General features: G+C 39.0%; 2 protein-coding genes across 2 annotated transcripts in view; one reads left to right on the top strand and one right to left on the bottom strand.

Annotated features, from left to right (window-relative positions):
- Nucleotides 1-25,682, bottom strand: part of GAB3 (GRB2 associated binding protein 3) — a 64,331-nt gene extending 38,649 nt beyond the window's left edge. Inside the window, exon 1 of the mRNA XM_074147520.1 lies at nucleotides 25,439-25,682. Within this exon, the coding sequence (XP_074003621.1) occupies nucleotides 25,439-25,510 (72 nt within the window). The 5' untranslated portion in view covers nucleotides 25,511-25,682. The remainder of the gene's footprint in view (nucleotides 1-25,438) is intronic.
- Nucleotides 25,683-40,107: 14,425 nt separating this feature from the next.
- On the top strand, nucleotides 40,108-70,671 carry SMARCA1 (SNF2 related chromatin remodeling ATPase 1). Its single transcript, XM_074147929.1, has 24 exons — nucleotides 40,108-40,215; nucleotides 44,182-44,268; nucleotides 45,609-45,775; nucleotides 46,279-46,379; nucleotides 46,507-46,607; nucleotides 46,900-47,079; nucleotides 49,214-49,369; nucleotides 49,625-49,756; nucleotides 50,513-50,581; nucleotides 51,353-51,462; nucleotides 52,160-52,386; nucleotides 52,921-53,042; nucleotides 53,427-53,579; nucleotides 55,037-55,169; nucleotides 56,161-56,309; nucleotides 56,925-57,044; nucleotides 58,231-58,341; nucleotides 58,549-58,662; nucleotides 59,749-59,871; nucleotides 61,418-61,550; nucleotides 62,560-62,678; nucleotides 62,874-63,086; nucleotides 68,370-68,480; nucleotides 69,181-70,671. The coding sequence occupies exons 1-24, from the start codon at nucleotides 40,111-40,113 to the stop codon at nucleotides 69,250-69,252; spliced, it is 3,108 nt and encodes a 1,035-aa protein (XP_074004030.1). The 5' UTR covers nucleotides 40,108-40,110; the 3' UTR covers nucleotides 69,253-70,671.
- The last annotated feature ends 1,418 nt before the right edge of the window (nucleotides 70,672-72,089 follow it).

The following is a 72,089-nucleotide window of genomic DNA, read 5'->3' as shown; positions in this document are numbered from 1 at the left end:
AGAATACTCAGGCCATATCCAGGCCAGCCCAGCTCTCAGCTCTGTCTCCTCCCTGGTCGGTTCTCTGCAGGTATTTGCTGCTGGCATCAGCACTCCCTGCTTGGCACTGCTTAGCCAGGACCAGGACAAGGGCTCTCCCCACTCAGCCGTTGGCGGTTGTATCTGTGCTGTTTCTGATTATGAGTGTGTTTCATAGTGGGTAAGGAATAAAAGACTCAGCTCTTCCTGCCCAGCAAAAGCAGAGCTGCCCCAAAGCCAAGTACCGTTTTTGTTGCAAATAAGCACTACCACACAAGTTCACCATACTTAGCACTTCTATGCAGAGACACCATTCACGAGTTTTCAGCTTAAGGGGAATTCGCGTGTGCTATTGATATGTATCAGCATATGTGCTTCAAAATATAATTGTATAATATGGTAAGAAGGGTAACATCACGCCTGTGAGCTTCAGCGCACAGCAGTTCTCTTAAATAGCAGAAGGAAGCGGAACTTTGCATTAAAGTTCTGACTCCTACGTGTATTTCGCTTACTGTCTTCTAAATAGGTAGCGTCAAAGAAACTGGAATTTTGTATTTGAAGATGTTTTTTAAAAAAAAGAAAAGAACTGCAATCAAAACAGGATGAAAAATTTAACACAGAAAAAACCCCACATAATTAAATAATTTTAAATATATTTTTTTAAGTTTTTAAATGCTTTTGTGCATTTTTACAATTCCATTCAAATGCAGCTTGTTTCAAATCACATAAAATAATCCCTGCTGGAGGAAAGAAAGCTTTCCACAATGGTATCTCTTTAATATCAAAATTATAACATAAAGGATGTGACTAGTTGTATATTAAGCTACACAAATGCCTAGATGGATATTTATGGACGGATATAGAGTATCCTTGTTTGCAAAAATAAGTGTCACATTTATTCTAAAAACTCCACTTAGTAGAGAGTAATTAGACGGCAACTAATGAAAGTGTATTTCAAGGAAATAAATTAAAAAGTACTTGAGGAAAAGATGAGATTAAGAGGTTATAATTTAATGCAAAGATTTCTACTTTCTCATTAAAATTATTATAAAAATCAGTAATATTGCTGTTCTACACAAATTCATGTTCTATATAGGAAAACTTCCTCAAGGTGATTGGACTAGTTTGGGGAAGTATCATGAGGGGAGCTGTTGAAAAGAAAAATAAAACTAATAGTACTCCCAGACTGAAAAAAACGTGTAGCTTGTGATCAATGGTGTTGCATGTGATGCTCTTTTTCTACCCTCAATCACGAAAAATACAATGACGGGCTGTCACAGCATGGGCCACCTATTCACCCACAGTTTAAAAGGTATCTGAGGGCTGAGTAGTTAGTCTTTCTCACCACATCTTAATTCCAACAATTTGACCCAATAATTTTGCTTGCTGTACAGTAAGAAGCCACCGTACATTTTCACAAGGACCAGGAGAATAATGCACGTTAACAGATTCTTTTGAGCTTCGCATTCGTGTGGGTTTTCCCCCCTGCTCTCGCTGTTGGCAGACTCTGAGCTGCTGACTACAGTCACAATTCAGACATATCTAGAATTTTATTTAAGAACAAATATGCAAATATGCCTGATACCACTTTATCATTACAAAGACCAGGTCATGGTATATATGTAATAGTTCACACTTTGGTGAGCACGTGTAAAGTAGGCCGGCGATGAAGGTGTGTATCTAGGCATAACGTAATTCAGTGTGTAGGTGTGAGAGCAGTCTTACCGTACCAAAACCAACAACAAATCCCCAAAATAAACAACACCAAAAAAAGATGCAAAACATTGCAGCTCAGAACCCTGTAGACTTAGGTTGCTTCCTACTATACCAGAAAAACAAGGCCCCAGAAGAGAGAGTCTGTTACTCAGACTTGCTTCAGACTTCAGCTCTTTTTCTGTATGGTTTTGCTCCTCATCGCAAAGCATCCCAAAGTTTGTTTATTTTTCCATCCAGAGGTCTTGGGCCTCTGACCCAAACCCAGCTAGGCACCCCACACCATGGCACTGTGCGGTCCTTCCACATCGAGGTGCTTTCTTATGGTAACAGACAAATTTCACGTCAGCAAAAATGTTAGATTATCCTTTATTTCTATGTGCATTCTCATGAAGTTCCTGAAGTCTTTGCAAAAAATGGTCTGCAGGTTGGCTACAGAGCTAAGAGCCCCCTGCCCTGTTCCTGAAGATACATATCTTCTCATACTTCAACAATTGTTTGCTTTTGTTGTGTGACCTGGTTTCCAGATTGCCCACAGCACAGGAAGCTGTGCCGCTGTAACGCCATAGTCCCTGGTACCGTATCTTCACACTGACAACAAAACTCAACACGATCTCTCTGTCTACAGCGCAATGATGGTGTCAGGAGCTGTAAGCAGAAGCGTGAAGTTCACAGTCCCTGGTTTTGCTAACTGAATCCCACAAAAAGTGATGTGAAATAAGGGCTGTTTGAGCACAGAGCAAACAAGCAAACACCCTAGAGCCCTTTGATCCTGAGAATTCAGCATGGTTAGCACAAGTAGAAAAGACCCTATGTCACAAGTCCAAAATGATAAGTGCAGTATTTAACCTCCCAAATTCAACCTGACAGAAACTCTTCTGTTGCAGGCTGTTTCCTGAGGGTATAAAAAAGAAGCCAATCATTTGCCCTCCAAGTTTAGATCCCAGTTCCAGAAGGTATGTGAGCACTCACTTCACAGCAAGCTCCGAACAGTCTTTCGCCTTATTTAAAATAAAATACTCTAAGGAATTGAGCCCGCATCTTTTGGGGCTATAGTTGAACTCTTCCCTGCCATTTTCCCTGCCCGAAGTCTGAGCGGTGCCTGGCAAGATGAAGTGAGAATCTTGACTCCAACTGAGCGATATGATCCTATTTAACCATCTTCTTGCTTCAGACAGTCAAGGTTTTATTTCTGAAAAATGCTATTTTACAGTATGTATCTGAAACATACACATTGTGTATAGTATGAAACTGAGAGGATGCTTCCTCTTCTAATGCAAAAGCCATGCACCACGGAGAGGCAAGTAAGCACCATACGTGAGCGTGTGCGTGAGTGGTACATGGAAATCTTCTTAGGTGTTGGACATTGGATGCCCACTAATTTTGATTTGCAACTGGGCCATGCAAAACCAGCAGGCATGATTAACCTCAGCCTGTCTGGGAGCTGCCTGAGAAGAAGTCTCCCCAGTGTTCAGCAGTGAAAGCGAGGCAGGGTTTGCCTTGCAATGGTCCCTTAAGTGTTTCTTTGGAAGTGGTTGAGTCACCATCCCTGAAGGTATTTAAAAGACAGTGTGGAGTGGTGCTGAGGGATATGGTTTAGTGGTAACTTGGCAGTGTTAAGTTAACGGTTGGACTTGATGATCTTAAAGGTTTTTTCCAACATAAATGATTCTATGATTATATAATACAGGGATCTTGGAGTTTGGGAGTTCGGACTGTATAAATAGAAGAGCTGTTTGTGCTCTGAGTAAGGAAGTTTAAGTTTGACCTGCAATGAACATGTAAGCCTGCACAGAGGAAGGGCTTTCTCCACTGCTGTACTCAGAGCAATCTCTCTTTTGTCTCAAAGGCCACTGTGGCTATGACTCACACACAGCCATCAGACTATTAACACTTTTATTCCAACTAGTTATTTCTGGCTTTCAGCAGTCAAAATACCTAAATGCCCAGAGTGCTTCCAGTGTAACTATAGAAATTACCACAACAAACAACAGCAGCTTGACCCATGGGTCAGCTGAAGCCAAACTCTGAATCACACACTTATTTTTTACCTATAGTTATGAAAAGGAATTTAAGTCTGGACAACAGGGCAGTACATTTCCCTGCTACCTAGAAGATGCTCAGCCGGACAAGCTCAGGGGAGACGCTGTGAGATGCTCACCCCTTCCACAGGAGCTCTAGCTGAGAGGGGGTACTGCACAGCTCCCTTGAATAACAGGCAGCCCCAACCAGAATATCATCAGACAGGCTTTATAAATCTACTGGAGGCTAATGCACTGTACCAATGTTGTGAACTGATCTTTCTTCTTCTGTGTATTCATAATCCATACGTTTCAGAGAGCTCTTTATAGGGTTTCTCACTATTATTTTCTTCAGTTACGGGAAAGATTTTTATTCAAGCTCTAGACCTGTACACTTTAAGTCTCCCTATGCTTGCAGCAGCAGTCAGCTCACTGTCAGCTGTCATTAATTAGAAACTTTAAGTTGGAAGGGGTAGGGTCTTCTAGAAAAAGCCAGAATGCAGTCAAATTAATTACCTTGTCTCTCAAAAATTTTACCCTTTTAAAAAAAAAGTCAGAATTTACCATATATTTTGATTTTTTATGGTATTATAAAGGCAGCTCAGTTCTAAGTATGTAAACCAAATGCTGAAATGCAATGTGAGAAACCAGATCCATCACAAATGAAGAACAAAGTGTTTGAACTTTAGAATGCTTACCTTAATTATATAAATGTCTGACGCAATCTCTGGAGATCTGTAAAAGTGCAAAGAATGCCTAACAACTCTGAATATAGAGGATAACATATTTTAAACAAAGAGAACGGTCATTGACCCTTCAGTTGTGTTTCTGTTTTATTTATTCTCTATAAAAACAATTTTCCTTAACTGGAGGGCCATGAAGTATGTATTATCAGTAAATAAAATAGATCAGAATACAGTGGAGCGAGGCCTTTACGATAAACCATGAGAGAAAAACACCAGTCTGAAAGCATCAAACCTTCCAGCAGAGCAAGGACCAAGAAAATGTCTAACAGGAGCAGCAAAGCTAACTTGGTGAGAGCTCACAGTTCGCTTAAGCCATGTGCTTCATCTTAACTGAAAATGATCTGAGCTAAATTAAATCCAAAAACTCAAAGTTGACAAAAATAAACAAATACACTAAAGAGAAAAAGGAAAAATATAATGAATTTATTGTTTTCTTCTGGCTTTCATTAGAACATAGCAATGCAAAGTGCTGTCTACAGACTTGAAGCCAGAGTTGGACAGAGGAGAGAAATTCTGTCCTGCGAAGGCTGAGATAATTCTTGCACACGATACCACAAAAGGGTGGCCCTGAATGAGAATTGAGATTTTCTTTAAAGGTGTTGCCCTTGTTGTCTGGGTGTTGCACACAGCAACAGGGCAGAGAACAGCGCGTAGGAATGACATCTGTAAAACCACGGATGTTGTCAGGGGAATTCAGGGATGGGCACTGTGTTTGAAACCTTTACAGCTTTCTACTGTGGATTAACTGACATTTTGAATAACAAATCACTTGCCTTCTATAGGGAAAGACAAAGTTCATCCTTGTGCCATTCCCCGAGTCCTTGCTGATTTCCAAGGGAGGGGTACCGCAGGAGTTCTCTTCAAGGAGAAAACCAAATTAGTAAAATCCCTTCCTCTGATCCCTCCTACCCCAACAACACAGAGTATTTTGGGTAAAAATGGAGCCATAGTCACAGGCATTAGCAGAGACAAAAGAGACATCTGAAAGCAGTGGTTGTACACAGAAAGCAGTGACTGCTTTCCTTTTTTAGACTTCATGGCTTATTTGTTTAAACCACAAAGAGATATTTGCATGCTACCCATTTCTGGTCAGATATGAAAAAACAAAGTAGAAATAAATGCAGAGCAAGTAGCACCTCCTGTTAACTTTCAAGGTTAATTTTAACTCATGAAACACTTTAGCAAAGGTCCATCACTTGAATTTACATTTTTAAAGAGGTAAAGAGCATGATAAAAAAATGACTTTTCAAAGAGGTAGAAAGAAACAACAGAACCCCAACTATTATCTTTTCTTATTTTAAACTTCATCCCACACTTGATACAAATTTAGATCTGAATGCAGAATTACTCCTACTCTTCTCCTTCGCTTATGACTCTTTCTTACCATGTTTTTCAGAGAAGCAGTTTGTAAATGTGACTCGTTAGGATGCAGTGTAAAAAGTAACATGTATGCTGCAGTCAGTAACCCAACCAGGCTGTGTGCTGCTGATGCGGTTACTAAAATGTTAAATCTAATGGCTAGGTTCAAATGAAGCCAACTGGGAGGTAAAATACCCCCTGGTCAGAGCAAAGAGTTGTGTTACAGAAGCACACATTGCTAAATCAGCCAGAAGTAAGTGGATTCTAAAATATAATTTTATGGATGTTTTTCAGCCAGCCAAAGAGTAAGTGTGGCTGTAGCATAGATGTGGGCTGTTCAGAGGACACTGACTTGGTGCTGAAGTTTTTGGGAAGCTTTTAAAAGACAGGCTGAGAAAGACGGTAAAAGACAAGCACAACACGTGAACTTGCAAGGAAGTTTAATGATCGATCTAATCCTTCTGCAGATAGAAAAGCCTTTCCTAAATAGAAAATATTTTTGTAATAGTTTACAAAGCCCAGGAAGAGTCATATGGTGATGCTGTCTTGATGTTTGTGTTAGAAATCCTTGCAAAATACCAGGGAGCTGTTTCCCAGGGGTATGCCATGGGAAGCGCCTCTTCTGTTCCTGAAGACTCTGATTTAGAGGGAAGACCGTAGAGGAAGAAAACAGTATCACACTGGAAGATGACAAATGGCATCCTGGCCTTGGTGAAACAAGGGGAAAAATTACTTTTCTGATTTCAGCAGGTTACAAGAATAATCAGACACATAGAAAAACCATGCATACTGTGCCTGATAAAGATAAGCAATACAATATAATGTTTCAAACTATGGAAGTATGCTGAAAACTAGTCTTTCCAGAGAGCTGATGGATTGACTGTAAGATGTGGTGGAAAGCTGAAAAATCTTCCAGAGAAGGCAAGGGAGATTTTTACAACATGATTCCTTGCCCAGCAAACTGTATTTTGTTGGGGAAATTTCAAGGATGGCAACAGACAGAAAAGCCTCAGCCACTTTCTGGTTTTGCACTCAACACCTGAAACTTGTGTTTTCTGGTGGTGGTCTACAACAGATACAGCTCAAAGAATTTTGCTCTGACTTTGATCCTTCCTGTGGCCCTGTCACAGCTATTTTTGTGTGCAATCAGAGCAGAAGGTGGACAGATGAAGGCTTGAGGTGAAACACAAACTGTTGATGCTATGCTCTTCTGCGTATTTCTGCCCTGCTTTGCAAAAGTAAAAATTTGGATTATTTTTTCACTTCTGAAAAAAAGAGCTTGAAGTATGTCTTCCAATAATTTATTCATGCTGTTTAATCAAGCACAGAATCTGACCCAGCTTAACAGAAGCATGATTTCCAGCTCTGTGGTTTTCACCTCTGAGAGTATTTACTATTTGCTTGCCAGTAATTACCACAACCATCTCCTGCTTTGAATTCTACTACAGAAAAAGGTTTCCAGTTTGTTTCTTTAAACTCGAAGGAGACTTCATTTGAAAACTCAGGTGAATGCAGAACTTCCATGAATCAGGTGATAAAATTGATAAAATCATTTGCAAATTTTTTCTTCTTGCTTGCTCAACAAGTTAGGCATTATTGGCTTCTGTCTAAAATGCCCCGGCCAACAATTCTTTTCTGTCCATGAAGTATTTTTTGTTGTTGTTGTTTAATACACCCTGTGCCCAAAGGGACAAATGCTTGGAAGTGTTTACATTTTTCACTCATTTCTTGGAAATCATGACCCATAGATAAAAAGAATACTTCTGCAACAGTAATTTGGCACTTACAGAGCTTCTGGTCTTACTGATTGTTTGAATTCATGTTTTGAAACCCATCACGTATTTTCATGTTTTATTCTGTGACTTTCTTACTACTTAACAAAAGTTGAGAATTACAGTCCTTACTAATATTATTGCACTGCTACTGTCATGAATTTACAATATACATAATTTACACAATGATTTATTGAAAAAAAAAATGAAGACAGAGTTTTAAGTCTATCTAGGAATTTGGGGGTACTTGCGTAGTCGTCTTTCAATACATCCAGTAGAAGACTATCCTGCTGATATTTTAAATATGCCCTAGGACACCTTTGGCCATCTCCTTGAATACTGATTTTGCTCCTGTAACCCAAGTCTCCTCTCCATATATTATATATTATATACTTTATATATGTATTTTATATATATATATACTTTATTATATATATTATACTTTATTTCAATTCTTACTAAAATGAAGCAGAATAATCCAATTGCCTTGAAAGAGAGCTGGATTAGGATTTTGCATTTGTTTAATCCAAGACTCCTTCGCCACGGCTGATTCTTTGTTCATTCCTATTTGACAGCTAAAAGGGGAACTCAAGATTTTCAAACTCAGGTGCAAAATCAGACCCATAATGTACAACTGAAGTTGAAGATGAATGGAGCACTAAAATAATCCCATGCTCCTTCCCCATACCACTTCTTGCATCCAGTGAGACATTTTTGTATTTTTGCAGAGCTAGAGCTATAGTACTCTTTGTTTTATTGTTTTTCAGGGTATTTTCACTTTCATTCTTTTGCAGTAAAGAATCATTGCCTTCAGAAATAGACTGTTGTTATACATACTTTCTAATCCACATTTAAATCAATAACAATGACATATTCCTATGATTAATTTCACTTCACAAAATGCTTCAGAGTTCAGATATTTAGAAGAGGCTTAGCTGAAAAGTAAAATTACTTTTTTGCCATTTCCTAAGCCTGTGGCTACTTTGCATTTCTGTGGGCTAGCATGGGTCACAGTCACCCAAGCAAGCCAGAGAAGCACTTGTATGGATGCTGAGGACGAAAACCCCCAGAAGGAAGAATGAGGGAGTGGTGGGCTGCCTGGGTATACTCAAAAGCAGCAAAGCCAAAGGCCTCTAAAGACACCTTCAGGTCTTAGGCTGCACTAGCATAAGATGTGTGCATGTGTGTTGCATTCCTGCGCCTCCTTTGTGCACAGGGAGAAGGCAGCAGCACCGTGTTTCCAGCCCGGGGAATGTGTAACTGGAAGGCAGCTCCCCAGCTGCAGCTAGGCACTGCTTCCACAGAGGTTTACTATCAGTCACTCTCAATACCTAAGAAACTTCTCCACAGTGCTTTGCTTCTGGTTTGGTCCTTGATTAATTAATGGCTTGACACCGCGAAACGAAGAATTTTCCCGATAGCATCATATTCAGGAAAGAGCAATTATAAGCGAAGGATTGAAACCACTAAATGCACTGCGCATGCACAGTTGGACTCTTTCTTATTCCACTGGACTACATTACTAACTAATGACATTATCACCAAAAGACCTGATCAAATCCAGGAGTAATAGTAAGCCAAATATATAACATAGTCAGACATGGGTTTCAAAAGAACAGAGGTCAAAGTTGTCAAGGCCTCGTGTAGTTAAATAACTATCTGGATAGCTCAGCTCTTCTTTCCACCCAGCTGAGATGTCCCCAGCCTTATCACAGTTCTACCCCTGACCTTAGGAGCTGAGCATTAGAAGAGTTCCCTTCTACGTGAAAGGTTTTTAGTTAGAAGTCAACATTTATTTTTAATTACTGCATTATCAACAGGGGTTGGACGTCACGTTCCCTGCCTGTTCCTTGTTGCTGACTCCCTGACTTGAGGCTCTGGAATTTGCTGACTAATGAGAGCACCTGTAGCCTGTTCCCAGAACAGACCCCAGCAGCGCTCAGCGATTTTACTGGGAAGAGAAGAGGCAACACCCTATGCTAGCAAAGCGATAACTAGCTGTTTCAGCCAAAGGTTTTCAAATAAGTTGCTACACTACAGTTAGAAGTGCTACAGGCAGAAAGGGTACCTGCAATGGCAGAGCCCTTGTCAGAAGTGCTCAGTGCTTTCCACAATACCTTCTTAACAAAGGCTAAGGGCTTTTTCCAGCACTTGGGCATTTCTCTTTGCTGCTCTGGAGGCTCCTTCAGTGTCTTTACCAAAAACATGTCAGGCCTGTTGCCACCATTCCTATGTGAGGACAGTCCCTGGACATCAGGCGGCTGCGGACTGGGTCCAAGAGAGGCATTAGCATCCTGGTGCCAGCTGGCACCATCTCCAAGGAGGGATGGTGGCAAACAAGAGGTTTTTTGTCCTCATTATGTTTCTTCCTGGCAAAAGTCAACTTACCCAAGCACATAAAACTAACTTGAGTTTTCTTGGAGGTTTCCTTGCTCGGCCAATTCACTGAATATAGGTAGCATGCCATTTTCCATATGGCCACTAATGTTCAAGCATGGAAAAAAACATAGTTTGATTATTGTATTCTGACTACTCTATTGCACAAGTATGTTATGAAAGAAAGTTATGTAAAAATCACAGTGGATTTCACTATTTCCTATTTAACTGTCTTAGTGTAAACATGCGTGACGCCCAAAAATTCATTTATGTAGAAAAAATGTGAGCCAGCATAACATAGTTTTTAACATCCTTCTGCTTCTTTACAATAAGACAGATGATGATGTTTGATTTTTCCCTTACTAACATAAAACCTTTCACTTTGACTCAGTCCTTATTTTGAGAGACTCTTCAGAGAGTTTTATTTTACACAGTGAATATAGACCTGGATTTTTTTGTTGTTGTTTGGCTGCTGTAGCTACCAAATTTAATTATGGAAGATCAGAACATTGTCCTGGCTAAACACGCTTTAAAGGTCTAATAGTGAAATATCCTCAACCATATATCCTAGCTCACCACCTGGTCCACACAACCTTCATTGGGGGCTCACAGAATTACTGTTGTCCCAGTGAGCCAACCCGTGATGGAAATGACAGTCTGCCCTTGTATGAGCTCAGGGTGGTGCCTGCTTCAGAGGACCTCTGTGCCTGCTTCAGAGGACCTCTGTGCCTGCTTCAGAGGACCATAACAAAACCAGGAGGGATTAAAGAATCTCTTTGTTTACAATTCAAGTAAATATACCAAGGTCGAAGGAGACACAAAACCTGAAGTATGCTGCAAGATGATAAAGGGAATCTGGCAGGATAGTTTGTGGGAAAGCTGGGATTATCACTGCTTGTGTTGTTGCTGCTTGAATCTAAGGGCTTGTCTGCAGTTTTACTAGCATAGCGGAGCTGCCATGTATCTGCTGGTGTAAGTATGCCATGGGAACACTCTGATACTGGAAAAAAGAACATTGTTCCCGGTTTAGTTCATATTGCTTCAGAAGTCATTTAAGATAAAGGCAAAAGATGTCAGTCATCCCAAGAACATCTGAGATGTTTATCAGCATAATTACAGTGATTTGAATTCATGCATCATTATACACCTATGTAATTTTCCTGTAGATTGTATTAGAAATGGAGCTTCTTGAAACAACGTAGTGGTAGTCATTTCATCAACAGTACACGTAAACTGGTAAGTGAGACAGATTTTTGCTGTATCACAAAACATGGATTATTGGCATTTCCCATACGAATATATTGCTCTGGATTAAGAGAGTTTTGCTGGAAAACCACTGAAAAAAACAAAGCTCCTTTCAGCGTTATGCTGAGCAGCAGAGCAACGTGACCGTGAGGTGGCAAGGGCTACTTGATGCTTTTAGTGGTAAAGACGCTTTTTCCAGGATCTAGCAAAAAGCGCATAGCTGATTTGCAAAGGGAGCCCAAAAGTCTCACAAACAGTAAGCAGCAAAACAGATCCCCTGGAGAAAGTAAAATGCAAACTGGTCACTTCTTAAACAAAGAATGGATTTTTAGAGATTTTCTGAAGTTTTTCCCTTGAATTCCCAAAGGGCTGCAGTTATTAGGGAAGATGGAAGTCGCACATGAAATCTCACTGGCCACAGGGCTTCACTGCTGGAAGAACTGAAATCGTAGGAAATAAACTGAAAACACCCCAGTGAGGCTGTTCTACAGCCAAAAGTGGGAGGCTTCCCACTCCAAGTGATGTGCCAGCTCAGCCTGAGAGCTGCAGCCTAGGGCAGAAGGAGAAGCTAGCGATGTAACGTCAGCATTAGGGGGACCAGCAAGGACCTACACTCCTGGAGATGGCTCTTGCTCTGTTTGCAGAAGGAAGGCAAAGGATGGTAGAGGAAATTACTGTAATGCAGAAGGGCTCAGTGTGGAAGCCAACAAAGTGCCCTGATGGGGGATGGAGGGCTCAGCTGGGCTGAGGAACATGGCATCTGATGTTACCCCAATACCATGCACAGGGCAGGGCGATGCTTCTGTGTGGAGCCTCTCCATTACTCTCGTATTCTTTCACATACGGTGGTGCATAGGAACTCATCTGCTGGGCCATCTGCTGAGCTGCTGACATACTCAAATTAGGACTGCGACTCTTCATTCCTACAAGCAGCCTTTCAAATTTTACACCTTTCCATTTGAAAACTTTCTCCTCCTGCTTGATCCATTACATCACCCATCCTCACCAGCTGGGACTGACTGCTACAGTAGTAGGTGTTTAGCAGCCTTCACACGGTCTCTCACCCTTCAGATTAATAACCTCACCTAGGGGAGAAGCATCCTATGCACTTGCCTCGCACTCTGTGTGCTGCCCCATCAAACAGGATCATCATTTCAAAGATGGCACGGGAATTCCCCAGCCAGTGGGCAGCAGCCAGCGTCTGCTTTTGTATTATGTATTTCTAGGTTCTCAGCATGCTGCTGGCCGTGAGTCATGCAAATCTTATGTCAGGCAAAGCAAAAATGGCTACACTGTGCATAGACTTTATCATTCAAATAGAAAGTGAGATTTTTCAGTGGCAGTTTACTCTTTTTAAGAAGTCACCAATTTCTCTGCAACTCTGCTTTTATTTTTCACTGTAATTCTAACTGGCTGTAATCTCTTTGAGTGGAAAGTTTTGTACAAAAGATGCTACACTAACATATTCTTATCCATTTATTGTCTTCAGTTTCTAATTACAAGCTGGTAAATGCTGCAGTTCTCATACTACACACCACCTCTGCCAGTTATGCTGGAGCTGCCAGGAGCTCTGATAATGGCAGATCTGAGGGTTTCTAGCCAGAATCAAAATCCTCCTTCTCTGCTTTTCTCTCCCCATTCCCTTGTTGCTGAGGACCATGGCTCATTGCTTAATGTACATCCAGCCAATTGTTACAAAAGCTAAAGAGAAAAGCCGGAGGCTCAGCTCTGATATTCAAGTTCACTGTTTAATGAAGATGAGATACCACCAGTCATAAGGTACTGTTGTTAGTAGTAAGGAATATGTAGGGCAAACAGCTCAAATTATTTAAATGTTCCCCATAAATATGGTCATAATGGGATAAAATTTGAGACTGCATTTTTTTTGCTACTAGTTTCTCCTTAAGCTCCTATATTGCTAGAGAACATGAGGTGTCTTTTCTATTTCAAATATTTTCTCTGATGAGTCTAAGAACTTTATATCTGAAATCTTTTCAGAGAGGCAATCCAAGCAGATTTGTGCAAAGTGATAAATGCAAATGAATTCTTCAGATCTAACCTTCCGGTTTGACTGCACACCCGCCCAATTCCAGCAGCTTGTAAAACCCAATGTTTACTGGGCCTTTCTGTCCATTATGGGTGCATTTTATTTTGGAAGGGAGAAGTTTCCTGCTTCATAGTATAGACTCAGTTGTGCTACATCATCATACTTGCTGCTCTTGCTGTGTAGGGTCATATGCTTTCTCTTGTCAGTCCCAGCAAGGAACCATGAAGATCCTGACCTAATCTGGTACCATGAACCAGATCCAGAGTGATTCTGCATGACCATGTTTCCACTCAGAGCAGGTACCTTGACTGCAGCAACCCTAGGTGCAAGTCAGAAGTGACCAGCTGCCCTGCAACAAAATTAGTTGCTTTCATCTGAGGGCTTTCCTGTGCTCCTTATCTTCCATTCCTGCGCATAGACAGCACATAGAACAGTTCTTTCTTAAAAAAAAACCCTATCTCTGAACTAAAATCTACAACGATATGTTCATATAGAGATCCCAGTTCCATTTGCAAATCCAGTAAACCCGAGGAACGAGTCAAACTGAAACCTGTCTGTGGGTGCAAAGTAAGTTCTCAGCATATGAGACTTAGGGACGCCACTGCTGAAATCTTCACACAGCTCAGGTTGCTTAACTACATGCAAATCATTTGCTTGGAAATGTTCCTGAGACGTATCACTGGGGTGCATCTCTCCGATGATCCCTCTCCACCACTGTGCTCTGGAAAGGACTGCACGGCTCCTGCTTTGGCCAAGCTGGCTCTGGCTCTTCACCTCCCAAACTTCAAGTTTCACTAAAGCACCTCTAAACCCACAACAAGGTAAGTGCCATAGTGGGGGACGTCCTTAGGGATTTAAAGTAGCAGTGTAAAGATACTTAATCTTCACCTAGCTAACTATAGCTTATCTGAAACTTGACCACGTCTGCCATCTTCTGCCTCGACATCATTTCATTCAGTTTTAACAATGAAGCTCTTCGCTCTGACAAAGAGCAAAGGCAAACATCATTGCAGCCCACTTGGAATACTCTGATGGGTAAGCAGCTTTAATTTACCAGCCAGCAAACCAAGTTTACTTATAAAGTTTAGAAGATCATTTCAGGCACAAAGGACCTGGAAATATAATGAAAGACAAATAGGTCCTTTAGGAGGATAACATAAGAGAACTGCAGAGGGTGTAATTCATCCTCCTTTCCATTTTGCAATGCTGCTGCTGCTGGGTAAAACTGGGCAATTTGCTGAGCGTGGGCAACAAAACCCTGGAAAGGACAGGCTGTAAGCTGTACTTCTCCCGGCTGGAGATTTCTGTGTAGAAAATGCCTGGTAAAATCTTATTCACTCCGAAGACAGATAAATCATAATAATTGCTCTTTAGAGTCTGAGATAAATGCAGTCTCTGGCAAGGGTAAAGGATTTGACAGAGCCCAAATGAGGGTTTGAACTCCACAGGGGACAAGAAAGCCTCTAACTCTCTCCTTCAGTCTGAGGCTGAATGCTGGTTGTGCTAGAAAACAAGAAATGTCTCCAATCTCAGCACCAGCAAACTCCTAATGGAAGAAAATAAACAACCTTGATAGATCCTAAACTACTTGTTCATTTTCTGACACAGAACCTCAGACATTCATCAGACATGTCTCAAGGTCTAAGAAACTAGGGGTTGCCTTGTGGCTGAAGATTAGCAAAGTTTCTTATTAAACTAGCTATTCACATCCCTTGTGCTAGGAAATACTCCTAGCCATTCAATTTCCAGTCCTCCATTCAAGGAGTGTTAACAAATAAGAAAATTTAAAAAACCCTGCAATTTAGGAATAACTGTACTTGTCTCCTGTTGTACCCTCTAATTTAATTCTTCTCTATAAGTTTTACAGTAAATGTGGGATTTTCTGGAAGGCCTCAGATTCCAACTTTAGATCCAAAGGTCTCTTGGGTAGGGGGCATATTTACATTTGTAGGAAAGCAACAGATTTGTGCAACTACAAAAATACCATAAAGAAAGCTCTAATGGGATTGCATGCACTGAACTGGTTTAGGTTATGGCTGTGGGCTTTTTGTCTAATTCACAAAGAAATTACATGCCTCATATTGTGTGACATTAATAATTTGTTTAGAAGTAAACATACATATTTAAAGAGAAGACCTTCCCAATTAGGCCAAGTGCAAGGTCCTGCACATGGGTCAGGGCAATCCCAAGCACAAACACAGGTTGAGCGGAGAATGGATTGAGGGAAGCCCTGAGGAGAAGGACTTGAGGATGCTGGTTGATGAGAAGCTCAACATGACCCGGCAATGTGTGCTTGCAGCCCAGAAAGCCAATGACATCCTGGGCTGCATCAAAAGCAGTGTGGCCAGCAGGTCGAGGGAGGTGATTCTGCCCATCTGCTTTATTCTGGTGAGTCCCCACCTGGAATGCTGCATCCAGCTCTGGGGACTCCAACATAAGAAGGACATGGACCTGTTGGAGCAGGTCCAGAGGAGGGCCATGAAGATGATCAGAGGGCTGGAGCATCTCTCCTATTAAGACAGGCTGAGAGAGTTGGGGTTGTTTAGGATGGAGAAGGGAAGGCTCCAGTGAGACCCTACAGCCCCTTCCAGTACCTAAAGGGCCTACAGGAAAGATGGAGAGGGACTCTTTATCAGGGAGTGTAGTGATAGGATGAGGGGTAACAGTTTTAAACTGAAAGAGGGTAGACTTAGATTAGATATTAGGAAGAAATTCTTTACTGCGAGGGTGGTGAGACACCGGCACAGGTTGCCCAGAGAAGCTGTGGATGCCCTGTCCCTGGAGGTGTTCAAGGCCAGGCTGGATGGGGCTTTGAGCAACCTGCTCTAGTGGGAGGTGTCCCTGCCCATGGCAGGGGGGTTGGAACAAGATGTTCTTTAAGGTCCCTTCCAACACAAAAATTATATGATCAATTACAAGTCTGCTAAATTAACTCGCACATGAGTGAGCTTGATCCATGTTTCTGTATTCCACCTCCTGCTAGGGGAAGGTCTGACAGCTCACAGCTGCTCTGCTCCCAATGCTTGCAGAGAGCAGTGTGGCCAAGGGCAAGGCAGGCAGGACCAGAACATCAGGGTGCTGTGCACACCCACAGTGACACCTGCAAGGGGCTGTGAGGGGGCTGAGGAGCTTTGTGCCTAGGGGAACACGGCCCAGAGCATCCAACTTCTGCGATAACGTTTTGGAAATAAACTCAGAGGCGGCTGTCTGCAAGTAACAAGGCTGCCATGCTCATTCCTAGGATAAGGGCTGCTTCTGCTCTAGCTGACACAGATGGAGGGAGGACTAGGCTCTAGTTCTCATGTTAGCGGCTTGCAGTTCCCACCCCCACCATTTAATGAATCAGCCACTGGAGCTTAAATGAGTGCTTGTTGTGCTAAGGTCTGTACATAAGGAGCATATGCAGGCAGCAGAGAAGGGATAAAAATGCCCCTCCTGTACAAACAAGGCACTCACACACAGTCACGAGCCAGGTTTACAAAGATGTTGAGGCATCTAAAGGTGCAAGCAGGTACCTAGGGCTACTTGCACAAGAGCCTAAGCACGTTTTTGTATATCTGGTCCTTGGTAACCTGCCAACCTATTCCAAAAGGACAACGGACTCAAATTTCCCATTTCTGGCTTCACAGGAGAGCATTTTCTCAAAGCTCGTTCCCTTTGTCAGATTTTCCCTTCTGAGCACACCTTTGCAGAGTCAATTTTCAATAGTTCCCCATGCCCTTTGATACCTCGGAGTAGCTATTCAACTCACAAGTGTGTGAGGTGCCATGGTTCTACCAGTTTCCCTTGCAAATTTGATCTTGCAAAAAACAAAGCCAAAAGACTTAGCAGAACTCCAGAGGTGTCAATGTTTAGTACTCTCACATGTCCAGAAATTGTTGTAATTTCCTTTTAAGTAGTCTGGGGTTAATGGGACTGAAGAGAATGATAGGAAGGAAAGAAATAATTATATATTCTCTTTTTTCTCAACATGTCCCAAATGTCACCTCTGACCTGGCTTTCTATTTCTGGCATGGACTAAACTCCCTCTATTTATTTAGCAGCCTACACACCATTACAGTAACATAGCAACAGTACTTTCAGTTGTGAATTTGAAAAAATGAAAAGAAAAAAAAGAACACATTTTTCATAAGAAAACTGTTAAAGCATTGCAGTCTAGTAACACTTCAGTAAATACTTCTATTTTTCCCTTTACAAGCCAGTATTATTAGGTTTCCAGTCTGCAAACCCAATGCGACAGGATGCACAGGGGAACCAAAGCAGTGTCACCGTCACGAAGCCTGTTCTCACTGTGCCGACCAGACTGTCCCCTAACCTTTCTGTTTGTTTGTCTTAATGATGTTTCAGCTTGAGTATTTCTCAGGCTCAGCACAGACGAAAGCGGGAGTTTAGGGAGGATACTGAAATAATGATGGGATTTATCTGGTGTTTTTCCCTCACTTTTCAAAACTAGTTCACCATTATTTTATAATCCATAGCTCAAGGATGATACGACGCTCAGAGTTATCTGCCAAAAAGGAACAGTTTAGAAAGCACATGGTGAAGTTGGAGTACCAGTCCCATTTTCAGCTGACAGTTCAAATCCCACTGTTTTACAGGGAGAGTTAGCCAGTGAAGACCTGTAAAAACAGCCCTGGAGTCAGAGGAATACCCAGGGAAAATATTTTGCAAATCCTATGTCAGTGGGAGCAACGTGCCTAAGTAGCTCAAAAAAGCAATTCCCTCAGTTGCTTCTTATTTTTAAGCCTAAGGCCTTGGTGAGAACTCAATCATTTTCTTAAGATGGGTTCAAAATGTTGAACTTATTAAAAATAAAACTTCTTAAGCTTGCAAAGCTTCCACTATAAATATTAGTAAACAATACAGATGTAGTAGCTGGAATAGCAGTGAGCACTCCACAATGCAGCATATGACTTCTCGTGAAACTGTTTCTTCATTGCTACTGTAAACCCAGCTGGCATCTCTTCAGATGCTTTTTTCTCATCTCATAGCGATTTTATCAGCACACGGTCACCTCTGGATGCCAGTGGCTTTTCTACGGAATCAGCAACAGATCTTGGAAGCACAGTTTTACAGCAGGCATACATGTTCAGCTTTCCCAACGTTTATAAACTCAATACTTCTGTAAACTTAGTGGCTGTACTGCACAGTTTGCAAAGTCTGCAAGTAAAACATAGTTCATGCTTGTTCCGAACTATTGGCTTCTCCTTGGCACGACCAGTTCATGTTGGCTTGAAAAAATGGCTTCACAACTGTAAAATCCTTGAACTTCTACAAACAGTTTGCAAGTCTGGTATGTAAAAACAGATTGTTCACAAACTATACACTCTGCTGAGAGATTACAACCTTTGCAAATCTAGAAAGGGTCCGTTATGGCCATTATTCTGTCCAAGAGCAATATGGATACATAACCCACGGTCCCTGAAACGTGGGAGTCATAGGATGAATAATATTTGTCACTAACAGGGCTCACAGAAACTACTGTCTTTTAAAAAGCATTGTCAAAAATTAGTTAAAAACTTTCAGATGACAGTCTAAGTTCCATTGAAATTAACACCTTCATTTATGTAATTTTAAATTCACACTGATAATGACAATTTACTGCCTTTCTGTAAAACGCTCTATGGGAAAGGATATTGAATAACTGAAACGCGCTGTTCAAGGCTTTTGTGGAAAGCTACAAAGCAGTTTTGGCTGCAGGGGTCAGGTGGGGTTTCTGGCATCAGAAGGGAAGGGGATAACAAAATCTCTAAGAATAGTTGTCTCATTCTAACAATTACAAAGCTACTAATGAGTTAGCCTCAGAAAGGGAGTATTTTTCTGCCATGAAGACTATACATCAGTTTTGGTTTATTTTTAGCAAATATCAAGTTGCAGCAGATTTTAAAGCTAAGTTTTGCATAGCTATATGTTTGTTGTTGTGTTTTTTTTTTTTTCTGATGCAACACAAACTGAAGCAAGTCAAGGATATTGTAAAGCAGAAAAAATAAAAAGTTGAAGTATTGCATTTTATTCAACAATTAAATGAGAGAGGGGAAAATCTATTTTATCTGGCTGGATGTAATATTTTGACATGCAAATTTCATTTCAAAGATGGCATTTTTTCCTTGTCTTATCACATTACTAATTCATTTCCAACTCAAATGAAAAGGACAAGAAAGCAAATAAAACAACTGTTTCTCTACTGAGTAACATTATAGGTGTAAACTTGTTCTTTTCCCTAAAAACCTATCAAATTGGTATAATACGCATTCCTAGCTTTTTAATGCATTATTAGTAGAAGTGATGTGTTTAGCCATATTATAGTTTTCATGCTGCAACAAAGGGTTCACCAAAGTACTACTTGTAATGATTTTTCCTCTAAGGGATGTTTGATTGCATCACTAGTTTAATTACCACTCAATTTAACATTTTCTTCTCTATTTCAAACTAGCATGTTTTTAAGCTCTATTTTTGAATGCAAAGACCTGATAACTTGAGGGTTTCTGTTTTGAATAGAAACCAATAGCTGGACATTCCTGTGCACTGAAAATATGTAGTCAAAGATTAAACTGGGGCTTCAAGGCTATTATGGCTCCACCCAAATAAATAGTCCAAGGGAAATTATTCTGCTTAACATTCTGATACACAGGTTGCCAAGAACAGCAGTGTTTTTTAGAAATTATTTTTTTCTTAGAAGTTAGCCTATCTCATTAAACATTGCATTTAAACTACCAAAACATGGTTAAAATGGAAGAAAATGGTCTAGAAGAAACATCTCACTTAACCTACCAAAACAAAGTTAAGTGGTGGAAATGGTCTGATTTGCACTTAGCTAATTACAAATGTTTAATGCCAATGATGGAAACTCCTCCCTAAAAATAAATTTTCTGCTGTTATTTTACCAGTGAGATCAATTTATCCAGGATTTCACAGAGAAGGGAACACATAGTCTGCAGCACAGGAGCTTCTATATGAAAGGTTTTGTTTTCTCAATATTGAGTTATTCCTTAATATACAAACCAGACAGAATATACAATGGATTTTAAAATGAAGTAACATCAGGAAAAACCTAAGTACAAAGCTTACAACTAGAACCATCTAAAAGGCTCTGACAATGTTCTCCATCACATGGGACTCCTATTGCCACTCTGCCTATAAACCAGAGTTACAAAACCTGCACAGATTTGTTAAATAAACTTAGTTATTTCAACGAGAGTTTGGGATGTTGCTTCTAGCAGGGTATGAAAGGTGGCCGTAACTCTCTGTTCAGAGGGGACAGAGCTCAAGAGGTCAGGCTTTGTAGGAAGCATTCTGGAATTAAAAGGCTTATGGACAAAAATTAAGTTCAGCTTTCTCTTTGATAGTTGTTTTTCTGGAAACTTCCCCCAAATCCCAAACCAGGAGCAGAAGTGCTTGACCTCACACAGCACTTGGAGATTTCTTTTAGGCGAGGGTGGCAGTGTCCTCTGCCTCTGACACCAGCCGCTCTGCATCCCACCTGCCCGTAGCAGTGCTGGGGGATTCTTGTTCCTATTACTTGAGAAAACTCTTCCATAATTCTACTTTACTTTTTCTTCTTAGTGGCCAGTAACTTCTCATTTGTTCTCCTGATAAATACCAGAACTTCAGCTAAAAATGGAGAAGTCGTCTAGCTTCTCTTACTTTGTAAAACCCTGTCAGTGGGGTGCTGTGGTCGAGTTTTGGCAGATCCCCCCCAGCAGTCAGAGCCGTCTGTCTGCGGCTCCTTGCTGCTGTGCCTGTCTGCCCCTTGCGCAGAGACAGCAGGAATGGACATTGCTTTACTAGCTTTTTGCATCTGGTGCATTAATTTACACCTCGATTTGTCTTCCCAGGCCAGACACTCCAAGAAGATGTGCAGTAAGTAAAGTAAAAGTAAGTAAGTAAAAATTAGCATGGCTAATTTTTCTAACATGGGGTCCATTTTGGACTCTTGTTCTAGAGATGCTGACAAGGAATTTTGATTTTCAATAATGTTTGAAGAATTCAGTCGCTCAAGCAAAGTGGGAAACTTGCCTTTTTTTGAGCAAGTGGTCTTCCCTCATCAATTTGTATAGTACTGAAAATTAAAAATAGCTCTTCAGCTGGGGTACAGCTGTGCAGCATTGACTTAAATGGAGCTGCACTGACTCACAACAAGCAAGCATCTGTACATAGCCCTTTACTATTGCAAACCACAAAACTTAACACTAATGGTAAGTAAATACTGGCGTGGCATTCACAGGAGCCTGCGGGCAAGCTGGCTAGCCACCGCTACTGCTCCCCACAGGTGTGACAAACTACAAGACAGCGATTCGAGGACAGGTTGAAATTAGTTGCCTGTTAAAAATCCTTTCTCCTTCTCAGCACACGAACAATGTGTCTTCTCAATGGCACCAGTCTCTTAGTTCATTAGACTTCCTCTGTGCCTTCTTTCTTGTCTTTTTTCCCTCATACTGACTGGCTATAGTAATTCCTTTGTTTTCTAAGGCATGAAACCATTCTCCCTCCTCTCCAATAAACAGAAAACAAATATTAGCAGTCAGTGAGCAGATATATCTCCATATGAAAAGTAGCAGAAGCTGTCTGTTCAAGGCTGACATTACAGAATTGAGGTATGTGAACGACACCATCCTGACCCTTATGATTTTTTAAAAAAATTTTTAACAGACATAAACACTTCTTTCCCTTGTGGCTCGGAATGCCTAATCCAAATCCCTGGTTGGATGTATTCAGCACTAATACAAGGCACAGCAAACCCCATCAAACCTGAAGCAGATTATCCCATGACATCTAGTTTCCTACTGAGGCTGGTGGTACTCATGATCCACTAATACCCATATAAAAACTCTCCAGTGAGGCAAGGTTTTCCTCCCATGGGGCTGTGTGTCAAGCTGTGCCTGAAATTTAGCATTTTCAGTCTAGAGCACGATGGACTTCACCTCCACCACAGCCACTTCCTAGTTTTTGGTAGCAGCTTCTTCCTCTCTCGCCCCTGCCCCATACCCAGCTCCCTGGGAGCTCTGGGGGTTCCCCGACACTCCTCAGGCCCACACAGCCCCCACCAGTGAGAATAGCTGGAACCAAGGAGGGAAATGAGAGTGGCACAGCTTTCAGGTCACACCTGGGGGACAAAGAACTGCAACGCACAGAATGCTCTCTCGGGAGACTCCTTGCACAACTGCCTTTTTAGGTAGGCTGACGTGGTGGATTCTTGGGTCAAGTATCAGATAGAGGGAAAAGCACTGTACATGCTGTTAAACCACTATTAGAGTATTTGCCTGCTGAAGCGAAGCTCCCTGTGCTTTCTAATGAATTCTCTGCATTTAGCATTAAGCTCTCTGTTTTTACAGAAAGTTACACTTGGGTAATTAATCTCATGTTCGTTTCCTGCACATGTAAGAGAGCAGCCTTTGTTAGGGAATGATAAGACACTTCTAAGAATAGTGCTCCTAAGAGCATCAGCTTTGTAAGACATTACAGGAAAAATACAGACTCTTAACACCTGCTTTTCACTTTTCAAAGTTTTGAAAATAATGTTATGCTTACCTTGAGCCAAATTCTGACTTGTTTATGCACAGAAAACCTAATTGCCTTCATCAGAGAACAAGCATAAATGAAAGTATACTTTGGTCTTTAGGCTCCAATCTCACAAATATGTATTTGTTTAATTTTACAAACACTGTAAATATTCCCAGTGGCGTCAGTGGGACCCTCTGCAGCCCCCATCTCACAACCTGAATTCATCCCTTTTTCTGGTCTCTTAACTACAGATTCCACTGAAATTAATTGGATTTTCTTAGTGATTATAATAGATTTGGGATTAAGAATTTATCTGTGTGTAAAACAAGAGACCCTCAAGCCGGACCTTACAGAGGCCAGATGCTGAACTCAGGAAAATGCAAACTGGGAGACAAGTCCTTGAGAGCAACTGAGTCACTCCAGTGTACGAGAGATCCCACTGAGCAGCAGAGCAAGCCTGCATTTGAAGCTCCCTGGAAGCTTCAGCTCAGAGCATGGGTTTTGCCAGCTGAACACAAAGGGTGGTGTAAAGCTTGGGGATTTATGTATGTTGTCAGTTCAGAACCAGAGCCAACACCATTCTCCTGTAAGCGGTTGACACTTGACACCTATTGAAGTCAGTTTAAACAGTCATTGTTTTAAAGCTTGTGTTGTTTTTAAGCAGTCACTGTGGTTCAGCCCGAGCTACCTACCACCCCGGTGCAAGATGCACAAGCTACCATGCTGGTGAAAAGATATAAAAAGTGGGAAAAAATAGTTTACAGTGGGTAAGAGAGAATTTCCATTTGGTTTGTAGCATCCACTGTGTAACCAGCCATATGAGAAAGGACATTAATCTTTGCTGTACTTGCAGCAGATTTCTTTCTGCTTTATTTTGGACAAAGGAGCAGTTTATCCTCCTAACCAGAAAACAAAGCCTAATCTGCAGAGATCTGGCTAATCTAGTGGTTGATGTTTGAAGAATAACATAGACCCAATTTCCCTAGGTTTGTAGTGCAAAATCTGAGCAGAACAGACTGCAACTAGTCTTGTTAGCTGATCAGAGCCCCTGTTGTGACTATTATCTTGACTGTATAATGGGGGCTTTCAAATCCCAGCTTTATCACATTCTGTTTTCTCTACTTTGCCCTTTTATGAATATTGAGTCATCAAAAATAGCTTCACTGACAGAGTTACTAATGATACCAGCTGGGTGAATCAGTGGCTCTTACATTGTCTAGTGCCTGCTATACAGTGCTATTAGTACTCTTATTACAAATATAACAAAAATTAGATATCTATATTTTATTTGCAGCTCCCTTGAGACGCATCATAGTGGTTATTTTAGAATTGGAAAATGCTAACTGAACAAAGCAAATATTCAGACATTTCAATGCAATACTGTGATCTAAAGGAAGAAACTCTGGCTTAGAATAAGTTAAAAGTAAATTCTAACATCAGTAAGTTATCCTTTCTCCTAGTTTTTAGTGCAAAGAAAAAACACACAACCAAGTTATAGCTACCACATTCTTCACGAGACAGTTATTCCTCATATTACTAGAAAAAGCTCACATCAGCAGTCCAGAAAAAATGCTGATAAACAGAAGTGAATACGACAAATGATGTAAGCTACGTATATGGCTCGGGACTGTGACATACATATGGTGGCATCCTTCTAGTACAGTGCAGTGCTCTGGGGTAAGTTAGGTTAGAGTGCAGGACTCAAATGAGTATTACCGATTCCAAAAGTGTAACAACAGTAACAACATGCCTGATGAAGAACCATCACAAATGAGTATGCAAAATGGCCCACGATGGGCTAACATTTTTAATGCTGTCCCAAGCAATTTTAAAGGGTCATTTCTTTCTACCCGGATTGCCTTCCTTGCAGCCCTGCAATGATACAGTTTCCTATGTTTGCAACACACACCCTTTTTTTTTTCTTCTTTCCCGCTTCCCTCTCTTCCCCCCCCCCCCCCCCCCCCCGAAAAACAGGCAGGCAGATACAGAACGAAACAAGGGGCCCCCTTTACACATAATGCAGTCGCAGCTCTCCATGCATGCAGTGCTCGCTTCTTCTCACCAGCCCCCGTCACCTTTCAGCTATCAGGAACTTTACAGCATGGCATCTTCTAGCACCTCTATCACAGACAAAAAGTAAAGCCCTCTGCTAGCAACTGCATCTGGCATATTAAATTGGTAAATAAAACTATTGCAGAGGTTGACTTTAGCAAGTGTCATAGAAATTACAGAGCATCTTAACAAAGCAGACCTTTAGAATTTAACGTATTAGCTTTCTTCAGGAGGTTCTTGCCCTTCCCTGGAAAAGTGACATCTGAAATTCTGTTACAACAATTCTGTTAGAACAATTACGGCAACATTAACTGAAACCGAAATGTGGTTTTTAACCTAAGATATGTTGCATAACAACTGAAGTATTATAATCTTATGAGCCGGGAAAGGTTAATTCCAAAGGGCACAAGAATATCGGTGAAAACTAAAATACTACACAAGCGCTCGGACTTGCAAATCTTTTTGTTTTGGTCCAAGGCGAAGCCGAAACCGGCGAGACATTTCAAAGGCAGAGTAAGACATCGAGCACATGCCGAAATCCGCTTAGCGAGGGAAAAAAAAAAATATTAGCAGAGCCTCTGCACTTACGTATCTCTTGAGTTTCTTCTCGGGGGGTGATTTAATGAGCCATCCAGTGCAAACGACGTCCCCTGAGCTCATCTTCCCCCCCGGCGCGGAGCGGCGACGCGGGAGCCAGGGTGCGGGCTGCGTGTGTCCGCCTGTCCGTGTGTCCGTGTGTGTATGTGTATTGTTCCCAGCCAATTTGAACCCAGCAGTAATCAGCTTCCTTCAGCTGTGCTCTGATACTGCTCCAGCCCGAGGAGGAAGTCATGACATTGATCACTGACACGGCCAGCCCTCCCTCCGCCGCAAACACAATGCAACACACCGAGCACGTGATGGGCGGCCGGGGCTCGCCGCCACCCAGCCGGCGGCTGCGACACCCACCGCCACCGCCACCGCCGGCTCCTGCGCCCGGCTCCGCAGCACCCCGCGGGGAGCCCGGCCCCGCGCCCCGCCCGGCGCCGCGGGGATGCGGCGGCCCGGGAGAGCGGGGGGAGCGAGCGCCCCTCGGGAGGGCTGCCGCGGCCCCGGTGAAGTCGGGGATCAGCGGGGACTTGGCCCCGGGGGCGGGAGAAGGGCTTTTGGCCTGGCGATGGAGGCACGGGCAGCTGCGGTGTCAGTCCGCACATCTGCTGTCCTCTGTCCCCACTGATACGTCTACTACAGCTTCGACCGTCTGCCCGGTCCACTACTTCCAAACTTCTCCATTTTGTGGATTTAAAGGTTTTTCGGTCCCCTGTGTGAATTTACTATGAATAAACTTGACTTTTCTGGTCGCATCATTGCAGATTTTTTAGAAACAGACTTTTTCAGAAGCGACTTTGGGGAGACAGGTTGCCATTCCACCGTCACAACTGAAAAATGACCACAGAGTGCATAACATCGCTGATATCAGTGTCTCTCTCCAGGGTGGGAAACTCCTGGCTTGTCAAGGACAGGGCAGCTTGTGTTCATTTTTAAGAAGTTGCTCATAACTTTGACTTAGATTTAAAGTGGACGCAGTGATTCTTCACTGGGTTTTATGAGTCCGTAATTTCTGAGGCGTCTCATATGGCTCTGTCTAGGCACAGTACACGCGGGGGAGCCTGACGCTGCAAGGTGGGGTCGGCAGTATGAGGCCTGGGTGAGAGTTTCACATTATCACAGAATTTTTCACAGCTGTGCTAGAGCTCTTTGGCAGGACAGGCTGACAATGGCTTGCAGTGTCACTGCTAGAATCTCACAAACTGGAAACCAGGCTTGGGTTTTTTTTCAAGATTTAAATAAAAATGTTGTGGCAATATGTATTTGATATGATATGTACTATAAATAATGTATAATATATAAATATATACCCTATGTATAACAATATAAATACATAACATAACATAACAATATAAATAAATCTGTATAAACTCCTCGCACCTCTGTTGCTAGTGCTTTACATTATCACTGGTCTTAAAAGAATCTCACCATAAATGAAAACTGTCATGGATAAACTATAAGCACTTTATTTCAAACGTGCTCTGAGTTCTCTAGATAGGTTTTTGTTTGAGGGTGACTTTCATGCAGCTTTCCAATATTATTTCATTCCCAAGCTGACATGCAACTACCACCTTAACTCAGCTCCACATATCTTTTATCCACAGTGATGTTTTAACAGCTTCACATGTTAAATAACAGGTTTGTGAAAAAGGCTTTGTAACACTTCTTCTTGGAGAGATGCATCCAGCCATGGAACTTATTTAGGGAAGGAAAGTCACACTTTCCTTCCACATGTGACTTGACTGCGTCATTCTGACAGATTTGATAGCCTTAAACCTGAAGGCTTTAAAACATTAGTCTGCCAAAATAAAATCAATTGTGATATATTTCATGTGTCATCCCTACAGTGTGATAACAATACCCATGTTTTACTGGATCACTCTTCAGGCAGATGGGTTCCCCCGACAGGTTCCTTGTGCAGATGCATAACCATTTGCAACAAGGCAGCAGAGGAGATGGGGAGGGGGCAGGACAGGCTGGCGAGGAACCTGGATGGCCAAATGGATCTAAACACTGAACACCAAGCCACAGCCTTAAAGAGAGCTCCGGCTCCATTTTTGCTTGCACTCAGTGATAATGCTGCTTAAATTACCAGTAGCCCCCATCTCCTAAGCCACTTGTCCCTGACCTTCTGCCATCTTCTCCATTACACAGGCACAGAATATTGTGTGGCTACAGGGTGAACTGAATCAAAAAACTGACTGTCTGGAAAAGAATGAGTCAAAAAAAAAAGAGGTTATTTTCCAGCTGGATCAGGACTAGTTTTCTGATTTGATAAATGCTGTGGCCTACTATACACTCATACCTGACCAACGGAGGGGGTGATGCAGGGGCAGTAATAAGAAATCAGCATTTGCTTAAATTGGCACTTCTGCCAAAAAAAAAACGCCTGCTGAGTGGTAGCCATGGTGATAGGGAGGGGTATGTCGATTCTGTTCCCTGCTAGATGTGTCGCTCCACTGTCAGACGGCTCCTGTCCTCACTGGTGGAACGGCTCAGTTGTTTGTGAAGCACCTGCTGAACTACTTGCACATTGCAGCTCAGCATATTCAGAACAAACAAAATCTGTGCCAGTTTACTTATGGTGCCAGTAGCCTCAGGGGAAATACAGGAAGCCAGAAATCATAATTAAGCAGAGCATGTGGGGGTTAACGTATTTGTTATAAAAGCTGCTGTGCCTTCTTGGTATTTGTGCTCCAAACATTAAAAGAGCAAATAAAGTTATTTTCTTACCCTAATGGTTTTCATTGTGCTTATAATGTGTCACTCACCTATGTGTTTGACAATAGCAGGCTTAAAAATGGATGGTATTTAGTCCTGATGAAAGAAGTGGGATTTCACTTTTGTCCTGCTCCATGCAGAAAATTTTCAGCCACTTTTAAATTATAAAATTCTTTACTTAAATCCGTCATCACAATGGTGAATGACAGGGTCTTTGTTTCAAAAATCTTACAGTTGAAGACATATGTAGAGAGTGAGCTGAGGCTGGAAACAGAATAGAAAGTGAAGGGAAAGAAGAGCAAAGAAAAATTGATTTTGGCTGAATATTTCTGCAAAACCCTTTGGGTATTCTATTTTAGTACCCGCTTTTGGATTTATCCAGTAGCATTTAGTTTTGGACTTCAAGTATGTTTTGAATATATATGCTGAAATCACTGGCAAAACCCAATTAAAATAGTGTAAAAATAAAAATTATTTTCTTAATATTACTGCAATTCTGAAAGGCTTCAAAGTGTAGAATTACATATGTTTGCTTAGGTTTATTTGTCTCGCTTTTTGAGCTTTTATTTTATACACATTGCATAGTTGAAAGGGATTGGGTTTTGCTTGGTAACAGTAACATCAGCCAGTGGTGCCTGGCTCTCCAAATCTGCTGTAGGGAGAGCTATGGGAATGTTCTTAAAAATGACTGACCACTGAAAAAACTCAAAGGGAAATGACTTGCAGTTAGGATAAAATTCTCTTTCTTTCTATATGAGATCAGAGACAGTCTTAGCAAATCTTCAAAGACTGGTAAGAGAGAATTTTTTTCTTGATGTGACACTTCCTAGAATAAAGTCATAAGCTGAGAAGCCTTCACGGTTATGAACTGTAGACATAATTACAGAGAAAGTAAAGATAAATAAAATGTAAAACATAAAATTGAAACCCTAGAAGGTAAAATCATTCTCTATTCTACACAAATTATACAGGTCTCTCATGTTCTGATATGTCTTAACCAAATTTTAAGAATCTCTCTTTATTTGGGTCATGTCAGAGTGTTTGCCCTCACCAGACTAACCTCATATGTGCCACCAGCAAAGACCAGAGTAAGCATGATCAGTTTGGCCCTGAATGGCAACCCACATCAGCCAAATACCTCAGAGGAATTCTCTGTTCGTCATGAAAGTACTGGTCTACTCCTCTCCCTTCCTAACTTAGGCTACTGATGTTTCAGAGAAAAACAACACGACTATTAATGAAACAGAAAAGAACAAATGTGCTAATTGAGGATGGGAAGCATCAGGAGGATTTATTTTGTTCACAAATTTATAGGTGTCAAAGCAGGAAGAGACACCAGGGTTATCTAGACTGGCATTCCCACAAACATGTTTTTCTCAGAATCTAGCCCCACATTTAATTTACAAAACCCTGCAGGGGCTGTGAAGACTGAGGTGCATGCAAGAGACAGCCCTAGCCCTGGGAGAACAGCCCTTTTCTCTCATCTAGTGACTGATCCCTGTTTACATATGGAGCTCGCACCACACTTACTCAGCAAAATGCTAACATGCCTCTGCAGCATTCCCACAGTAAGCAGAAAAGCCCAGTACCACAAAAAGACATGACACAGTATATATGTTCCAGCTGTTCCTGACAGTTACCACTCTGCTCCCCCCTGCAGACAAATATTTCACTAGCTCTTCCCATTCACAAGGACAAATTCAGCAAAGTCACAGGGGATAATTCAACCTCTTCTCTTCCTTCCAGTAGCCTGTCCTCACCACACAAATCAGGTCTAATAGGGAAAAGCACACAGATCATCAGAGCAACATCATTTGCTGTTGCTTAAACAATTAACTACAAAAATTGGAGCCTGACCACTGGCATAGAACAATGCCAATCCTGTCTGCACTACACTGCTTAGCTGACAAATATATTCTGCCTGAACCAGGCTGCGTCCTTGGTCACCCAGAGGCTCTCAGTGGCAGCGGGACCCAACGGTCAGATACCTGCTTTCAAAGCAGGAGCCACTGTGGAAATAAAAAAAGAAAACAGACAGTTGAACGTTGCTGTGGTTTTGCTCCAGGAAGTATATGAACTATGTAAGCGGCATGTGGGTATGGCCTTTATTGTTATGGACAGGCCAGAATCTAATTTTACCAAAAGCGCTCATGACACATAGGGAGAACTCTGTCACTCCATTTCAGAAAACAGACCAACGCCCTCTGGCACTGATCTCCTCTGGGAAACAGCAGCAGACATCCAGCATCTCATAGGAAAGTCTCCCGTTCAGGAAAGTAACTGGTGGAAGAGCTGGCATTTTGCTGAATAGCCTAACTACTTGCAAATGTACAACTGCCTTTTTCTAAAGTGGGGGTGGTAACAAGCAGAGCCCCACTTTGGTACAAACCTCTGGCCTGGCACTTTTGCCAGAAAGTAGGTTTCTCTCTTCTCTGTCATCCAGGGAAGCACACATTAAAAATTGCGCTTTTGCTACTTTTCAGCTTTTCTTTGTGGATTAGTAAACAATCTTGTGATCATGGAATCATAGAATCATAGAATGGTTAGAGTTGGAAGGCACCTTAAAGATCATCTGGTTCCAACCCCCCTGCCATGGGCAGGGACACCTCCCACTAGAGCAGGTTGCTCAAAGCCCCATCCAGCCTGGCCTTGAACACCTCCAGGGACAGGGCATCCACAGCTTCTCTGGGCAACCTGTTCCAGTGCTTCACCACCCTCACAGTAAAGAATTTCCTCCTAATATCTAATCTAAATCTCCCCTCTTCCAATTTAAAACCGTTACCCCTTGTCCTGTCACTACACTTCCTGACAAAGAGTCCCTCTCTGGCTCTCCTGTAGGCTCCCTTCAGATATTGGTAGGCTGGTGATGTCTACACAGCTGGTCAAGCGAGTAGTGGCTGTTACTCTCCACATACACATCAGTGTTAACCCTTTTCTGAGGATTTCCTTGGATAAAATTTCCTTGGGGTAATTTTATCAATGGCCCTTCAAGGTCAGCAAATAATCTTTGAGGCTGAGGGAGGAGGTACAGAAGTAGAGAAGATGGCTTTTTTTCAAGAGCCACAATTTCTTTTCTAATTGTCTTAATTACTCTTAGGTGGTAAGGAAAATCTACTTCCTTTTTCATATATAACAAAGATGAATACTGCTCAGCCCACATGTGAGAGGGTCTACTGATTAACTTTATATGGCAATTTAGAGGAATTTACCTGTGCACAGCTGATGGATTCTGGTGATATGACAGTCAAATCTGTAACACCCAGAAATCCAAAATAATCTAGTTGACATCAGTATTATAACATGTCTCTTCCAAATCAGAAATACCAAATTATTTTTAAATTTTAATTTTAATCTCCTGAAAGTGAAGATTTGCTGAAACCAGTTTACACCAAACTATCCAGAGCAGCCTGAAGTTTGGATGTGAAGCTTAAAGAAAGGTCTCAGGAAGGCCTGCAGAAACAGATGGAAAAAGAAGTCTGTACTTTTATGTTTAAGTGAAAAAAATCTACCTAGTTATTTTCAGACTCACAAATGTGGAAGGCTTGTCATGAAGTGCAGGATGGGTCTTGGCTTCCCTAAAAAATTCTTACTGAAACCAGAGAACACTCCAGAGTGATGAAAAAACGAACACAGGAAAATTACTGTGGCACACTGTCTGCTTCTGTTCTCTATGTTGCCCCAAACCACGTTACTGAGACTTATAGGAACCCTACATCTTACATTGAGATTTGTGAGAAATTTTCATGCAGATGGCAGAAGAGTGGGTGAAACAGACATCCTCCCCTTCTAGGTAATTGAAGGAATAATGAAGTACTACTTTATTTAATTATGATTGAGTAGAGGGTATTACAGCAAACAGACCAGATTTCTGAACTATGTGTGTAAAATGTTGCCCCGTGTGAAAGTAAGTGCAGGAAAAGAAGAATTGTTTTGATGGCAGCTGTGTGTTTGAGACTGTTACAAAAAAGGAAGAATCATTACAGGATGAGGAAGAAAGAAGGCCCAGGCAGTCAGGGAAGCAAAATAGCAAAAAAATGGGGGAGTGAGGGGAAAGGCAGAAAGAGTTTCTATATAGACTAGGATAAACTAAAATCAACTACCCTAGTTTAACAGGTCCTTCAGCAGAAACGGATAGTACTCTGGAAAATATAACAGGTTCAGTCTAGTTTTCCACAGTGAGTGGATGCTGGCAAGTAAAAATGGATAAAAAGGACAGGATTTGAAGTATTTGCACAGCAGGATAAAGCCTGTGGCAACTGTAATGACGGCTTTTGGCTTATGCAATGCATCTGCCATGCTTGCAAGGTTAATGGAGGCAGAACATCACAGCGTCCTGCACTTTTCCTGTATTTAAAGGAAATACTGGTGCATGCTAAAACCTTTGAACAAGAACTTTTACATTTACAAATAGTCTGTGATGAGTTTAGGGATAATAGTGTGAAATCAAACCCACAGAAACAGGCTTTTGCTTAAGAAAGAGATAATTTATTTCAGGCAGAGAATTTGTGAAGAAAGAATTTCAACCACCATCAAAAGAGAGCTAAAGGCTATACTGCAGTCGCCTGCTTCCTGGATCCTTATAAATATTCAAAATTTTGTAAGATTCTGTCTTTTATGGGCAATTTATTTACAGGTTTTCAATATTGCATTACCACTGCATAGGCTAGAGGAGAAAAGGATGCCATTGCAGTGAGCAGCAAAGTATGCTTCAGATTTATTTCAGCTGGAAAAAACTCTTTTTGACAGCTTTTGCTTTGATCTAAAATCACTTTTAAAATGCCATTCATGTTCAACAAAACTAGGCTCTTCTAGTCAGGGGGTCTCTTGACACAATGCTCCTGGTTTTGGCAAAGTTATAGCTTATTACATCAGGAATTATTGTGTGACATCCAGAGGAATCCCTGATCATTGCTAGATCTGCATGACGTGATTGTTTGTAGGTGGGCAAAATCTGGATTTCACCACAGAATACACAATTGTAACATTGTTGATTAAAGTCTGCTTTATGGTAGCTTAAACTGATACAAATTAGTGTGGCAGCAATCCCACCCTCCATCTTGCCATATATCTGTTTCCTTGCTGTATTGGCACTGGCCCTTGTGTGTGGGGGCAGTTGCCTTGTTTTGCTGTGCTGATCTGAGAGAAAACTAGTAACTCTGTTGGGCTCAATTTTTGCTTTTTAGAACCTTGAACTAACCCACTGTTCACCTTCAGAAACACTAGTAACTGTGCAAAGGGTCACAAACACAGAAAACATGGTGTGGGGGGAAGGAGCCACTATGTTCAATTTCAAAGTTGCTAAGGAATACAGGTATCCATAGAGGCAATTAAGGTATCGTTGCAATAAGTTCCTGATGAGGCTCAGTAAATTAACACATTCTAATGTGATCACATAAACCTGGCTCAGCACATCCGTGAAGAGATGACAGTCTTCTCACTTTCATAATTTACCAAACTGTTGCTGGCTCTCCCACTGAGAAAATCAATACACAGCCAAAAAAAAAAAAAAAGTGGATACCAAGTGAAAAAATGTTTAGCAAAAAACCTGTGTGGTTGGGAAATGCAGCCATATTAGAAGCCTTTGCTGTATCACAGGAAAGCTTTGGTTGCTAAAACTTGGAACTAAAAATGCAATATTGTATAGAACATGGGAAAAAAACCAATGACTATTTGGACAGCTATCGGCTCTTTGAACCACATACAAAAGAGATATTAGCTATTTTGTTATAGTTTCCAATGCTGAATGAGGTCTTATATTTCCAAACCCCAGTGGCAACTCCAGAGACTGTTGGATAAAATGAAAACTTGGTACAGAAAACTGACGCATGAACATGAAGCCTGCACCAAAAAAACCCCCAAATCCATCAACAAAAAAACCCCAAGCCCCAAAAGCCCCTTCTTTCTATAAGAATACTTAATGTCAAGCCTATTAGAGTGCATTGCTTGCATGTGCCTGTGCCTGTAACCAAGGCAGAATCAGGTAATCACTTATTTGTAGCCATGAACTACATCATACAGGGGCTGGACTGCTCTCATCTGCTCAACTGCTGCAAAGCTCTGCAGCGGTGGACATCCTCGGAAACAATATCTTCAGCAAAATCTGGGTTACAAAAGAACAACACATAAACCAAGAGCTCATTTTAGAAGTAGTTTCTAGCTCTAGAGGAGGAGGCCTCAGTTTCTTTCTAATCCTACAAGGAAGGAAAAAATCTGGAATCCTGAAGTAGATAAACTTTGGAAGGGAACCTATGAAATAAGGATCAGAATGAAACAGGGCTGCACAGGTAAGTGCAAGAATGCATAGAATTGTGCCACTGGACATAACCAAAGTTACCTGTAGGGACACAACCAGTGACATACAAACAGAGGCAGCAATTCCCAGCTGAATTCCCAGAAACAGAACACATAATAACAGAAATTGGCGGAGACAGTTTCTCTGCCAAACAAGCCACTCCAGCCAGGCAGCAGAATTCACAGAAACACCAATAATTTCTTCACTGAAAGAAGTCTTTCCTAGGGAGATTTGGAAAACAGCTTCTCCATACAATGTTCTCCTTTATCTTAGGCCAAATGAGGAAGCAGCTAAATAGTTAAGACAACTTAAACAATAGGAGACATATGTTAAACCACAAGCCACAGGTAAAACTGCGCAGGAGGTGTGTGGCAGCAGGTTTTTACCTTGTGAGTTGACTTGAAAACCAAGAGACAGAGACAGTGGTGGTAGATGAAATTTGATTATGTGCCAGGATCTGAACTTAGTCCAGGTTTACTCAAATCCCAGCAGTCAGCTGTTGCTGGAAGGGAGGCCTCGCTCTCCTTCCTGCCCCTAGCTATCAACTCCTCCCACCGCTTTCCTTGTATCACTTCTGGCATTTTTATGGCCTGTCTGCAAGTCTGTTTAGAGCATTAAACCAGTAGGAAAATTATAAGAAACTGGAAATAGTTTTCTGCTGGGTGAGCCTTGCAGATGTTGCTCACCTTATGTTAGGATGAATGGCACTGCTTGCAAGGGACAGTACAGAGCGAGACCCCACCTGGAAAACGGTAGCGAGACCACCATTTTCAGACTGCTGTTAGATTGGCTGTGTTGTAAACTACATTTTAGAAGAGATGAAAGAGGCAGAAACAGCATGAAACAAGACAAAGGAGACACAAGGAAACCCCTGACACATTCATAGGAGCCTTCATGAACACCAGAAAGAGCCTAGGGAGGGCTGTTTGAGAGCAGTACTGTCTGGAAGATGCTTGAAATACAGACAAGGAAAATATTGCCTACTTTCTGCTATGTTAAGAGATGTATGATTTTGGAAGCAGCCTGAGTGCACTAACAGGCTTTAATAATCCTGGCCAGCCTCACCTGGGGCCTTTACTCACACTCCCTGCCCACAGGTCCAGGAGTCCCGTTTGGGCTCAGCCCTGGACCTTCAGTCCCTGCCTGAGTTGTGCTGTAGAAGGACCGGTCTTCAGTTCAGTTTAATGTTGGACCTGCCTGCTGATCACCAGACTATGCCTGATCCTGGTTGCCCTCATCAGATGTGACTCTGACCTGTGGATTGGCCAGACCTTGGATCTGTTTTGTTACCACAAACTCACCTGGTGATCTGGACTGCTGGTGGAGCTTGGCTAATGTTTCTCGACCTTAAGGGGGTTCCTGGCCCCCACGGGCAGGGAGGGTGGCCAGGATCTATGAGTGTCTCTGGGCCCTGAGCACTTGGTTCCTCAGCCCTGTCATCAATGTCCTTTTAACCAAGGCAACTGTGAAACTCTGAACCAGTTAACAATTGAGATGAAAAGAGAGGTATTGAATATAAACAATATTTAAATAGCAACACTTGATATAAGCATTTTAAGCAAGATCGTAACACTGCAGTCAGGATAACGTGCGGTTAGTATATTGTGGTTGCTCACACTTGGGCTAGGCTAATGTACGTACAAAGATAAAGGCGGTAACTATGCAAGTCAACTCAAAAACACCCCAGAGATAGCACTTTTGTTACTCCCAGAACCTGTTTGTTTCTGAGCCACAAAACTGTTTATTGCTTTCTGCTAACATCTTTTACACAGTTCTGGTTTAAGTTCATCGCTAGTACATTTAAGGTAGAAATGAGTAGCGTAGTACATGTGGATTTTGGACTACGGCATTTAATGGAGAGCCTCCTGAATGCTCACAAGGGAGTGAACAGATCCCAAAGTCAGAGGTTACTACCTAGCCAAGGCGCTTCTTAACAAGACACTTTTGCTGATCTGGGGGAACGTACTGAATGGACATGATACAGTTCTAGAAGAAATGAAACAACACCAAGTAAAAGATGGTTTACAAATCTAAATTTTTTTTTTCTATACTTGACCAAATCAGTTTTAAGACTGAGCAGCATTCATATTAAATAGTACATAGGCTCCCAGATCACCTTGAAGTCATGACTCCCGCAGCCGGCCTCTGGCGAGCACAGGTCGGTGTTGCCACCTGGTGGCATCCGACAGCAGTGCTGTCACTTGTAAATTGGATTTTCAGGTCCACAGCCAATATTTAAGACACTTTTTATTATTTAAGCTGTTCTTATCCATAGAATAATTTTTTACTGCTAAGAGCAGATAACTATCCACACAGCGCAGTCACATGGTTCGATTGTGCATACACAGTTACTTGGTTTGTGCAGCAGTTGGGAAGCCAACCTCACCTGCTTACTAAGGTGCTAAGAAAGTCTTTGAAGGGCTCCTCTTTTCTCAGCAGGTGTATACATAGCCCTGTCAGCTTCATTTGTATTTAGCAGCCATTGCCACTGCTTTCTGGTTGTGGTCTGAGTGACACAACGTGTTGACACTTGTGTGTACTGGTGGCCTTGTATGGATTTGGCAGACTCTTGGTGCACTGAGTTTATCTGTTCTTGTGAATTCAACAGGTCTACTGGTCTCCAAAGCTTATCAGTTCTTGGGGGATTTTCACATGCTGTCTCTCAGCATGTACAATTTCTTTCCTTAGCCTGCTTTTTGGTAACATTTCTCCATCCACACCAATAGGTAGGTACCAATACCTACCTCATTCACATAAACTCACGCAAAAGGGGCTTTTGTAATAACTTCACCTATAAAGTCATTCCACAGAATACTAAGATTTATTTTAAAAAGTTACTCAGACCAAATATATTTGTGCTAGAGAAATTAAGACCACTACAGTTAGTTTCCTGTTTGGGAAAGGTTGAGTAGCCATGGTTCAAGATTTCAAAAATCTTAAAGTCTTACCTGGATAGTAGTAAAAATGCCTCTGGATTCATATCTCATCAACTCTTTACATATTTCAGCAGTTTCTGAAATATAAAAGTGATTAACACTGAGCCTAAGTATAAGCAATTTATTTTTGTGTCTGACAAGAAAGCATAATTCTCACCATACAATATGTCAAGTGACATCTTTCTGAGTTGGACAGAGGGGGCCTTCTTAATTGCTGGTGATTGTGTCTAGCAGAGCTAGTACCTAAATCTACAACTTTAACATGACAAGTAGCCCCCTGCCTCCCAACCACGGGAAAAAAAATTGGAGAAATTTTGTAGAATTTTGCAAGTACATTAGAAAAGATATGAATACAAAAAACAGTATATGAAATACAAAACCCCACTCCATTACTTTTTTTTTTTATAATTAACTACATTATCACATGATAATACTGTTGAATGACTAAGTGATTTTCTTCAGCCAATGGCCTGTGGATCCACAAGAGTACACAACATAGCCTAAGAGAAGCAACTAAGAACATCTGTGCAAAGTGCCAAATGCAAATGTTAAGCACACAAGCAAAAAATATCCAAAGGGGATCTTTTATGAAAGCAGCAGCTTGATTGTTTTGTACAGCATGTAATGTTCCTGTGAATTTCAAGTAAAAAGCAAGCTGTGACAAACACACGAGAGGGTTTTGCATAAACAGAAGCTACAAGCATTTGAAACTGGAGTAGGAAAGTCAAATATTAAAAATGGTTAGTGAGCTATTTTCCGTAAAGGCTAAGAACAAAGACATCATAGACTGGAATTTTCCCACCTTAGAGACTTTTTGCATAGCTACCAGTAAGCTTCATTTTCTAGATAGCCCTGCTTGGAAAAGCTATTTGGAGTACTCTTTCAAAACCAGTCATGTCACTCTTCTCAACTGTGCTATGAAAAATGTAACTCCCAAAGCTTTTAAAAATAGTGTAGAAGGGCTACTGCAGACATTGTGGACCTTGCTTTGTTGCAAACTATGCAACATGCAGAAAGGTGCCAAATAATTTGGAACAGCACTGTTACTGTTTTGCAGTTGTTTGACAACATGGAAAAGGGGAGTTTAGAGCTTAAATCTTCTATGTTGGACCATAACTTAGATTCTGAATTTCAGAGTAATCAGGCAGTCATGGGAACAGTTCAGACATGCAGTTACTCTTCACAAAATGGCACCTTATTGGAGTCAATGTATGGACAGAAAAGAGGTCTCGGAGGTCTTTCTAAATGCAGTGTACATAAGCTGCAAAAACCCATTTGCTGAGCTTAGCTGTTGAGTTATGCAAAAAGATTGTGATAGCAGCTATTGAGCTTTTTACTGGAATGCAAAAGCTTTTATTGCTCATTCTGCCTACAAGGCTAGAGTTTTGTCTATTCCTCTGGGCAAAATGCCTTTGTAGGTAATCACTAGGTAAAATGGCTGATTTGGAGCTCTCAATTTTTTAAGTCTGCCATCTCAAGGCTTGTTCTGAAATCCTTTAGCAGTATTATCAAAGTTACAGCTCAGCAGCTGAGAATCTGATGTCTTGCAAGGACAGTCAGCAGCGTGCCCATTGACAGTAACTAAATTGAGTGGTTTCATTTGTGTAATTTTCAATATGAAATACACAAAGACTGCTGAATTTCAAGTGGCTTAAGAAAAAAGTAAGTTTTCCAATAAACTATTCTTGCTTTGGGAGCTCCACTAGTACCTCTTAGCCCTGCAGATGTTAAAGAGGTGATTTTCTTTCTCAAATACAGCCTGGGGTGTTTCATAGAATCATGTAGGTTGGAAGGGATCTTTAAGATGATCGAGTCCAACCGTTAACCTAACACTGCCAAGTTACCACTAAACCAAGTCCCTAAGCACTACATCTACCTGTCTTTTAAATACCTCCAGGGATGGTGACTCAACCACTTCCCTGGGAAGCCGGTTCCGACGTCTGACAACCCTCTAAGTGAGGAAATTTTTCTTAATATCCAATCTAAACCTTCCCTGGCGCAACTTGAGGCCATTTCCTCTTGTCCTATTGCTTGTTCTTTGGGAGAACAGACCAACCCCCACATCACTACAACTTCCTTTCAAGGAGTTATAGTAAGCCATAAGGTCTCCCCTCAGGCTCCTTTTCTCCAGACTAAAGAATGCCAGTTCCCTCAGCCACTCCTCATAAGACTTGAGCTCTAGACCCCTCGACCAGCTTCACTGCCCTTCTCTGGCCTTGCTCCAGAATCTTAATGTCTTTTCTGTAGTGAAGGATCCAAAACTGGACACGCTATTTGAGGTGGGGCCTCATCAGTGCCAAAAACTGCAAGCAGAAAGTTCTCTACCCCCATACCATTCCGCTCTACAGTATGGCTCCTGCAGCACCTTAACCTTTTGTCAGCCCTCCATGCTTCCTTCCACCACAGCAGGCCTGGAGCCCACATCCACTACCCACCTATGCCAGGGCCACAGGGATTCCTGTCTGGGAAGATAAGGGAAGGAGCGAGCATCCTGCACCTCGCAAAGGAGGCGCAGGCTAGCTGCTCTCTGGAGATTACGAAGACAGCAGAACTGGACGTGAGAACCACCTCTGCGATGGCACACGGCCCCCTGCCCCCTCCCCTCTCACAGAAATATCGCGAGATCCGTCCGGGAGGGGCGGGGCCGCGCGCTGTTTGGGGCGGTGGGGCCGCCCCCCCCCCCCACTTCCATCCCGGTGGCTCCGGTACCCGCCGCGCACAAAATGGACACCGGGACCGACTCTGGTGATGTCGCCGCCCGCCCGGATGGCGAGTTGCCTTCTACCTCCGCCGCGGCGGCCTCTGCGCAGGAGCCCGGCGCTGAGGAGGTACCGCTCCGGGGGCGGGTAGGGGTGGGGGGTAGCGTACCCGGCCTCGCCGCCTCAGGCCGTGCTGTCCCAGCCCTGAGGCGGCCGCGGTCTGTGAGGGCCCGGCCGGGCTCGAGCCGAGGGCCGGCTTGTGCAATCCTGCGTGGCTCCCTGCGTAGTGCCCCCTGCCCTGTTGTTTTCCTTCCCCTGTCCCCAGGTGAAGCTGTCCCGGAGCGGGATGAGGGCGGCGGGAGCCGGGAGGGGCGAGGGCCCTGAGGGGGGGGTGTTGCCTCGGAGAGCCGGCGGCTGAACCGGGCTGTCCCAGCCCTCGGGGCTTCAGCCTTCCCCCTGCCTGGCTGAGAGGCAGCTGTAATGCAGAATAAATCCCTCAAGAGAGCATGTATGGCTGCCAGCCGCCTCCCTTCAATTTTTTGGGAAAAAAAAAAAAAAAGACTTACAGGCTAAGACACAAGGAATGTGGAAAATGACGTGTTCGGGTATCCTTGGAAACCGGACAAGATTTAACCAGAAGAATGAATCTTATAAAAACTTAGTAACAATGATGACAGTGTGCCATATACTTACGATATTGGAGAAAGCTGCAGAAATATTGATACTAGTGCAATCAGATCTTTAATTCCAATTGATGAAAGTCTCTTTTTGCCTGAAAAGAATGCTTGATTCTATATTTCATTACTTATGCATACAGACAGCTATGAGATACAGTACAGTGTAATTCTCACCATTATCTCATTGTTCAGGGGAAAAAGTTTCTGTATTGGATGTAACTTACTCTTCAAAATATTACACGTGTCAACTAATAAAAAGTTGGTACTGGATGTTTAGAGAATACTTGCCTGGAGAAATAATTTGAAAGCAGTGAATGGTTTCAAATATTATTAATGTTGTGTAACTATGCAATACTGGTCAATATGTTTCTTAAGGGGAAAAAAAGGGTTTTGCTGTTTGAGTTTTTATTCAGATGTGGAATTTCACTTCATATTGGGCCACAGGTCTGTTAAGTAGCTACACAGTTAGTTATACAAACTGCATAATAATGGCATATAATGAAACCTGTTGTGCTCTGTTCCCCTCTCACTGTTTTACTTTGCTATAGTCTTGTTGTAGTAATACCAAAACAGTGTTTAACTTAATGGCTATTTGGAATATATTTCCATTTTGTATATGTGAGTTAAACACAAAAGGGTCCTTCTAATTATTCTTAATGCATTTGTTTAAAGTTCTCAATAGCATAGGTTACAAGAGTAAAGTCAACTAAAGCAGCAGCAGTTCTTATTCCCAGTCATTTATTTAGATGTTCATGTGACCTACCCAATTTAGGACTAACTATTGCACTTACTAGATTGAAATCTCTCTCAGCCTGAAGCTACTAGCTCTGCTGAGACTGTTAGTAGAGATTTCAAGGGGAAGTGTTTAGGATCTTTGTTGTACTCGGGGTCTGTTATTTTCGAAACTGCTGCATGGTTGTGTTTCTTGTAAGGTGTTTTAAATGACAACAGTTTTCAGGGGCCTCTCTTACGTAGGGTTTAATCTTTAATGGAGGACTTTTCTAGGGTAGAGGCAGATTGTTAGCAGGTAGCTCCCTGAGTTAAAAATGAAAATACTTTTTTTGCTAGTTAATTGTTTGCATTGAGGCTTCTACTGATCCTCCTGTTTCCTGTTATCAGCCTGCTAAGTGATGAAGATGCATTGTGTAAAGTTTCTAGGGTAAAACTCTCAGATTTGATGCAATGTGGTTCTGTGTTGTATTAGGTACATGGTTTAGTTGGTAGTAAGAGAAAAGTATTACTCATACCAAAATTTAATAATTGGCAAGGTCTAGATTTTTATAACTTGGAACGTTATGCAGGAACAGGTTTGGATATGACGTTTGTCCCTACTACCCATGTAGCTTCACTAGCACAGAATAGTATTTTAGTGAAACTACAGCATGTTCTTTTCTCTTGTAAGTTGTGAGGACGAGAAAGGGTATTGGCATGCATGCGTCTTAAGTTGTTTGTCTCTTTCATCAGCTTTTGTCAGTCTTCTGTTTGTTATTTCTAATATTTTGGGGCCATCAGTGTTCAACAAACATTGCAGTGAGGGGGTGGTGGTGTTTTGCCTTAAAAGTTAAGGTGTAGGATGTGATTTTTATAGTGCTGTGGCTGCTTCATATGTCAGTTCATTTATTTCTTTAAGTCCAAGTGTGCTATTCACACCTGTTTCTAAATAAATTTGATTTGTGTGCCACTGTAAGTTTTCTTCTTCTGGGGAGATCTAGGTAACAACAGAACTGGCATTAAAGCCAACTGCCTTGGGGCTTAGAAAGGTAATACTGCATTACATTTTACTTGGGAAACTTGCAGTTAAAAGGGATTATCATAATACTGAGTTGCTCTGCTTTGTCCGGGAAAAATTTCATACTTACCTGAGGTAGACAGACAGCTCTTTTCCAGTAGCACATATCTATGTAATTTATTTGTAGGAGAAGTGAGGGAGACATCTGAAATGGCCCACTGTCAATTTTGTTTTCTTCTAAGGAGGAGTCTTTTGTCACTTAAATAAGAAGGATTGGCCTTGATATTGGCACTGGCAGCCTCTCTTACTGCAGAGTATGTTATATAGTAATATAATGGAGGTTTGAGTATACACATACACATGGCCTGCTCTTTGGTGTGTTGGTGTAACAGTCCCTTCCTAACATTACTTTCCAAGATGAGCTGATTACCTATATGATTGAAGAAGCTGTAAGTGAACAGAAGATTTCTAATGCTAACTATTTCCAACATAATCATTTGGCCTTGCAAAGCTGAATTCTTGCACTTATAAAGTCATTAAATTGTCAAACAACTTCATTATACCACCTAGTACTGTTCATCTTTGCAGAGAATTATGCCTTTGGGCCAAAACTTGAAAAGGTGATCTCTGACTTCAGAAAATATTCCTTCCATTTTCATGATTGTGCTTAAAGTTACAGAGTAAGTTGGCATATACATTTATCAGTAACAGTTCTGAAAACAAGTGTAATATTGCTTGACAGACTTTTACACATTAAGTCCCATTTTAGTCTGGTTTTACTACTTGACTGAATAGTTTAGATAATTTATTTCATTTTAATGTATTTTTAGTAGGCTGATACTTAAAGCACTTGTCAGATTAAGACTCTGTTACATTTTATACAGATATGCACTTTGGCAGATCCTTTCAGATTATCCAGTGCCAGCACTTTTTTTTTTTTTTTAATATGTAAAACAATGTAGCATTTGAAGTTGTGGAAACCAGCTTTGAGCTTCCAAATTGAAGACAGAAATGAAACTACCGAAGTCATCCATTTCTGTTACAATTTAAAAAATTTCTTTCATTTATAGTAAATGAGGTAGTTCTTTGTTAACTGTTTAGGAGCATGCCATGCAGTGGTTGCTGCAGGGATTGATTTGGTTGTTTAATTTGTGTCACTTCCTAGGTGTATGGCTAAGTGTAGTTAAACCTCTATTTCCAAATAAACTCTGAGTATTCATCTAGAAGTGAAAACAAACAAAACCCAACCAAGATGCAAGTGCCAGAACTTACAGTTAGGAATTTTACAGTTAGAAAGCACTTTTAATTTTTTAAAATCTCTTTTCAAGATATTAAATTTAATTTTGCATTTAAAGCAAGATCCCTGTGAAACATTAAACTTCATCGACTTTTAAGTGCTTTCTTTTGATGCTTTCAACTTGGATCCGATTTGTAGACATAAACATAAGGATGAGACAAATCTTCAACTTAAATTTTACCTGGTCATATGTTCTCTTCAGTTTCATCATGGATATCAGGTTCTGCTATGGGTGAAATAATATGAATGCAGTCACTTGATTTTGAGATAAGCATGCTACTTTTAAAAAAAATAATTATCTTGCAGTGTGTAAGTCGGTTCAGTTTGATATCTTTTTGCTTTAGTAAATGAGGAAGCTGGTATCTATAAAGTGTTTAAAATTTGAATTCCAGAAAAATGATCCCCCGTTTCAACTCAAACTTCCTCCAAAGGCAGCTAGACCTGAAAAAGAGGTTGACCCAGAATATGAAGAGAAGATGGTAAGTGTTTTCACAACAAAACATGGATTTAGTTTTATCCTGCATGAGCATAAACACCCATGTATTTACTCCTTCATTTAGATTTTTTTTCCTCTAAAGGTTTTACTTGATATTTACAGTTTATTCGGTTTTCAGGTTATTTACACAAATAGTCCAATAATGAATGCAAGGGAAAAATACTAGTATTTTTTTTCCAGATCTTTGTAAAGTTGTTTATTTGCTGGTAAGTGGTGTGCTATTAAAAGAAATGCATTGCCCTCTTGTGGCAAGATCATGCATTGCACGTCAGGTTCATTTCTATTGCTCTTTTCTTTGGTTTGTGTTACTGCTGTTGTAGCACTTTTTTTTTGTTACTGTTACCTGCAGAAAAGCTTTCTGTTGTTTGTGTATTTCTTATAAAGGTTATGGTACAGAACTACAATTTCATTTCTCTAGTTTATTTCAAGGTGTATGAATGAGGTCACGTGAAAATTGCTCTCACTGGTTCAGTGTTACATGATGCTTAAAAATGGCATAGAGAAACTCATAACAATTGTGTTGTCAGATAGCGTTTGTCTTTGCATAATTTTAAGAAAAATATGATAAATGTACTCTTTTAAATATAGAGAAGGACATGTTTTGCTGGTTTTATATAGTGAAGCACATATGCCTCATTGATATAGCAAAACTGAAATGATTTAAGTTTGAAATCGGACAGCAAAATTCACAAACTTCAGTGAAAGTAGTATTGAGCTGGTGCATCCTTTACTTTAATCATACTTCTGAAAGCAGAGCTACCACATTGTTTTCTTGGATCAAATCCTGATAGCCTTGAAGCTGATGGAAATTTTGCCACTGTCTGGAGCAAGGTTAAGATTTCATCCCTTGCTATAAGTCAGAACCTTTGTTTTTATTTTATCTTTTGTAGACATTCCTTGAAAGCATCCCTTCAAAGTTGCTGGTGTGCCATGCAGACTTGCGCAATCCATACAAGTAAACTGGTTTTGGGTTGTTTTACTAATCTTTGAATTTTGAATTGGGTTGAGTTGCTGGGATAAGGTTATAAAATCCTGCTGTATCTTTCAGATTGCTATGGTATTCATGAAGGATTGTTTGAATCGCAGTACAATTGGGTGCAGTTCATGCTTAGCTGTAAGCTGAAGCAGCTCAAGAGCTCTTTTGTGATACTTGTAGCCCTCCGAGTTGGCTAATAGTAGGCAGATGGTTTTGTCAGTCTTTCCTCATATAAATTGTTCTCACAAGTGTCTGAATTCTGTTTCTTGATAAAAATGCTTTTTTTTTAATGAAGAAAAGTTATTGATTTTTCTTTCTTTTAATTCTCTCCCCACTTTGGAAACTAGAAAGCAGATCGAGCAAAAAGGTTTGAATTCCTCCTGAAGCAGACGGAACTTTTTGCACATTTTATTCAGCCTGCAGCACAAAAATCACCAACATCTCCATTGAAAGTCAAGCTGGGACGGCCACGGATGAAGAAAGATGAAAAACAGAGTTTGATTTCAGCTGGGGAGTATGTATTATTTTTATTTCTGACTTCTTACACTTTCAAACAAATTATGCATTTTAACATATCTAGATAGTTAGTAGCATAGTGATTGTGCTTTAAGTCCAGAACTTTTCCTGTTAATGGTGTTACCATAACTTCTTTAAAAGTTGATTGGTGTATACATGCTGATCCATCAACATTAGAATGACCTTGGATCAGGAATGCTCTTTTAAAGTAAATTCCCCAATTGATACTTGTTGTCAGAGTATAGTTATGAGTCTGGAGGAGAAGGTTTCATATCAGAATTTCTAATTAAAGCTGTAATGAACCATAAAGAATAACTTATTAATAGGATATGATTTTGGTCAGGGTACTAGAACACACACGTTGTAGATAAATGATTGTTTCTGCTTGTCACTCTTGTCACTTTTGTGACAAAAATTTGTGATAATTTGTCACTTTTGATTTTTATAGTCACTGTTTTGAAACTGTTTCATATAAACACTAATCTTGGGTTCTTTCTTTAGTTATCGTCACAGGCGCACAGAACAAGAAGAAGATGAAGAGCTGTTGTCAGAGAGTCGAAAAACATCTAATGTGTGTATTCGATTTGAGGAGTCTCCTTCGTGTAAGTACTGTATTGACAGTTTTCTGATTGCTTTGATGTAATTAAAATCTGAGCAGATCACAATTAAAATTAAAATTTTCTACTTAGAATTAGTATTTTTCTACTTAGAGGAATCTTACATTTACAGATGTGAAAGGAGGAACACTAAGAGATTATCAGGTTAGAGGTTTGAACTGGATGATCTCATTGTATGAAAATGGTGTTAATGGCATTCTGGCAGATGAAATGGTAAGCAGTAATCTTTTGGAATTTTTGTGGTAATTATTGAGCAAAATTCAACATTAAAGTGCATACAGTATTTAATGTATATGCAGTAGTGTGCATCATTCTGCAACAGATTTTTCACAACTGGAATTGTAATGCAGTGAAAGAAATTGTACTGTAAACATTTGTTGTGTAGTTTGCTTTAAACAACTTAAGTGGCAGAATTATATATTAGGAAAATTGTTTGAAACTTTCTGTATGGTGTTCCATTTCAGCAGGTTTCTTTCCTCCCCCCTCCCCCTCTTTGTCAATACAGGGTCTTGGTAAGACTCTGCAAACAATAGCATTATTAGGCTACCTGAAGCATTACCGTAACATTCCTGGGCCACACATGGTCCTTGTTCCAAAATCAACTTTGCACAACTGGATGAATGAATTCAAACGCTGGGTTCCATCATTACGTGCTGTTTGCCTTATTGGAGATAAAGATGCCAGAGTAAGTGCTCTTCATTTCAAAGATGTACACATTATTTGTCAAAAATTAGCATTTGGGTATGTGAAATTCTCCTGAAGCTACTTCCTTAACTACAGTGTTTTTTAGTAATCTTTAACTATATTCGTGTTGAAAATGCAAAATGTCATGATAGTAATTATGAGGGAAAAATGCAAATCAGTAGGTGAAATAATAGGCTGGGATCAAAGTACGGCTCTTTGACCTCTTTTTCTGTTATCTTCCTCTCTGATTTTTGCATCTGTTTTTATTTTTTTTATCTCTTCTGTTTGCATTGTGACAGTGTTTATTCACTTTTCTTTATTGCCCTCACTTTGTTACCTCTTTACTTTTTTTTATGTGACTTCTCCTACTCTTTACTTATGTCTTATGTCCTTGTATCCTATGTACCTTGCCTCGTAACTAGGATTTTGTTGTAGAGCTTTTCATCTTCCATAGCGAAGGCCTTAGAAAAACCACCCTATATCTATTTTAATTTGAAGGAGATCAATGAGCTGGATGTTCTGTGAGTTCTATGGCTCCTCATATGGATTACATGGCTGCCTGTTACTGTATGAGGGTAGAAAAGTTCTACAGAGGGATCGGGGCAGGATGGATTGATGAGCCGATACCAATTGTATGAGGTTCAGCAAGGCTAAGTGTCAGGTCCTTTACTTTGTGCCCAGGTGGCCAAGAAGGCCAATAGCATCCTGGCTTTTATCAGGAATAGTGTGCCCAGCAGGACTAGGGAAGTGATTGTCCCCCTGTACATGACACTGGTGAGGCCACACCTTGAATATTGTGTTCAGTTTTGAGCCCCTCACTACAAGGAAGACATTGAGGTTCTGGAGCATGTCTAAAGAAGAGCAAAGAAGATCTTGAGCACAAGTCTTATGAGGAGTGGCTGAGGGAACTGGAGTTGTTACAACAAGTGATAGGACAAGAGGAAATGGCTTCAAGTTGCACCAGGGGAGGTTTAGATTGGATATTAGGAAAAATTTCTTCACAGAAAGGGTTGTCAAGCATTTGAACAGGCTGCCCAGAGAAGTGGTTGAGTCACCATCCCTGGAGGTATTTAAAAGATATGTAGACATTGCGCTTAGGGGCATGCTTTAGTGGTGGACGTCGTAGTGTTGGATTGATGGTTGGACTCGATGATCTGAAGGGTCTTTTCCAACCTAAATGATTTTATGATTCTGTGAGAGGAATCTGTGCTGGTTCTGCCAGTGAGTTGGACGATTCCCTCCAGTGCTGTAGTCCTAAATTTGACTGTACTGCTCTTTGCAGATTGTTTTAATTTGAAGTCTGATCATATTTATACTACCATATGTTTATTGCTAGTTCCGTGGAATGAAATGAAGATTGTGTTGCAGGGAAGCATGCACCTTCACTTTGTACTTTTTTTGCTTTCAGAATCTTATGTTTGTATTGTCATAACTTTTCATTTCCTCATTTTCTGTTTAATCTCTCTGTTCCATGGTGTCTAAAGCACCTGTGAGCTTACACTTGCATTTGTAAGTCAGTGCATAGTATTGTACAGAACACTCCTTTATTAGGTTGATCTTCAAGGCTGTGGACTTGAACAGTTCTGTTGGCCCTACTAGCTGGGGTGATCTGTGTACCCTACTAAGTAAGTTCCTGGAGACCTGAATTTGTGGCTTTTCCATAGGGTTATATCCTTTCATGTGAAAGGATTCATATGCCTAGATATGCATCCTTTACAAACTAGGGATAAGACAGATGAGGGAGATCTTTAGGGAAGAGAGAAGATGGGAGTGGGCTTCATGAGTTGTTTTGTGGATTGTATCTTTGGACTGGTTAGTTTGGTGGGTTTTTTCCCTATTGGTAGCATGTACTATATCTAAATTACTGAAAAATTATGCTGAAGACTAAATATTTAATTTTGAATAAGAGAAAATCTGTGTTTTACTTAACCCCAGCTGATGGTCTGCCTGTGCCTAAAGTACAAAGGATTGAAGGCTTTTGTTACAGAAACTTTCAGTTACCGAAAAGGTGTTTCATAGTCAACTTCTGTGTGCTAGTTTAGCACATCAGTCTGTTGGCAGAGGTTGGTTTCACTGAATTTCATACAAATTGTTCATGTTTATAAATGTTTATTAATTCAATTATTCTGCTTTAGGCTGCTTTTATCCGTGATGTTATGATGCCTGGTGAATGGGATGTTTGTGTTACATCATACGAAATGGTAATTAAAGAGAAATCAGTCTTCAAAAAATTTAACTGGAGGTACCTGGTAATTGATGAAGCCCACAGAATAAAGAATGAGAAGTCTAAGGTAAACTCAAAATTATGTGATACTTCGAAGATAGTTTGACACAAAAGATTCCATCGATTTGTAGCAGATTTTTAAGTGTTGCATGTGGTATTTTTTTTAAAAAATAAACCATAAGCTGTTGTGTGGTAAACATGAATTTGATAGGTAGCTTACTGTCTTTAATTTTAGTTGACATTGTTCCAGGTTTCAGAAACTGATGAAAATTCATTATGCTTAAATGTACATGATGATGATGACTATTTGTTGTATTTCTAGCTGTCAGAGATCGTGCGTGAGTTCAAGACAACAAATCGATTGCTGCTTACAGGAACTCCTTTACAGAATAACCTCCACGAGCTGTGGGCATTACTCAATTTTCTTTTACCTGATGTCTTCAATTCTGCAGATGTAAGTTGAGATTTGGAAGTACAGTCTTGTTCTTATTATTTTGATTCCCAGGCTGCTTTCTGCAGAAGAGAAGACCAGCCTAGTAAGAGACACGATGTGGTAGACCTGGATTTAGTAGAAGCTCTGTGGTTTACCTAACTGTAGACTAGTCTTTGCTCTACCTAGTTAAAACAGTGGATTCTGTTAGTGCAGATGAAGCCTCAGGCCAGTCATAGCAAATGTAATACCTAAATAGTTCAAGAATTATGCAAAATGTTAGAAAATTTGGAAAAGCGACACAGAATGAAGAGTATGAAGCATCGGAATAGGTGTAAGCTTTTTTTCACTTTGAACTTGAGATGTCTTTCTTGTCTTTTGCTGTTAATGTTTTCTTGTATTGCTTGCTTCCACTGGTTTTGCTCTGTTGTTCATGTAATTTACTTAAGGATTCTGGTTTCTTTCTTTTTTTACCTTATTGCCTCATCGTGACACAAGCACTAAGGGAAGAACTTGGATGCTGCAGTGATGAGCATGGAAAACCATTGTAAATTAAGCAGAGTAATAGTATTTTTTCTGTGGAGTTACTGAGTTGACTTGAATATTACAACGTGCTGGGGAGCTGACGCAGAATTGCATACTGTTTTTTCTTTCACTCACAGATGTCATTTGTTTCAAGATTTATGCCACTCTCAGCTGGAGCGAAAGAGAGTCAATAGGTGTCTGTTAAAACTACAGATAATAAACTGTTCATACCGATTGTGCTTTTTCTTACCACAGGATTTTGACTCGTGGTTTGACACTAAAAATTGTCTAGGTGATCAGAAACTTGTAGAAAGACTTCATGCTGTAAGTAATTAAAGCTGTAATCATGTGTCATGGTTAGCATAGACAGGGTTAAAAAGAAAAACATGTTATTTCGCCCTTCATCTTGAAGTTGAGAACATAAATGTAAAGGTATTTAGTTACAGAAACTCCCAGCAGAATTTTCATTAATTAAATATTGGAACTTACTGTTATAGATACTGCTTTTTCTAATATTACTGTTTGAAGCGGACAAAATCTGTACATAAAATATGCAAATGAAAAATTTTGAGTTTTTTTTGAAACCATTTATTATTGTGAATAGTATACTGATAATGCACGTCATGCTAGTCTGAATAAAGGCATGCCTTTACCTTTGTTTTACTGTGCATGAGGTAAAAGACATTTTTCATTATACAGTAACAAAACAAATCAGAAGGAAATACAACATGCGTTGCTTTTCTTTGAAATGTTGGTGTATTTTGTGTATGCAGCTAGTGGAAATGAAACAGAGCTTATGTTACAAGGTAATAAATACATTTTTATAAGCTTATGGGTTTAGCCCTTGCTTAGGGTAACAACTGGGCTGAGTAATGGCAATCTTGATGTAGTGTTACATATTTATGTGTAAACTTTAGCCTCTTAGTGGGACAGCTTCATTTTGGAGGTTTAACTGAATCTTTCTGAAGGAGTCACCATGACAGCAATAGATACTGATTAGTTCTGAATAATAACACATATTTGAATCTGTTAGTTTTGTATTTGAGACAATCAGTGTTATAAACTTATCTGTGGAAAAACTCTTAAATTGTCTAGGTTTTGAAGCCATTTTTGTTACGTCGCATAAAAGCTGAAGTAGAAAAGAGTTTGCCTCCAAAGAAGGAAGTAAAAATTTATCTTGGGCTGAGCAAAATGCAGAGGGAATGGTGAGTTATTTACATCAAAGTAAGATTCTTTTCTGATGAAGAACGCTACAGCTCTTCACACTGACTGTTTTTTTTTTTTTTTTCTTGAGTTGCATGTTAAGACAGTCAGATGGAGAAGCCTATTTATAGCTGTCTTTGGGGCTTTTCATTTTTTTAAAGATGCATGAGTTACAAAGAGCTGACGAAGGGTATTGGAAAGGGTTGGCAGGAAGAAAGCAGAAACTTCTTTTCCTTCCTTAATTTTATTTGAAAGAACATATGCCTACTAAATTTTTCCTTTCATCCAAGTATCGATACACCAATAAAAGTCTGAGCTGAAATTTAAATAAAACCTTGAGGAGCCACATACCCAGAAGAGAGGTGAGAAAAGGAACCCAGGTAGCAGTTTCAGTCAAAGAAATGGTATCTTTAATCCACTTGATAGTCCTAAAATGGAAGTGTGAGGTAACCCATTAAATGACAGATCATTGACACTCACAGATGAATTGCCTTTCGTGTTTAGGTATGGATTTATAAATCCTTACTATCAGTCAGACATTTTTGCCAAGTTTCATCCCAATAATATAGCTCATTATTATATAAACAAAGCAAACTCCTTCATCTAGAAATAAGTAATTGGGTTATTGCAGATTTTCATTCATGTTTTAAATATCAAATGAAAATGGAGAGTTGTTCAAAATTGCCTGTAAAACTTCAGGTATACAAGGATCCTGATGAAAGATATTGATATCCTGAATTCAGCTGGGAAAATGGATAAGATGCGTCTGCTGAATATTCTGATGCAGCTGCGGAAATGCTGTAACCATCCTTACTTATTTGATGGTGCTGAGCCGGGCCCTCCTTACACCACTGACACACATCTCATCACTAACAGTGGTAAAATGTTAGTTCTGGATAAACTGCTAGCGAAACTCAGAGAGCAAGGTGAGTACCGTTTATGAACAGTAGTGATCTGAATGCTCGTAAGTAAAACTACCCTTTGAAAATTGCATAGATTCATTCTTGTCTTTCCTCCAGTGAATGCATTCATTACTTTCAGTGAGGTTTCTGTTGAGAATAATTTTTCTGTAGATTTTGACACATGGAGGGAAGGAAGTCTTGCAGGAATGATGAGGAAGACTAGTGATATGGAGAAGTGGGAGGAAAGGAAGAGCAGAGCCTCCCTTCTGCTGTCTTTAAGAAAATTTGTCATGATAGGATTAGTTTGTCTGTGCACATCAGTTGCCAGCCACTTACCTTACCATGGTTTTCTGTGTTCTGTCTCTTTATCTGTGTATTTCTTCTGTATAAACTATCAAATAACCTGTCTTGAGGAGAACTTAAATCGATACCAGAAAAGTAACTTCAGAAGACTTATCTGAGTAAGTTAGGCGTAGGACAGAATATTTCATGTGAATTCTTACTCATGCTTTATAGTAGGCTCTGTTAAAATCAATGACAAAACCTGTGTTCCGTCAGGTTCCAGAGTTCTACTTTTTAGTCAGATGACTCGCCTACTGGATATTTTGGAAGACTATTGCATGTGGCGTGGATATGAATACTGCCGACTTGATGGACAGACACCACATGAAGAAAGAGAGGTGAGAAAGTTGTATATAAACAAGAAATTTCTTTGTTTTGCATACTACATTATAAAGAATTATATTTCTTATAAAGAATTATATTTCTTATTATTGCTTAAAGTAAAGCAAAAGCGGTACAATATTTAAAAGCTGCTAAAGCTGAATGTTTTTCCTAACCAAAGTCCACAATAAAGTAGGTTTCATTTGTTGCTCAACGAAATGAAAAATGTAGTGTTTTGTGGTCTCAGAATGGATTTTTCCACCTATGCAAACCTACAGTTTCTTACTTTTATAACAAATTTGTTTTGGTATGAAAATTCTATAAATTCCACAGAAACTTTATTAGAAGCTTATTTGAAAACTGATACTTTAATGGCACTTCTTTTTTTTTTTTCCTTTTAGGAAGCAATAGACACATTTAATGCTCCCAACAGCAGTAAATTCATTTTCATGCTAAGTACCAGAGCTGGAGGTCTTGGAATTAATTTGGCAACTGCTGATGTGGTTATTCTCTATGATTCAGATTGGAATCCTCAAGTAGATCTGCAAGCCATGGTGAGTTAACAAATGAATGTGTATTAGGGAGTTAAAGTTGTCTTTGTATTTCCAGAACTTGAGGTTTTGTTATTTTTCTTTACTTTTTGTATTTAATACCAAGAAACTAAGGAATTCCATAAAAAGGGCATGAACAGAATTGTGGAAGAAGCTGTAGATTTTTCTCTGTAAACATCTGTCTTAATCTTATTCAATTATGAAATAATTACTTCTGTCAAAATACTGTAGCAATATTGTTTATCCATAGAATTATTTTTAATTCTGTCTTTTCAGAAGATGAGAGTAAACGAATAACAGTGGGCTGTTCCCAAAATAATAGCAACTAATTAGAAGTATGCAGCTCTATATTCCTTCCTTTTGAGAAGCTTGTGCTTTTGCAACCTACCTTGTTTCTGCATAAGTGTAAAATCGTTTGGTGGTGATGCCATGGAAAAAACCCAACCCTTATCTTAGGTTAAACATACTGAAATCTTCTCTTTCTGAGCGCTGAATATCAAAAAAATCAAGTCTATAATCTGTTTCATGTGGAATGGATCTCACATGATCCTTCTTGCATGATTGAGGGGAGTGGGGTATTTGTTCTTTGGTTTATGTTTTTTAATTCTCTTAAACACATCAAATACTTACTGTGAATAACTCATCCTTTCCATGTGCATGCTGACTGCCGATAGTAGACTGACTTCCTGGAAACTGATGAGTGTGATTTATGAGCTTTAGTAGGATTTACAAGAAGAAATTAATATTGTGCAGGAGAGTAATGGTTTTAACGACTCATATTTAAAGAACAGTCAGAAAATCCTGGTACCAACAGCTTGAAGGCCAGTTGTTTAACTTTTTTTTATTTAAGAGGACAAAATTAATATTTTTATTCATGTTTTCTAGCGAGAATAAACATGTTTTGTTACAAATAACTATAGTATGTTAGCTATATAACCTCATTTGCTGTGTATTGTACCTGTACTACGCAAGCTGCATATCGATGCTTTAGTGTAGGTAGGTAGCTTGGGACTACTACAGTATTGAAGCTGTGGCTGCATGGACTTTGCCCATGGAATTAATGTGCTCAAGCCAGGGATGGCAAAGTTTCAATACCTATGTCAAGTGAGAGAATTAGTTTGAAAGCAGGGCAGGTGTGTGTGTGTGTGTGTGTGTGTGTGTGTGTGTGTGTGTGTACGTACTGTTGTATCTCCACTTCCCAATCGCAGTCTAGATAGACGTTCTGTTATCTTGGTTTACAATGAGGTAGATGCACTTATTGCTATAGAATGACCCAAACTTGAAAGGTGTAATAGCCAGATACAAGTAAATACTGCTTTACTGGTTTTATATTTTTGTGTGCTCCTGAATAAGTAAGGAACCAAGAAATAACTCTGGTTTCAGACTGCTGTTTCTGGAAGCTAACTGTCTATTGCTTGTGAGTTTTTGTTGCTGAACACTCATTGATTTATGTTTGTTAGGATCGTGCGCATCGTATTGGTCAAAAGAAACCAGTACGGGTGTTCCGACTAATCACTGATAATACTGTTGAAGAGAGGATTGTAGAAAGAGCTGAAATAAAACTGAGACTGGACTCTATAGTTATACAACAAGGTATCAACTGCTATATGTGTTTGTCTGCAACAGAATTGTTCAGTCCCTTAAAATATGAGTTAAATAACTGTACAAATGTACAGTATGAGAGAAAGCAGGCCTTGTGTATAATAGCAGTACACTAAATCAACCTAAGAAACTATAATGCATAAGTTATTCATTTGTTCAGCTGAAATTTTTGAAAAAAATCTGTTTTCCTAAATAACCTGGGTGTAAACTTATACTAAGACTCTAAATGAGGAAAGCAAGGTACAGCTGAATAGATGTTACTTGGCTGTTGTGATACGTTAAAAAAAAAGAAAAAGAAAAGAAATGTTCCATGACAGATAAAAGTAACTATATAGACATGCTTCTTGCCACATAAGAATTTACGGAACATTAAGACTGCTTTGTGTGTCTCTGTTTAGAAGCTCTTGTAAGAATAGTTTGCCAAAAACTATGGTTCTCAAGCTAAGTTTTGAAGGTTGGTTGTATTTCCAAAAGGGTGGGCTACTGAAAAGATGCTGATCAAAATTCTGATGGTCTGTGAAGAGATAAGATAGGATAAGTGAAACTTTGGGACAGAAATTAGAATTTTGGGGAAAAACCTTCAGAGATTTGGGTTGGACTCAGTGAAGTGAATGTTAAAAATCTTAAGTACTACTTAATGGTTATTACAGAATACTTTGTAATTTTTCATCTTGAAATAAGATTTTGGTCTTAAAAGTTCAGCTGACTTTGTAAGAATAAAATCTAAACCATAAAATTTGGATTATTGGAATGTGAAACATTCTTTGTTTGGCTTGATCCAAAGTTGTTACTTTTATTAATTTTCCCTAAAGTTCCCTATTTCTGTTTGCTTTCAGCTCAAGTGAAATGTAATTTTTTTTCTGCATTGTTCTTCTGTTTTTCCTTTCTTGTTCTGCCAGTGAACCAAAAAAAAATCCACTGTTTGCATGATCCTACTAGAACTCTTGTATTATAACTCTCAACACGTTTCTTCTAATTTTAGGAAGGCTCATAGACCAACAGTCTAACAAACTGGCAAAAGATGAAATGCTGCAGATGATCCGGCATGGAGCCACACATGTTTTTGCTTCCAAAGATAGCGAGCTGACAGAAGAAGATATAACAACTATTTTGGAAAGAGGTGAAAAAAAGGTCAGAGAACAGTTTTGTATAGAATTTGAAATGTGTCAAACATTAAATATATATGCACAAAATAGAAATTAAATCTGATTATGCCCAAGTATTACTTTACTACTTGTAAATATTTTAAAGCTTATGAAAGTTTTGAAGGAGTAGAATTAGTGAGTTACAATTATTTTCAAAGCTCAGACTGTATGCACCATATCTTGAGGACTGACTGTGAGCTTTTAGAAAGGTGTAAATTTATGCCAACAAGTTTTAATAGACACAAAAACTTTATGGAACTTTATTAGGGAATAAGTAGCTCTGTGGAAAAATGAACTACCATTTCAGCTCCAAAGAGCTGGGCATAAATTTCATTTAAATTTAAAAGTTAAATTGTAGGGCTACATCTCAGCATAATAAATTTAGTTTAATGGAAAGTCTAGGAGTCAGATTGTTCAAAATTGAAAAGCACTATGGCTGTCTCTCCTTACAAGAAAAATGTAAGTAGAAGTTTAAAGCAGAAAGACATTGAGAATGTTTTAATAATGATGAAAGGTGGGTGGGTTTGCCTTTTTTTTTTTTTTTTCCCAGAAAAAAACAAAACAGCTTGAGTGAGGCTAAAAGTATCTTCCTGTATTTCAGACAGCTGAAATGAATGAAAGATTGCAGAAAATGGGCGAGAGCTCCTTACGAAATTTCACTATGGACACAGAGATGAGCTTATACAACTTTGAAGGTGAAGATTATAGAGAAAAGCAAAAGGTAATTTTTGTTAAAGTCTTTAAGACTTTAGGTTAGGGGTGCAAGCATAAAGGCCATACTAGAAATGTTATGGTCATAAAGGTTATTTTGGAGAAGTAACAAGCCACTGAAAAATCCACATATTCTGAATTTTTGTTGAATTAGCTTTCAGCTCCACTGTTTTTCTTCATAGTAAAATCTGCTCGGATTTTATCCTTTCTGAAGCTAAAATACCATGTTGCATCCTACTATAGTGCTGCAGTCAGTATTATTTAACTGCCACAAAACCCAGAGGAAAAAACAGGCCTGGTAATGGTTTTATATGCCATTACATAATGGTTTTAGACTTAGATCTCTTTTGCAGTGAAGGTTTTAGTCACACACATTAATGTGAACTGTTTGTACAACAATTTACATAATTATAGAAGGATCATCCAAACAAAGAGATATTACTTGGGATCCCACAATGTTACCTCTGTGTGTCTGTGTTTTGTATGGGATGTATAGTCAAGATACCTCTAAGGTCTTATCTGGAATCAGATATGTGAACTCTTATTTGTTTACAAAATGCTCTTCTAACTCAAGTTTCCTATCAATTTTGAAGAAACATTTAGAAAAATATTTAATGAGAACAGAGGAGTGTGTGTGTATATACTTTTTGCGTGTTGATAATTTCATTACAAGAAGCCAGCTGAATACAGCATAGTCTCAAAACATGCTTTAGTATGTTTAATTCAAGTAATTCAGTTAAGATTAATTTGCTGCTAATGGATGGTTTTTTGCCAATGTTGTAGCCTCTGTAGAGGTTATTGATTGTGATATTTAGAGGAGAAGCAATTAATTCATACCACAAGGTACTACAGAATTCAGAGCCCAAGTCCCCAGTCCTTCCATTGTGTTTTGGTAGATGGAATCATAACCTTCCTCAGGTATCTGAAGTACTTAGAATTCCGTAAATTGATCTGTCCATGCCACTGCACTCCCTTACCTGTGTATTATCTTTTATATGTTTAAATACATGTTATCATTAGCCAGAATTTCTAGCTTATTTTTGAGCTCTGTTGTAGTATTCATTGTTGAGCAGAACCATTAGATTTGCTGTGCAAAAATATGTTCCTGTTTTGCAGTACCACATTAGTTATTATTTTTGTGACTTTAGGAAAGCATACAAGTACTCTACTACCTTTTTATTCTATTCTGCATGTAGCTGAGCATGATGGAATGGATAGAGCCTCCAAAACGAGAACGCAAAGCTAATTATGCAGTTGATGCTTATTTTAGAGAAGCCCTACGTGTTAGCGAACCAAAAGTCCCAAAGGTAGGAAATTGGCAAGTATGGGGGTTTTTTTTATGTTTTTTGTTTGTTGTTCTCCCCTCCCATGTGGCATCCCCTGCTCTCACTCTATACTGGTAATAAAATGAATGTATTTACAAAGTGATAGGTTGCCACCACTGCTGAATTATGGCATTTTAATTGTATATAAATCAAGCTTATAATAAAGTTATGTATTGTGTATTTTTGAAGGCTCCACGACCTCCAAAACAACCAAATATTCAGGATTTCCAGTTTTTCCCACCACGGTTATTTGAACTTCTGGAAAAAGAAATTCTGTATTATCGTAAGACTATAGGATATAAGGTAATGCTTTTTTTTTTTTTTGTTAAAACCGGATCTTAATTTCCTTTGGCTTTTGCTGTAGAAATATGTAAGGTCTGCAAAGTCTTTACTGGATACTGGCTTCTGACTTGTTTGCTCTTGTGTGGTATGGAATTGCAATTAAATTAATTAAATACAGTTTAAAGATCACAAATACTAAATTGGTGTCAGCGTGGAGAAAGAAAGATAAAATGTTGCTAGGTCTTGTTTACATAATGTTGTCTGTCTGGTCCTTTGTTTGGCAGCGTGTATAGCTTTATAGTAAACCGGGTAGTATTTCACTGTAGTTCTAAACCATTATGAACTGTTGGATGTAAGAGAGCAGATCTGTAACTAATGAGAAGTGCCACTGAAATAGGTGAACTATGATAGTGTACACTAGGTGAGGCTCTGCCATTCACGATATCCCTGAGTCATGAGGAGAAGTGGTGGCTACAGGACATATTGCCAGTTGCTAATTCCAACATACATTTGGCAAAATATGGGTTTTGGGAGGAAGGGTTTAAGCAATAAGATTCAAATCCAGGTAAAAAACATTTGGTAACTGTTGTACAGATCAGTGCTTTAATATTTAATAGTTGGAAAAAATGTATTTTACCATTTACATGTATTCTACAGTGTTTTTCAATGAAGTTTCTTTAAAGTGAATAGGACCCTTTTGTTACTTAAAAGTGAAGATAAACTTTACATTTAGAGCTTGTGAGACAAAAAGGAACAGACATAGATAAATTACAGTATTTGATACATCACGTTGTCTTGGAGGATAATATTTTCAATTTTGCAACAGTTCTGTAGTTACTGATAAAAACATAATACTTTTTTTAAATAAGTACCATTTCTTTTCGTTTGTTTTTTTTCAGGGTAGCCAAGTTGGGGAGCAGTGGTTTCTTTTGTTGTTTGGGTGGTGGGGATTTTTGTTCTGTGATAACTAATGCTTAGTGGGTGTGGACTAGATCAGTCCTGTGAGATCTCACATGTGCGTGTAAATTCTAAACCAAGGTTGATAGAAAAGTGTACAGTCTCTTTAATAATGTTGCTGCACTGTTTATTGATACCCCTGATTTTCAGGTCCCCAGGAATCCTGACCTCCCAAATGCAGCTCAGGTACAAAAAGAGGAACAAAAGAAGATAGATGAGTCTATGCCTCTGAACACTGAGGAAACTGAAGAGAAAGAAAAGCTTCTAACACAGGTAAAATAAAAGCAGCTGAAGTATTTAATCATATATATTTTTTTACTAGTATGGAATATGAATACTAATAATGACAAATATGCAAAGGAAAGCGACAGTGATGTTACAGAAAGAAGATAGCACACAACATGTAATGATAGTACTTGGTTTTGCTCTGAGGGACCTTTCTTGTCCTTGAACAAGGTTACGTTTTAGTCACCTGCTATTTCCTTGAAGGTCTACAATGCTTCTGAGGCAGGGACTTGTACAGCAGATGCACTACTCAGCAGTACATGCAAAAATCCAATCTGTGGGTTTCTTGTATATGCATCTACCTTGCATGCTTTTTTATCAATGAAGGTTTGAATCGGAGGACAAGCCTCTATCAACATACACTGTATTTACACAGATGTATAAGACATCATGTCACTTCCACTAATTTTGTCCCAGTTATGTTGTTAGGCATGTTGCTTTTATACTGGGACTGCATCCCTGTCATTGGCTTGTTTCTTCACTTTTTGGACTGTTATCCTGCTGAGTAGGCTTCTTAAAAGCTAATTGTTAAGGAGAAAAGTGTGTCTCAAAGTAACAGGATTTTCTGATTTGGAAAATTTTCTGTAAAAGAACTGGGCATAATGTACCTTGAAGAAATTTGCAAGGTCACAATTTGACTATTAATTTCACCTGTTTATAGCAGAGGAAATATTTAAGTTGGTGCTGATATGCATGCTGGTACTGCTATTAATGTTTAAAAAGAACTATTTGTATTGTGTATATTAGACTTCTTGTAAAGATGCTATCTAATTGTGGAGTGAGTTTATTCAGCAGGAGAACTGACAGAGTTCCTTGTAAATATATTTCTATGATGAAAGAAACTGTGCTCTACAAATTGCTGTTCAGGCATGTGACTTGTTTGTTTGTTCATCTTGGATGATGTTTTTGTGCACTGCATCTCACTTAACTGTTGTTCAGTTTTGGATTAATTTCTACGGTACATAAAAAATTTTCCATTTGACAGTGCTATAGCGTTTCCATTTGACTGCGTCTTTTTGGAATAGAGGTTGCTTCTTGACATACTTAAGCTTTCATCCAACTGTTTGTCTGGTTCAAGGTTTGTAAATGTCTGAAGTAGGAGCTCTTGCTTTAGATACTTGTGCTACTCTAAGAACTTGTAATGGTACTTACATTGGTGCATCCTATACTGCTGAGACATTTGTTGCTTGTATCTGCTGAAGGGTGACTTAAATAAAATTACAGTAACCTGTCATTGAGCTTGTTTCTTTGATGAAATACCACGTATAAACGTTTGAAAAGAAAGAAGAGTAAAAAGCTCTTACTAATGCATGGGGAGTCATGCACAAAAATAACTCTTTAGACTTTTAATGATTCAGTAATAAACCCTGGATAATACAAGTTTATGGAAATCCTGAAAGACCATTAACCACTGTAATTATGTGACATGCAGAGGCGTTGCCAATTGGAGCAAATGATACATACATAAGACAAAACTTTGCAAAATATTTTGCTTCTACCTCGTAATGCTTTCTTGATCTCTCGCTGCTTACAGGGTTTTACAAACTGGAATAAAAGAGATTTTAACCAGTTTATTAAAGCTAATGAGAAATATGGTCGTGATGATATAGACAATATTGCCCGTGAGGTGGAGGGAAAGTCACCTGAGGAGGTCATTGAGTATTCAGGTTTGTGATATTTTGAAGTGTATTTCTTAATCATGTGGCATCATCATGATTTTTGCTACATGTTCTTTTAAAATTACAAGATGTGGAATTTGGATGTGTGTAAGAATAATATTTTTTTTTTTTATTAAAATAACGTGCTGGTTCTCTTTAGAAGACTTAATTCTGTTAAAAAGGTTGAATTTGCAGCCTATAAATATGCCTTCAGCTGCCTTTATCCCTCCTTAGTCAAAATTTAGAACTTGGTATAGCTAATTTATGTTGGCAACATAGTCTTGTGGAATCATGAAGTTGCCATATAGTGGAAACATGATTTGTTATGTTGTGAGTATATGTGCTATTTTAGCTGGTACACTGTATCTTTGTCTTTTGTACTTACACGATGCTGCTTAATTTGTACAGAATTCTTCCCATTCCATCCTTGTATTTAATTTTACTCAACATCTTTGTAAAATTGAACTTTGTAATATTTTTTCTATAGCTTAAAAAGGAAGAGCTCCACAAGAGTTCCCTTCAAAGTGTTGAATTTATTTTGGGTTTGCTAAAAGATGTCACTGGAGAGGCCACAAATTACTATTTTTTGTAACAGATGGACCAAGTAGTCTCTGTTGACCGTAGAGTAGTTAGTGACAACTGAAATATGAATGTTTCACTGCTGGACTAGCAGTTCTAACCTGTTTCACCATTGTTACAAAAAGCTATCTTTGAAAGGATAGTTTTTTTTCTTTTTTCAGTTTTACATGACTACAGTTAAGTAAGTACGTTGAATGTAAACTTTGTTACAGTTGTTACTAAACCTTTGCTTAGAGTTAAATTCTAAAGATATTGGATAAAGGGTTTATGTGAGTTTATTTCTTGGCTAGCATAGTAGAAATGAGAGTAGTAGCAAACCTTTAAGATTTAATGGACCAACGAACTGCATTTCTTTTTTTGGCTGGAGTGCCTCAACTAAGTAAAGTAGTAAGAGTAGAGGAAAAGATTTTATTTTACAAATTATGTTTTGCATTTTTAGCCGTTTTCTGGGAACGTTGTAATGAACTACAGGACATTGAGAGGATTATGGCTCAAATCGAACGAGGAGAGGCAAGAATTCAGCGGAGGATCAGTATCAAGAAAGCCCTCGATGCCAAAGTAATTGTTGCAAGTTTTTTGTTTTCTGCAGCTGACTTGTTCCAAATTCCTTCAGAAAAAGAATAGCTGGAGATGGGAATTCTGTCTTTTTATATAGCATGTATATTATACCATATATCAGTAATCTGCACTAATACTTAAATTCTTCATGTAATATTTTAAGTTTAATAGTCCTTATTTTTGTTTTGCATTCAGATTGCAAGATATAAAGCACCTTTTCATCAGTTGCGTATTCAGTATGGAACAAACAAAGGGAAAAATTACACAGAAGAGGAAGACAGATTTTTGATATGCATGTTACACAAGATGGGCTTTGACAAAGAAAACGTGTATGAGGAACTCAGGCAGTGTGTGCGCAATGCTCCTCAGTTCAGATTTGACTGGTTTATCAAATCTAGAACTGCAATGGTAGGTATCAGTTACATGGACTAAGTTATAATATGAAGTATCTTTTTCCATTTTTTTTTTTTAAGTACCATCACATAACATTTGGGATTTGTACCAGAATATTGAAGTCAAGGAAACAAGTGCTGAAAAAGTAACTTTGGATTTTATTCTCACTTCTAGTTTTTAATAAAATAACTTTTTTCCTTAGTACAGCAAAAAAACACAATACAGTTGAAAAAAACAGATGAGAGAACCTGCATCACTGAAGTCTCATGTTACCCAGAGGGATTAATACAGCGGTAGACTGTCCTTACGAATATCCTTGTTTCTCTTATTGCAAATTAAAAGTTTCACCAAACAATGTCTCTTAAAAATATTGACTGCTTTTCAGAATTAGACAACATTAAAGACTAAAAACATCTGTATTATATACTGGTAGGAAAGAACACCTTCTGTAATATTGGTACTTTATTTCCAAAAGCATGAGGAAATTTAGTGATTCATGTAAGAGTTAATCACTGAAGCAATTGGTTTAAAATGCACTTTGTAGTTGTGAATAAGGATTATCATGTGCAAGGACTTAAATTTTTTTTAGTTATACTTCTCTGAAGACTTCATTCATACTTAGAGAATATAATAATACAAGTTTGATAGCAAGTAGACTATATGAATTTTAGCTGTATTTTTTTTTTCCTTTCTCTGTCTGAAGAGCAGAGCCATTCCCTAATTTAGTTATTAAGTGGGAAGTGATAACACTAACAGAAGGTTTGGTGGGTGCTAATAATAACCTTGTAGGTACCAAGCTCAAAATATAGGACTCTTAATGATAGAAAGCTATTAGCTTTGCCCTGGAATTTTTGCTCAGATCTCCCCTGATTCTCATGAGTAAAATTTAAGTATGTGCACCTTATGTAAGAAACACACATGTGCATTTTCATGTGAACGTATTTATATGGAGAAAAATGTACTTGCAAATGTTTTTTAATACCAGAAGTAACTTCATCTTACTCAATTGCTATGAGTGAGAGCTGGAGCATTTTTTTGTGTGCGTGAAAACAAAACCCTACTGGTCATGGCTAATAAAAAAAATGAAGCACACGGTCCCTTATAAAGCTGTCGTAGATGCTCCCCGTTGTCTTGTAAGCAAATTTCTAATGAAATGCTGTGCTGTAGTCATGTAACTTCAATGTCATTTCTGTTCATATACAAATCTGGATTTTTTTTTTTTAGTAGTTTAACAATTGCAGAACTACTGTGTGTTATTGTTTACTGTCTTCATTTCCTGGCCTCAGGATTTGTTTATAAAAATGTTCTTTCAGAGTTCTGGGTACTGTGCTAAGAATAAATAAAACAAAGTAAAATATTTAAAATGTGCATTTGAACAGGTGGGAATATTTGCTTTTCCCAGTGCTACTTATAATTATGCAATACAATTTCTACTTGATATTTCAGCAATTAAAGTGTTTCTGGATAGTGCAGCAGTTATCCCTTAATTAAAAAGAATTATAAGCTTTACTGCCCAAAATGTCTGTTAGAAGAAATACTGTATTTTAAAATTATGCCCATGAAGAGAGAGAAACATCCAATATTTATTCTATTACGAAGTTTCTTTTAAGTTGTCTATGGAGGAATGCATTCAAGTAAATCAAAGAAATGGATACTAGAAATTGAAAATGTAGCCCAACATTTAATATTGGTTGATGTATAGTTAAGTCAGGGGTAGAGTTAAATACTCAGTTTAAGTCTTCTCACAGATCCTTATGTTCAGTATAATTTTCTTCTTAAAGGGGATAGGAATCATTTGCTAAAGTGCAGAAATATGTTCTGTAGTGTCTAATGCTGAAATTGAGGCACTGGGAATATAGTGAATCTTTTGGCTTCTGTTTTCTCTTAATTCTATCCGTTAATATTTTTATTTTCAGTTTTGCTGCTATTACACAATTGAAAAAGAATAACAAAAATACAAAGCTAAAGTAATCTTTCACTTTCAACGTGCATTTAATTTTCTTAAGTTTTAGTTTATCATGATATGTATTACTATATTTAGTAGTTTAAAACTGCCAATCACTGATCTATTTTATGTATTCAAATATCCTGACATTTGTGGAAGTATTGTTTTCTATGGGTCCATTTTTTACGAACTTGGTAATTTTTATGAAGGATTGTGCTGTAATGTCATTCAATACCAAGCATAATGAACGATGTATATATACAAATCTTTATAAAGGGGTAAACAGTAAGTTCAGTGAAAGTGGATAAAAATTCTTCAGTATTCTTAGAATACTGAAATACATGTGATCTCAAAATCACCCTTCATTACAATCAGACTGATATGAAACAAGATAGAAAGAGCAGTGTAATTCTGAAAACAGGCTTTTTGAGAATTTTTTGTTCTACTAGCCACTAGATGTCTCTTGAATTCCATCTAAACAGCTAATTTATCTTCTATCATCTTACTTCTGTTTCTTCTCCTTCAGAAGACTTCTCTTTGGAAAACAAAATTTCTGCTTCTTATATTTATTCCAAAACCAGATTGTTTACACAAATTGTAATTTTTTGTCAAGATTGAGGGTGCTTAAAATCTGTAATTTTTTTTTTTTTTTGACTGGGCCCAGAGGTTTAAATTTTTTAAGTTGAGTTGTTGTTGTTGTTCTTTTATTTCTGTCCGTGCAGGAAGAATGCAAAATGTCATGGCAGTGGTGAATCATGTATCTGTTTTCTGAAGTCATAAATTATGCATATTCTCTATTACCTTTCTGCAAACCCTACACAGTATAAGACAAATGATCCTTTGTAAATACAGGAATATACGGGCCTGTTGACAGAGCTTAGGGCTACTTTCACTCCCAAGTCAGCATCTCTGCCTTCAGTCATGCAGAAGGTGATGGTTCAGTGCTCACATCTTATTTATTGCAATACTAGTCTTTATAGCTATGAAGGGGTGAGCAAAGTACATCTTACCTCTTTCCATCCTAAAGAGAAAAGTATCAGGTCACACTGAATAAAATCTCATCTCTGAAGGTGTAAGGCATTTTAAACTCTTAAGTGTATTTTTGTAATAATAAATAGAAGGGATCAGTCCATATTGAAATTTCAGTAGCTCAGTGCAGGATTTATCATGCAGATTCTTTCTACTGGTAGGTATAGGAGAAACCTGTGAGCATGTCACGTTTTACTGTCAACTGCTTCTTTGATTCTCCAGAGAAAATTGGTTTTGAATCCATCCTCAGTGCACAGTATGTTCTGGAGTAGTAGTCCATCTAGAAAGTCTAACCATGAACATGTATTCTTTTATAAATGTATGTATTTATCCAAGCAATTTTCCTGAGGAAAAAGGAGGATTTTTCTTCATGCCTTAGGCAAATAGATCGAGGTTATTTCTTAGTACTTTCTGATTAATTGCTTGTCTTGAATGTAACACAAACCAGTTTCTCATATACAAGAAAAGATCTACCTGATTGTTACTAAGGAGCAGTCTGTCATCACTCTGTACCTCCAGCTCCTAAGACCTTGAGTGCAATATACACAAAATTAAACGATGTAAAATGCTTCTGACATATTGGCAATCATCTTTCTACTTCTGTCTTTTACTTGTTATCATCTCTGTTAATCTATAGTGTGTGAGTTTTTGGGACAGACACTCTCTTTGGGGATGCAGTGTATGTTGGAATGGCTTGTACTCAGGTTTACTCAGACTTGTTGCCTTTCTGTCTAAAACCTGTTGTGTGGGTAGAATTTGAGGGTTTTTGTTGGCTGAAGTGAGAGTATTTTAGCTCCAGCAGGACTGTTGTGTTCCAGGGCACAAGCATGGCATCCTGATTGCTGGTTGAAGCTGTACTGGTGTGTATGGGGTCACTTTTACATGGATGTAGTAGAAATAACTTATTATAATACCCTGTTTACAAAGCTACATACGTGAGGCTGGAACATTGCCAGGAGGGATTTGTAAAGAAAAATGTCGTGAAGAAATTTTTTTTGCAGTAAAAAAAAATTGTGTGGTGGCAGGATTCTCTGTGTCCTTTTTGAGTTATACAGCTTTTGCCCAAAGCCATGGAGCACCCTTTGTAGAGGAATCTGAAGAAAATGTAGAACTTAAGGAATGTGGTTGAGCTTGAGGGTATTAATGTCTCAAAGATGAGTCATATGCTTGATTGTTTCAGAATGTTCAGGATCAAGAAAGCGTGCAGGCTGCATCATTTTCCATCATGTAACATGATGGCTGAGGCAATATACAGGTTACAGATGCTGAGAAAATAGAGACTAATTCCTGGGCAAAAAGGTCACCTGTTCCCTTCATTGCAAATAGACCAGTTGTAGGTTAAGATTTATTCTACTTGGTAATTCTAGGGTAGCTTGTGTTTCAAAAATTGCTTCATGAATTATAGAGATAAGACATTTTTCCAGCTTTTTTTTTCCTCAGAAGAAAGCTTCCTGCTTTGAGTTGGCAAGAAAAGCCTATGGAATCCCTGTTCTCAATGTAACATAGAACATACTGAATAATTATAGAGCGAGTACTATTATGTATTTGGTAAGAGGTTTTGGGGTTTTTTTGAGATGGGATACAAGCAAATGCCCAAGTCAAATGAGTTCTGTTAACCAAGCCAACTAAGCCAACTATTACTAACTGCAATGCAGAAACTTTTAGAGTGGTATTGGAACTTATTTTTTAATGTATAAATGACCTTATGGCATTTCATCTTGATCCATTTGAAAACAAACGGCTTGGAAGTCTTGCTGCTAAAAGCATTTAGGGCCTGCTACCTTTTGGCAGCTGTTTGACTAAAAATACAATGGGTTCATGATTTAAGACCGGATAGATTTTTGTCAGTTTGGAGCTCTACAGTGTCTTACCACAAAAAACTAGTCTGTGTGCCACAGAAATGTATAGCTTTGATTCCTTTTCTCTCTGCTTTAAAGATATACTTCAAGACTTATTTTTTTAAAATCTGGCATAATATGCTGGCAGGGTATAATTTGCTTCATCTAAACAAGGTGAAAGATCAGATCGGTCTTTTGGGCTGTTACTCTGGAAGATACAGACAATCCTGAAAACTGTGTGTCAGGAAGCTGAATATTTTAGTAAATCTCTCTGTTTATAAAGAAGATTACACTAAGGTAAAGACAGATGAACAATAACTAAGCTAACCATATTAGTACATGAATACTGAAGGTTTTTGGAAAACTTAAATGTTTTGGAATTCAATAATTTTGAGCATTTATGTAATGAGAGAATATAATGTAATGTAAATGAGAGAATTTGTATAATTTATTATTTGGAGAACTTGATGTTTTCTGTTTCCTTAGGAGTTTCAGAGACGCTGCAATACTCTCATATCACTAATAGAAAAAGAAAATATGGAAATTGAGGAAAAAGAAAGAGCTGAAAAGAAGAAACGAGGAGCAAAAGTTACAGCAGTATGTTTAGCAGCACTTACTTTACTTCAAGCGGGGCAGAATTCAATTATATTTTGTTAGAAAATGAAAAAGATAATTGTAGCCACTGATTGGTTTAGTATAAGCCATTAGTTGAGAGATTAAACTGAAATATTTGTGTATTCACAGCTCTCCTAGATTTGATGGAGATATTCCCAACTCATAGTATTTTGGGGTTTGGTGTCTTTTTTGAGAAGAGTCTATTGTTAAGTAGCACAGGAAAACTCTTTTTAAGAAAATGTAACACTGCCCTCTGTCTACCTACGTATTTACATCATGTGTTTACTTTAATTTAATCTCAGATTGTAATTCCTCCCCTACATAGTAGTTCCTGGAAGAAGAAATAATAAGAACTGCTTTTTTTGTTTTGAGGAGTTTAGAATAAGTTGTGTATAAGTCAAGGTCCTCATCTTTTCGCCAGTTCATGATATGTGTGGTACCTGTACCACTGAGACCATGTAATGATTTCAAAAAGATTAATAGGGTAGGAGAATTCAGTGTCCAAATATGGGATTTTTGTTTGCCCTTCCATTATATCTTAAAAAGCCAAATTGAAATATATAATACATTAGGGTCACTTATCTTTTTGAATAATTAGTTCTCTACTTCCTTTTTTTTTAATTTATTTTTTTTATAATGCCGTCATTTTGTTGAATTCATAAAATATTTTTTCCTTTTTTAGTCACAGAAGAGAAAAGCAGATTTGGCTGCTGAGAACTCTGGAAAAAAAGATGCTAAGAAAGTGAAGTCGTGAACGTGAAAACTGAATGCTGAATGTAAAACTGCCACTTTCTTCTCTCCATCTACAAGTATTAATTGCCAACTTCTTTGTATTCATGGTACTCTCCCCAGATCCCATGGTTTAATTTTGCAAATTTTGTATACTTTGCAATGTCTTTCCTTACCTAAAATGTGTAGCTTTATATCTTATGCATTCCAGTATTTTTGTGTACTGTATTTTGTGAGTTTCATGTCTTCAGCAAAATTCACTCAGTCCTTGTTTTTTTTGAAGCTTGTGCTGAGGTTTTAGCTTTTATATGTTTTATATGGTGCTGCTTTGAAAGAAAACTTAGATTCTATAGCTGTATTATTGTTGTTTCATATTTTAAATTTATATGGCTGTTGGAAAATAAACTGACTTAATTATTTGAAGAGAAATATACTTCACCTTTGTTTTCCCTACCCTCTTTCCCTTTTTTGCATAGCTACATTTAGAGCGAATGTTAAGGTTTGTATAATTGTGCCTTCATCATTGATCAGATTATTTTTTTTATTTTTTTTTTCAGAGGAGTACTTAGATAGGATCAGGAGCATGACAGAACAAAAAAAATCTAATTAGACTGACATCCTTGTTTGCTGTCAGCATTAAATTGACATTTTTCTCTGAAGTGTTCAGAAGGAAAGCCAGCAAATACTTATACTTTTTTTCTTTTTTTCTTCTTTATCACTGGTTTCTGCTGGGCTTTGTACATGCTTAAACACAGGGTGAGGTGTTTTTCAGCATGACCTCTAGATGAAACTTTTCTATGCCTAATAAACTGAAGTAGTCAACTAACAGCTTCTTTTTTTTAAGTAACAAACAAAATAATTCATCTTCTGATTGGTAGGCTGCTGAGCTATGCTGCCTTGTGCTAAAAGATCTTTGTTGCTCTAATTATCTCTGCTAACTTTCTACTTTTACCTTTGATTCAACATGTCAGTCAGAAGCAATGGGGATATGTTATGGAGTGCTCCTTTTTAGTATTTCTGTTTTAATGAAGGGATGAAAGTGTTGGATGTGTGATTTTTTGACTTTGCAAGAATGGCCTTTATTAAGCAGGTTCATAGTTTCTGCTCACCTTGGAGTCTCTGCCTTTCCTGGATCAGTAGAACAGTGACTGTGACATCTAATGTTTTACTTTAATCTTCTGTCTCTGATCTGGTGTTTAGTATGGACCTTGCTACAGTGAGGCATGCCCTCATAATGTCAAGTCTAGATTAATGCAGTGTGCTTTACATGGCTCTTCCCTTGAAGACTACTTGTAAATTTCTTCTAGTGCAGTTTGCTTCCTTCTGTGGTTTGAGGTGTTTTGAGGTGAAAAAAACCTCTTTAAACTCTTTGTATTTCATGCTTTGCATTGGCTATGTTCTGTATTTGTAAAATTCAGGACTTTATAAAAACTTCTTGAGTCTTAGGACGGAGTTCTGCCCATATTCTTTTATGTCACTTAAAATATATTTGAATGTCTTTGAAGTTTTCTGGATTAATCTGTAAGCTTGATGAGTAATTTCCAGTCTTTCTTGATAGTTTGTTTAAGGTTTGGGAGAAATGGGTGTGATGACTTGGTTGAGCATTTTGAAAGATTAATAATTTGATTTTGAATTTTGGAATGGAGCTTTTGTTTGGGGAACAAGTTACTAATTTTTTAAGACATGTAGTGTAAAAAAAAAAAAAGTATTCACCTGTTGAGAGCTACATCTAATAATGATGGGGCACAACTTTCAGACAGAAGGTTAGTCATGGGTGTCAATGCATGCTTTTAAACGAGTACGCAATCCAGGTGGATAGGTGTGCTCAGAAAAGAAGGTGGTCTTTCCAAATGCTATTTTGGTATTGGAGTTGTTGACATCCTGCTTTATCCTTGGGAGAAGGACATCTCATGTAATTATGGGCTGGAAAAAGGCTGCACAGCTACGTACATATATAATCACAAATCCCTGGAGTATTGCTATTAATAGAGAGAGGAAGATGCCTTATTTACACTTGCTTTTTGGCTCCAGTGTCACTCAGTAAGTTTATGGCCTGAAATTGTAAAAACAACAACAAAAAAAAAAAAGGGAAATAAAAGGCTGGAAGAGCCAGTTGAATTTTTATTGAATTACATGGTTAGGTGTACACCTTATTCCATTGCTCCTATTTAGCACTGGGTGAATATTTCAATTTTAGGTCTTGAAATAAGTGTATCCTGGTTTTGTTATTTTAGATTTAGCTTTGTTTGCCTTGCATGTTTTTTGTGTATCCAGTTCCTCTGTGTTGCAAAGTGTATGGAAAGTCTTAAAATGGTAATATCTCAACTTGTTCTTTTATGCAGATTTCTTGGTTTGAGTTAACATGTGAGTTAATGTTTGCCTTTCTCCTCCTTCAATGACATGATATACTAGCTATATAGCGTAAGATCATGCAATTGTTCTTCCAGATATTATCCTCTTGATCAGACAGCTTCTTTGAAGAATGATAGATGTTCCCAGGAACTACCTGTTATCTCTACAGTCTGTAGTTCCTAGTTAAACTGAATGTGCTGTTGAACAACAGTCCTTGAGAGCACTTGTACACTATATACTAGTTCCTCAGCATATTGAGTCTTCCCATCCATCATGTCCCACGGTGATAACTAAAGAAAATTGCTAACAGCTGCTGGTCAGGATTAAAGTAAAATGGTTCTTTCTCTTCCTTTCTCGTTCTTCTATTTGCAGATATACATACAGTATGTGCCTACCAGTATCTAAATGATATGCTGCTGTGACTCAGAATTAGATGGACTGAAATAAAGGAATCTTTCTACTTTTAACTATTATTTTCTTAGGTGAGGAATACTGATTGTAAGAAATTTG

The sequence above is a fragment of the Numenius arquata genome, chromosome 5, assembly GCF_964106895.1.
Source record: "Numenius arquata chromosome 5, bNumArq3.hap1.1, whole genome shotgun sequence".
In the NCBI taxonomy this organism is placed as follows: domain Eukaryota; kingdom Metazoa; phylum Chordata; class Aves; order Charadriiformes; family Scolopacidae; genus Numenius; species Numenius arquata.
This window is presented reverse-complemented; position numbering and strand designations above follow the sequence as displayed.

Excerpts from the sequence above, each read along its gene's own strand:
- SMARCA1 (XM_074147929.1), top strand. The coding sequence starts at position 40,111 with ATGGACACCGGGACCGACTCTGGTGATGTCGCCGCCCGCCCGGATGGC. Across the intron at positions 53,580-55,036 it reads AAGTAGATCTGCAAGCCATG|GATCGTGCGCATCGTATTGG; the intron begins GTGAGTTAACAA and ends TATGTTTGTTAG. Across the intron at positions 58,663-59,748 it reads GTAAGACTATAGGATATAAG|GTCCCCAGGAATCCTGACCT; the intron begins GTAATGCTTTTT and ends CCTGATTTTCAG.